The sequence below is a fragment of the Procambarus clarkii genome, chromosome 55 (assembly GCF_040958095.1).
Source record: "Procambarus clarkii isolate CNS0578487 chromosome 55, FALCON_Pclarkii_2.0, whole genome shotgun sequence".
Classification (NCBI taxonomy): domain Eukaryota; kingdom Metazoa; phylum Arthropoda; class Malacostraca; order Decapoda; family Cambaridae; genus Procambarus; species Procambarus clarkii.
Window position 1 is genome coordinate 6,630,922 of NC_091204.1, and position 72,089 is coordinate 6,703,010.

General features: G+C 40.3%; 1 protein-coding gene and 1 long non-coding RNA gene across 3 annotated transcripts; both read left to right on the forward strand.

The window, feature by feature from the left end:
- Nucleotides 1-22,421: 22,421 nt before the first annotated feature.
- LOC123755014 (zinc finger protein 436-like) lies at nucleotides 22,422-28,534 on the forward strand. Its single transcript, XM_069305444.1, has 2 exons — nucleotides 22,422-23,363; nucleotides 28,198-28,534. The coding sequence occupies exons 1-2, from the start codon at nucleotides 22,466-22,468 to the stop codon at nucleotides 28,245-28,247; spliced, it is 948 nt and encodes a 315-aa protein (XP_069161545.1). The 5' UTR covers nucleotides 22,422-22,465; the 3' UTR covers nucleotides 28,248-28,534.
- A 32,790-nt stretch (nucleotides 28,535-61,324) lies between these two features.
- LOC138352893 (uncharacterized) lies at nucleotides 61,325-70,334 on the forward strand. 2 transcript variants are annotated; one of them, XR_011222931.1, is made up of 4 exons: nucleotides 61,325-61,503; nucleotides 62,013-62,248; nucleotides 66,225-66,331; nucleotides 69,526-70,334. It is a non-coding gene; the product is annotated as an uncharacterized lncRNA (long non-coding RNA). The 2 variants fall into 2 exon arrangements; XR_011222932.1 differs by having other exon boundaries at nucleotides 62,013-62,230.
- The last annotated feature ends 1,755 nt before the right edge of the window (nucleotides 70,335-72,089 follow it).

The window sequence follows — 72,089 nt, forward strand, 5'->3', positions numbered from 1 at the left end:
ATAAACTAAAATAAGAAGTAGGAAAAATGATATGTGGAACCAGACAAAAACATTGGAACGCTCAGGTGATGAGAGGGTAAACAACCGCCGCCATCTTAGCAGCGCGCCAGCCGGTGATGTCCAGCACGAGCATTAAGGGAAAACCTTGACACAAACTGTACCTATCATAAAGAAGAAGCACCACCATTGACCGCCAAGTGCTTACATCAAGTCTAACTCTAAGAAACAACACTCAAGCCTTGACGCTTCTTCCAACATCCGGGGGAGAACACCTTCACACAAACTGCACCTGTCAAAGAAGATGAAGACTTACCAGTGTCCACAGTGTCCGAAGGTATTCACCTGTCCTGCAAATGTGAAGACTCACATGTTAGTGCATTCAGGTGACAAACCTCATGAATGTCCAGAGTGTGGGAAGAGATTCAGTGAGCGTGGAAGTATGAAGACTCACAGGATGGTGCATGTGGATGAGGGGTCCATAGAATTACCCAAATCGACCCAAATCGGCCCAAAACTACCCAAATCGTCCTAGCATTACGTAAGTAATGAAGAAATGTGGTATATTTACTTACTATAATGTTGGTGCTACACGTAGAACATGATCAAACCTATTTTTACTCTGAAATAATCTAATTTCATAACGAAATGAGACGTAAATATGAGAGAGGTGACGCCATAGGAAGTCGACGGTCCAAGCGACAATTGTGTGGAGCGACTTATCCAAGATATATGGTCGCCAGGAGAGTGTTTGCTGCCATATCAGCCTCTTGTACACAGTGATCCAGTCGTCGTATTTCATGGCTCAAATTGTCGCAAATTTAATTGGTAATATTAACAAGTAGAATGTGTATTTATAATAATATTTTTCATAAACAGCCACAAAATATTTAATATTTATTAAAAAAAAGTGTCTGGAAGTTAAATCAATTCCACATGACAATAAATTTGTTATATAGATACTAGCGTTATTCGTTGGTATGCGTTCGCTATTTAAACTACTCCAGTCCTTTTCGTTCATAGAACACCGAACCCTACACGCTCTCTGATATACAATACAATACAATACAATACAATTTTATTTAGGTAAGGTACATACATACAATAAATATTTACAAGGATTGTTTGACTTATAGGTAGAGCTAGTACATGCAATGCCTAAAGCCACTATTACGCAAAGCGTTTCGGGCATAAATGACTATATATTGCTTAATTAACAAATAATCACAAATAAAGATTATATTTATATATGTTATCAGAAAGGCAGATATAAAATAGTTTGTGTTAATGCATCACAGAGATTATACCTTATTAGAGAGGAAAAATATTCATATTTTAAACAAGGCTTCTTGGCCGACGCTCATCCTAATCCTTGCACAGAAGCCCTCCAGAATTTCTTTATTGAAGATCAGCATTGTTCCAAATGGATAACAAAAACTGGAACTCAACTCAGAATGTATCAGGTTCATGATTTGTACCAAGAGAAACAACAACGGCACTTTCCTGCACCGTGGGAGGTTACACCCTTTCCAGTTTTAATCCCTCCCTTTCCACCCAAGAAGCAAATTAGAGATCAGCCCAAGCTTCGTCTTGAGGCAAAGCTCAACGCCTTAAGCCATATTGATGCTCTGTCCACAGAGCATTCTCTCTCTCAAATTATATACACTGATGGTTCCCTACACCGCACCACGGGTGCAGCTGGAAGTGCAGTTGTCCTGACAATGGGCGATGGCCTATACTTTGAGTGGGGAGTCCGTATAAACAACTGGGCCTCTACCCTTCAGACTGAACTATTTGCCTTGATCCTTGCACTGAAATGTGTACAAGTCTCAAAACTTGATACATTAATTGTAAGTGACTCCTTATCATCCTTAAATGCTCTCAACTCTTTAAGACATAACTGTAACATGCTCGTGTCCGAAGCTAGACACAAATACAACAAAATTATTAAGGATGGTAACAGAGTCCATTTCATGTGGTCTCCATCTCATGTTGGCCTCCGAATGCATGATAGAGCTGATAAGTTAGCCAAAGAATCTGCCTTTAAAGGAGCCGTTGAGTGTAACCTTGGATTGTCAATGAGCAATCTGAGAGCAGCTGTACACCGAGAACTTCAACAAGATCTTGTAGATCTGAGGCAAAGTGAAATTGACACCAGTAATTCCATCTATCATCATACTATCATGCAAGAGGAGCCACACATCTATGGATCATCCAATAAAATCAGCAGACTTCTAGATGTTACTACTGCTCGGCTTAGACTCGGTTACAAGTATCTCTGGGAATTCTCATTATCTGCTGATGTAGACCTGACCAAATGTAAACTGTGTCAACAAAATTATTCGCACACCCTCCGTCACTATGTGATGGAGTGCGAAAAGATACGTGAATTTAGAGACAATTCTATAACCAATGTTCCAGCGATGTGTCAATATTTCATTCAAAATGATCTGCTACCAGAAATTTTAGCCAAATATCCCCAGTTTGCTAACTGTAGGTAGTAACTAAGTGATTGTAACCTATCCACCGCTGCCCACTGGATGGGGGGCGGTGTGCAGGACAAACATATAAATTTTGACACTAGCTCTCCACATATGTCAGTTGCTTAATTTGGAACCTGTACTTGAGGTCGATCTCGAACCCATTGTTGATGTGATGACTTATATTGAATTTTGTAACTAGCTCATCAAGATTGTAACTTGCTTAGCTAAATGAATTGTGGGGTTCAGTCCCTGAGCCCATTATGTGCCTCTGTAACCCTTTCCACTACCGCCCACAAGATGGGTATGGGGTGCATAATAAATGAACTAAACTAACTTGGCCGACGCTCTCCCTTTCGATGGGAACTATGACCTTTTGAAAATCAATGTTAATTGAATCTATATATTGTAAAAAACTAAGTTTTTTATGTCATCAGAAAGACATATAAGCTGCATGTTAATACTTTGGTATAAATATAACTGAAGTGAAAGTAAAGATATATGCCTTTTTATAGTTACTTGATGGCTCGCTCAGGGAGTGTGAAGGCCTGCACACAAGCCAATCAGTTTTATAATTAATGTACATATATGCAAAGTAACGTCAAAGGTTTTTATTTCAGAATAAAGACAGATGTAGACGATAATGTAAATACATTTCAAGGAAAACATATCTTAAATGAAAGCAAAGATATGGTCAAATAAATAGGCAATACCACACCATCGCCCGTGTCCGGACACATGAATATTCGCATTAGGTAGGTGAAAGGAAATGTACCCAACCATTTCCATATACGCGACCAGTTTCCGTTCTTATGTTCTTACTTACATTTCTTGAAATTTATCATCATCATCATTTACAGATATAAATTAACATAAAAATGTAGTAATTTTAATACACAAAACAGAAGTAGATATGTATGTAAATTATGACGCAGGATAGGATCACTATTGCAGAACTATTCGCATACTTTGTGTCATTATATACAGTACTGGAATTTAAAAAAAATCGCGGAATTCAGAGATAACACCATCATTGGTGTCCAAGAGAAGTGTAAGTACTTCATTTATAATGATGTGCTGCCCGAAATCTTAGCGAAGTATCTAAAATTTGCTTACTGTAAGTAATTCATGCAAATGATTGTAAAGCCGTCGCCCAGTTGGGTGGGTGTGGAGCACATGACTGTTAAGCTGCCGCCCAGTTGGTTGGGTGTGGAGCACATGACTGTAAAGCTGCCGCCCAGTTGGGTGGGTGTGGAGCACATAACTGTTAAGCTGCCGCCCAGTTGGGTGGGTGTGGAGCACATGACTGTAAAGCTGCCGCCCAGTTGGGTGGGTGTGGAGCACATGACTGTTAAGCTGCCGCTCAGTTGGGTGGGTTTGGAGCACATGACTGTTAAGCTGCCGCCCAGTTGGGTGGGTGTGGACCACATGACTGTAAAGCTGCCGCCCAGTTGGGTGGGTGTGGAGCACATGACTGTTAAGCTGCCACCCAGTTGGGTGGGTGTGGAGCACATGACTGTAAAGCTGCCGCCCAGTTGGGTGGGTGTGGAACACATGACTGTAAAGCTGCCGCCCAGTTGGGTGGGTGTGGAGCACATGACTGTTAAGCTGCCGCCCAGTTGGGTGGGTGTGGAGCACATGACTGTTAAGCTGCCGCCCAGTTGGGTGGGTGTGGAGCACATGACTGTAAAGCTGCCGCCCAGTTGGGTGGGTGTGGAGCACATGACTGTAAAGCTGCCGCCCAGTTGGGTGGGTGTAGAGCAAGACTAGTAATTGGACGACTCACCGGAGATGTAAAGTGCCTAGTATAGTGACTTGTGAGCCTCTTGTTGAATCACTTGTGATACAAAGATTATTGATGTGTGTATTTGTGTGGGTGATTGAATATGTATGTGAATGTATATGTATGTATATGTATATATGCAATTGACGATCATGAAACAATAATCATTTGTATGCGGAAAATTCCATATTTCATTTCTCTGGATTTACCGCATATGTATATATATGTACATGTATGTATGATTATGTGTACATGTATATATAACATTAATAAGAGGAAATGAAGATGAAGAAATGGTAAAAAGAATGGCAATAGTGGATAGTAGTAACACACTTAAGAATTATTCAGTAATAAATACAAACTCGTCCTTCACCTATGATAAAGGAAAGTCAACTTGGAAGGATTCAATTTACATGAGATTAAGATTAGGATACAAATATATCTGGCAATACGGAGTTGATGTAAGTGAAAAAGATAAGGAGTGTAAATTATGTAGTATGCCGCACGCCCACACCTTAGAACATTATGTATTAGAGCGTCAACTTATTGATAACTATAGAAATAAGGAAATAAGTAATGTACCACATCAAATTGTTTGTATGTGTGATAATGGTATGATAGACAGTATACTTAGGAGCTACAAAAATTTTGCCCCAAGAGTGTAACAATTGTATGCTGTACTTACTATATTAACCTGCAATGTTAAATGGGATTCTTGTAATGTTAATTGTCTATTTGTACTTACTGAATTTGTGCGCCCCTTGAGGGACTTGCAGTAGAGGGGGTAGAAATAGCCTAAGTTACTCTATCCCTTTGAAATGTATTTTTTTCTTGTCTCAATAAACATACTTGAACTTGAACTGTAAATATTTGTGGCTTCCTGACCATAAAGTTACCGCCGCAGTCGAGGGTAAGAGACCGGATGTACCCAGTATACAAGCCGCACTAGCTATTAGTTCATAAAAGCTGACAACTTACCCAGATAAACATTACTTCCTAATTATATATATATATGCAAATAATAAAATTAAAATGTTTAAAACGTGATTATATATATATGTATCATGTGGACAGTTTTTAATGTAATTTTTTCTCCTGATATTCGGGTTCTTTATTATGCTTCATCTTGAGGCAAAGCCCAATACCTTACGCCATATTGATGCTCTGTCTACAGATCATTCTCTCTCTCTCTCAAATCATATACATTGATGGTTTCCTACACCGCCACACGGGTGCAGCTGCAAGTGCAGTTGCCTCTACCCATCAGACAGAACTATTTGCCTTGCTTGTTACACTAAAATGTGTACAAGTGTGTGTGTCTATGTATTAACACGATGTACTGAACGGGGTGAGAATAGCTTGAGCTACCTCATCCATTTGTGTGTATTTTACCTCAATAAACTTATTTCAATTTCAATTTCAATTCAAGTCTCCAAACTTGATGCATTAATTGTAAGTGATTTTCTACCATCCTGCATTAATTGTAAGTGATTTCTATCATGCTTAATTGCGCGCAACTCTCTAAGACACAATTGTAACATGACCGTGTCTGAAGCTAGACAGAAAACACAACATTATTAGTGATGGTAACATAAGCCATTTCATGTGAATTCCATCTTCGTTGACCTCCGAAACTTGAGGAATGGTCCAGAAAATAGCTACTAAAGTTTAAGTCAAGTGTGAAGATACTTTAGTTGATACTTAGATACTTCCAATAAGTGTAAACATAAGTGCTGACGATGCTACCTTCCTCTATTCAGACCCCAACCCAAACGCACTATATAATAATAAAAATAATAGATTTAAAAAGTCCACTCATGGATGTAAACTAACAAACTCACATCAAACATAAAAAAGACCGACTACTATTTTTGTTCGAAAGTAAATCCTGAAACCAAATTCAACTTCAGATACACAATGTTAACATTAGCAATAATGATTATGGAAAGTTCCTTGACCTATACATAGACAAGAGACTGAACTTCAGCATCCACATACAACACATATGTGAGTGGTGAGAGAGAGAGAAAGAGAGAGAGAGAAAGATAGACAGACAGACAGAGAGAGAGACAGACAGAGAGACAGAGAGAGACAGAGAGAGAGAGTGAGAGAGTATTCACCTAGTTGTGCAGGCGCGGGTTGAGCTCTGCTCATTCGGCCCGCCTCTCAACTGTCAATCAACTATTACTGACTAACTAATTTTTTTTCTCTCGCACACACACACACACACACACACACACACACACACACACACACACACACACACACACACACACACACACACACACACAAACAATCGACCGGGTAAACAAGGATAAACTATTCAACACTGGTGGGAAACTGAGTACCCACATGAGCCACAGAGACGTTAAAAGGAACTTTTTCAGTGTCAGAGTAGTTAACGGATAGAATGCATTAGGCAGTGATGTGGTGGAGGCTAACTCCATACACAGTTTTAAATGTAGATGTGATAGAGCCCAGTAGGCTCAGGAATCTGTACACCAGTTGATTGACAGTTGAGAGGCGGGACCAAAAAGCCAAAGCTCAACCCCCGCAAGCACAAATAGGTGAGTACACACACACCAGGAAGCAACCCGTAGCAACTGTCTAATTTCCAGGTACCTATTTACTGCTCGGTGACATCACATTAACATTTACAGAGAGTAGAGAATTAATTAGGTATCTGGGAGCTAGTTAACTGTTGTGGGATGTATATCTTGAGGTACTGTATACAATGTTCACAACAGAGCAATGTATAATCATTTCATTGTATACAACACATTGAGAAAGAATGAAGGTTAGATCCGAAAATTATTGTGTGGCTCTCTCATGACTTGTTTCCGGCGCGAAGAGTTGTGAATTTACATGAAAATGTACCAACAAAATCTTGTTACATAGCAGTAGGAGTAACATTTACTCCCTAGGTCCACGAGTCTAGAGCGCTGTCCACTCGGCCACCACCTCCCTTATGAGAGGGAGAGAGTGAGTGTGTGTGTACTCACCTAATTGTGCTTGGGGGGTTGAGCTCTGGCTCTTTGGTCCCGCCTCTCAACTGTCAATCAACTGATGTACAGATTCCTGAGCCTACTGGACTCTATCATATCTACATTTGAAACTGTGTATGGAGTCAGCCTCCACCACATTACTGCCTAATGCATTACATCTGTTAACTATTTTGACACTGAAAAAGTTCTTTCTAACGTCCCTCTGGCTCATTTGGGTACTCAGTTTCCACCTGTGTCCCCTTGTTTGCGTACCACCCGTGTTAAACAGTTTATCTTTATCTACCTTGTCAATTCCTCTGAGAATTTTGTAGGTAGTGATCATGTCTCCCATACTCTTCTGCCTTCTAGTGTCGTGAGGTGCTTTTCTCGCAGCCTTTCTCCGTAGCTCATGCCTCTTAGTTCTGGGACTAGCCTAGTGCCATATCTCTGAACTTTTTCAAGCTTCGCCTTGTGCTTGACAAGGTACGGACTCCATGCTGGGGCCACATACTCCAGGATTGGTCTTACATATGTGGTATAGAAGGTTCTGAATGATTCCTTACACAGGTTCCTGAAGGCTGTTCTGATGTTAACCAGTCTCGCATAATCACACACTCACGTGTGTGTGTTTGTGTGTGTGTGTGTGTGTGTGTGTGTGTGTGTGTGTGTGTGTGTGTGTGTGTGTGTGTGTGTAAAATATACACTGAGGACAGGCAGCTTGTGCATGTCTATTCGTTAGGTGTATATCGAGGTCCACCTCCAAGGTCGAACTACTGACCTCCACATTCACCCTGGGCACAAGTAGTCTCGAACCACTAACCCCAGGAGCAGGAGACTGTAGTTCTATTAACTACTTTACCTACAGCATAAAGAAGAATTCCAGAAACAAGAAATGGCAGTTGTTAACTGCTTCTGGAATCCTTCCTCGAATGTAGATGTTGCAAGGTTCTTTGATTATGTAAGTTAACAATAAAGAACTAGATACAAATTAAATGTGTGCTATAAAATATGTGTATGTGACATATATTCATATAAGCACAGACGTTGCGGTATTCAGAGTAAGGACAGTTTTTCCTCAGACCCATGCTCGACTTTGTTACTTGCCCCATACACATGTTTTATTTCACACATTTCATTGTGATGAACGATGGACCTGCTAGTTCCAGTTTGCACTGTTCTACTTTCTTCAAATCCATCCAGGAGTTCTCGTCTAATGACACTTTTAAGGGACCTATTTGATAACTCAAGATTCCATTCAATACTGTCTTTATTTACTGCAGCCTTAGCAAGGGCGTCAACTTTGTCATGTTCCTGCATGCCAGTGTGAGAAGGAATCCACAACATTTTTATATTTACCCTCTTGCTAAGTATTCTTATATATCTACGTCTAGCTTCCAAGACAAGCACGTTATTACTTGATTGCAAACTGTTTATTGCTCGTAGTGAGGATAGGGAGTCAGAAATAATTAAGCTGTCTACTTCAGTGTTGTCAATAATTTCGAGTGCTACCAGTATCGCTACCAACTCGGCTTGCATTGTGGACGTCCAGTTACTAATTCGGATATTTCTTTGAATTGTGCTGCCATCGGGCTGATGAGCAATAACAGCACTTCCTGCCCTCCCTGTAGCTGTATTGAGTGATCCGTCAGTGTATATGGTCTGTGCAATGTTGTTTTCAGCTTGTATATTGTGAATGTGTTCTATGGTGCTTAATTTAGCAGCAAGCTGAGCATGAGGGTTGCTTGTGATTAGTTTCTTGGTGTGGTATGCAGGGGTCGGGATGTCAAAAGGTACTATCTACCAGGGTGGAAGGAAGTGCTGTACTCTTTCATCTGTATATACATCGTGCAGTGCCATCATTTTAATATGAGTGGCAGTTCTTTGAATCCATTTAGACTCGCTAGTTCCATTTCGTATGTGTTCTAACAGTGCAACTGACACAATGTTGTTTTTGTTATCACGCAGCAGCTTTAGTCCCATCATAAGATTAATTTCAAATATTCTATCTCTAATGCTAAGTATATTTAATTCTTTCCGCATGTTGAGAACTTTGGTAGTTATAGGACAGCCAAGTATAATTCTGAGTGCTTCATTTTGCATTTTTTCCAGTCTATCAATACTTTTGCCATTCTGCAGGACCAAAGCTGGTGCATGATAGTCTATCAGAGACCTTATATACGCTAAATACATCATTCTTGCTATTCTAATATTAACACCATATTTCGGGCTGTACCCCACTACAGTTCTGAGAGCCTTGAGTCTGTCTCTACATTGTTGATGTAACTTATTGACTGCAGTTGAGGTACAAGGGACAGAGACACCAAGGTATTTGAAAAAAGAGACATAGTCTATTGGTATGTTGTCTATCTTAAGTTTTCGTGGTCCACTTTTGCGGTTGCCAATTTGTCTGTTAAATACCTTAGTTTTAGCAGCGTTGATTACAAGACCAAGGCTCTCACAAGCTGTATGTATACAATTTAAGACTGTTTGCATTTTGCGGTGGGTTTTAGTATGCACAAGGATGTCATCTGCATAGCTGATAGTGATGTTTGCCGGACTAGTTGGGATTGATTTTAGTAAAGCATTAATTAGAACATTAAACAAGGTAGGACTAAGTACTCTTCCATGTGGGGTGCCTAGTTGCACTACTTTAGTTTCACTCTTGTAGCCTTGGAACAGCGCAGAGGACTTCCGGTTGGTAAGATAGCCTCGTATCCACTGTAATAAATGTCCCCCTATATCCATTCTCGCTAATTCATACATAATCACTTCCCTATTAGCAATATCAAAGGCATTTTTTAAATCAAGAAATGTTGTGTACTTGTGCCTTTTATCTCCATGAACAGTAAGAAAGGTTGTGATACAGTTGTGTACACTTTTACCATGTGTGAAACCATTGATATCAGGTGACATGTGCTCTTTAACTCTATACAATAATCTATTAAGCACCATTCTCTCAAAGGTTTTGCACATGCAACTGGTCAGTGAGATGGGACGGAAAGCATCAGGTTGGCCAGGCTTTGGTACAGGTACTGTAAGACTGGTGATCCATGATACAGGCAACTGCCCAGAGACATAGCTGGCATTAAACAATTCTAATAATGGGTTACCGGGTACACGATGTAGGAGTCTTAGAATATCATAGGTGATACCGTCCTCACCAGGAGCAGTGCTACTGCCCCTGGAGAGGGCTGCATCCAATTCATAATCTGTATATGGAACATCACATTCATCATGTTGCTTGCTCAACATGAAATTTATGAGAGAATTTCTGTCTGTGGACCTCGCCTGCAATTTCTCCCTAGTGCTAGCTGGTAGCATTCCAAGGCTGGAAACCTGAGCCCATTTTGCAATTAACTGATTGGCTTTCTGTAGTGGGTTTGGGTGTGAAACTTGTCTACTATTTTTACCAATAATTTTGTTTATGCCTTTCCAGGCTTTGCCCAGGGGAGTATGCAGGTTAAGTCCACTAACAAAACCCTCCCATTCATTTTGTCTCAGTTCAGTCATTCTCTCCCTTGCCGCTGCAAGCGCGGCCTGAAACAGTTTTAACATTTGAGGAGTTCTAAGGCTCTTATATGCTTTACCTGTCTGTCTAGCAATTGATTTAAGCTCTTTCAGTTTAGCATCATCATAGTACTGGTTGTGTCTGACCTGTTTACCAGTACTTCTTTTTGTTTGGCGTGACTCACTATTTTTGATGGCCTCATAGGTATATGGGTACATCCGGTCTCTTACCCTCGACCGCGTCGGTACCTTTATGGTCAGGAAGCCACGGATATTTACAATGGGGCTCGGTCAGTCAATATGATTCCTTTGACATCACTCAACTTATGTATTCTGTTCTCGTATTGACAATTTGAATGATATCAAGAATATTTTGAATATCTTCTGACATAGATGGTGCTGTAGTTGATTGTTGTTCATGACCTGTCCAGTGGGTCGAGACTGGTCTCATTAGCATCTCTCAGATTAGTGGGAAGAAATTCTTGCTGCATGAATGTGTGTTCTCAGAGCTAACTAGGGTAACTAAAATACTTATTTCCTAAATAAATACTTTAATTGTAAATATTTGAAAATATATGGTATGTTTCCGAATTTCTGACGATATTAAACATATTGTGGTTTATAATTAAGTTCTTAATAGTGATCCTATCCTGCATCATAATTTACATAATATCTACTTCTGTTTTGTGTATTAAAATGACTACTTTTTATGTTAATTTATTTCTGTAAATGATGATGATGATAAAGTTCAATAAATGTAAGTAAGAACATAAGAATGAAGGTAACTGCAAAAGACTTATTGGCCCATACGAGGCAGCTCCTCGTATGGAGCTGCCTTTGATAAGTAATTACCAAAGAAGGCACCAAGCCGGGAAGGCTGTGTAGCACAATAAAATAAGTCTACTGCTCCTGAAGAGGACGGTATTACTTACAGTTTACTGAGATTAGTCTCACAAGTACCAGGTAATCCACTTTTAGTGTTGTACAGAATGAGTTTAAGTGAAGGAGTATTACCTGATGATTGGACAGTGTCATTGTTCCCATCCCCAAAGCACACTCAGATAATTATAGACCCATATCTCTAACATAATTTTGTCTATTAGCACAGTTTTCGGCGTGAATGCATTTTGGTTCTACAAGGTAGCCAACTCCATCAAAATATTAAATATGTACCCAACTCAATTAACGATTAATCAACCAATTACTCCATGGGATAACTTGGATCTAGCAGTTGATTTTGTAAATGCACCCAAGAAAGATAATGTACACTCTACATTATTAAAACAGTTAACACTGTGAAGCATCACTGAAAGTACTCAGAGTATGGGTAACGATGTGTATCAGTGCTATACCGACGGTTCTGTAGAAGAAGGTGGATGATGTACCGGATGTGCATGTAATATATTTGAACAATCTTCTCTCGTACATACATGAATGAAGCGCGTCAATGATTGGGCAAGTACAACTCAAACCGAACTTGCATTCATATACCTTGCCACTGAATTTTTAAAACACAAAGGCAGTCGACTTATATACTGTGATTCGCAGAGTGCACTCCTGGTATTGAACGCACATAGTAGTGACACCCAGAAAATAGTCAGTGATATTCGAATGAATATTTTAGCTGCCAAAGAAAAGAGATTTGAAATTAAATTCCTATGGATACCATCACATGTTGGCATCTCAAGGCATGACACTGTTGATATGCTTGCAAAGACAGCCTGTAGAAAACCAGTGGTAGAAATTTATATGGGTGTTTCATTAGCAGTGACAAAGAGAATACTTAAGCAAACATCTAATGAAAATCTCACCGACCTAACAAATTCACAAAGACCTGAAAATTGTAGCATTAAATATTATGATAGATATCGTGCGGAGACATTCACATACAGGATTAATGGAACAAGAACCCAATGTGATGTTATAGTGGCCATAATACGCTTGGGATATAGACGTATCTGGCAGCTTTCTCAAAACCCAAATGTCGAGTACACAATGTGTCAACTTTGTAAAAGAGAAAATATGCACTCCCTTGAACATTATATTGTAGAATGTCCCATACTGACTGACTTTCGCCCTCCTGGGCTAAGGTATGCTGAACTGTGTAATTACTATTTGAGTACTGGAACACTTGATGATATATTGAACTTGTACCCTAGATTGACCATGTAACGTATCAATTATACAATGAATGTATGTGATGTAACTCTATAACCTGAGCTTGTGAAAGCACCTTAATCACCTTCAGTGATTAAGTGCTTAATTGCACACTAGTTTCTCTATCAGTTATCTCACCTTGTCAGAGTAAAAGAGACAAATATATGTGTATGTATGTGTGTATATATGTATGTATATATATATGTATATGTACGCATACGTCTGTGTGTGTATATGTATGTGTATAAAGTATATGTGGAAGCTGGTCAGAATTCAATTTCACCTTTGTAAATGCACGTTAATGACACTATGTAAAAGACACATCGAACACTTTATGTAGGGCATACGTAAATCTGTGTATTTATGTATTTACGTATGTAGCTTAGCCTAGCATTTTAAAAACACTACAATCACCTTATGTGGTTAATTGTTCAATAAATCCCTGACCTATATGTTTAACAAATCTCTAACCCTATCAATGGAGTTAGTTAGTTTAGTTCTTATATTATGCACCCTATACCCATCTTGTGGGCGGTAGTGGAAAGGGTTAGAGTCCATGGCGGACTGAAGAAAATGTATATATGCTGGTTAGCATTGTTAATGTGTGGCCACGTCTGTGGTAGAAAATAATACAAAAAATCAAATAAAGGTATTATTGAAACTTTATAGGAAAACATTAAATGCTAAATATATCTTTAATATTATACTTGAAATATTGTATACTTTGCTCTTTCCATCGTACTTCTGCACCTGCTGGCAAGTGGTTCGGTGCAGTGTGCAGGTGATGTTCATTACTGGGTGAGCTGGCAGGTGATGTTCATTACTGGGTGAGCTGGCAGGTGATGTTCATTACTGGGTGAGCTGGCAGGTGGTGCTCACCTGCCAGCTCACCCAACGAAAATTTGGTTTTTAATACACTTACACATTTATTGGGTCTTTCCTTCACTTTCATTCAAGCACTAGGGTATTACAGTAAGTGTTTTAATTATAATATTTATTAACGTTATTATTTTGAATTTTTATTATTATTAGTATTATTATTAACAGGAGAGGAGTGTGTGTGTGTGGGGGGGGGGGGGGTATAATGGTACACATGTCCACATCCCAATGCCCGCCCTTCCAGGACTGGGGGTGCGGGGGTGTACAATAAACTATACCCACATCCGGCGGCAGCTTGTCGAAGGCGGAAGTGTAGCCTAGACTATTTGTCATGATAATTAGTGATGACTCTTATTTTGATTATGGGTCCGTAATCCAGCTAAGCTTTTATTCTTAATTTATATTACAATGCTGGTAAAATACACTTCTTGATGATGAGTATGGAGTACAAATGAACTCATTGTGTACCCAAGTTCAAGTTCAAGTGTGTTTATTGAGATAAGCAATAAATACATCTCAAAGGGATAGAGTAGCTTAGGCTATTTCAACCCCCCTCTAATTCAAGTCCCTCAAGGGGTGCACAAATACTGTGACTACAAATAGACAAATAACATTACAAGAATCCAAACAAGAATTGTGTACCCTATACTCACAGGATGAATATAGGGTACACAATAAACTACCACTCACATCATGGGTATGGGTTGCACAAGAAACTATCGCGCAGAGGATGAATATGGAGAGCAAAGTAAACAAAGATTCACACGATGAGAAAGGGTTGCGCAATGTCCTATGACTCACAGAATGAGTATTAGCTGCACAATAACTACAGGTCACAGGATAAGTATGGGTTGCACAATAAATTACAGGTCACAGGATGGGTATGGGCTGCACAAACTACCGGTAACAGGATGAGTATGGGATGCACAATAAATTACGGGTCACAGGATGAGTATGGGTTGCACAAACTACTGGTAACAAGATGAGTATGTGGTGCACAATAAATTACCGCACAGAGGATGAGTATAGGGTGCACAAACTGGTTGGGTAAATGGAAATGGTTGGGTACATTTCCTTTCACCTAATGCGACTATTCATGTGTCCGAACACCGGCGATTGTGTGGTATTGGCTATTTATTTAACCATAACTTTGCATTCATTTAATAATTATATTAAGACATGTTTTCCTTGAAATGTAGTTACATTATCGTCTACATGGCTTTATTCTGACATAAAGACCTATGGCGTTACTTTGCATATATGCAAAGTAATTATAAAATTGATTGGCTTGTGTGGAGGCCTTCACACTCCCTGAGCGAGCCATCAAGTAACTATAAAAAGGCATATATCTTAACTTTCAATTCAGTTATATTTATGCCAAATTATTAACATGCAGCTTATATTTATGTCTTTATGATGACATAGAAAACTTCGTTTATTACAATATCTAGATTAAATTAACATTGATCTTCGGAAGGTCATAGTTCCCATATCGGTAAGGAGAGCGTCGGCCATGAAGCCTTGTTTAAAGTATGAATATTTTTCCTCTCTAATAAGGTATAATCTCTGTGATGGATTCACAAAAACTATTTTATATCTGCCTTTCTGATAACATATACAAATATAATCTTTATTTGTGAATATTTCTTAATTAAGCAATATATCAGAGGGCGTGTAGGGTTCGGTGTTCAATGAACGAAAAGGACTGGATCACTGTGTACAGGAGGCTGATATGGCAGCAAACACTCTCCTGGCGACCATATATCTTGGATAAGTCGCTCCACACAATTGTCGCTTGGACCGTCGACTTCCTATGGCGTCACCTCTCACATATTTACGTCTAATTTCGTTATGAAATTAGATTATTTCAGAGTAAAAATAGGTTTGATCATGTTCTATGTGTAGCACCAACATTATAGTAAGTAAATATACCATATTTCTTCATTACTTACGTAATGCTAAGACGATTTGGGTAGTTTTGGGCTGATTTGGGTCGATTTGGGTAATTCTATGGACCGAACATGGGTGTCTTCATACTTCCAAGACGACTGAATCTCTTCCCACACTCTGGACATTCATGAGGTTTGTCACCTGAATGCACTAACATATGAGTCTTCACATTTGCAGGACAGGTGAATACCTTCTGACACTGTGGACACTGGTGAGTCTTCATCTTCTTTATGACAGGTGCAGTTTGTGTGAAGGTTTTCTCCCCCGGATGTTGGGAGAAGCGTCAAGGCTTGAATGTTGTTTCTTAGAGTTAGACTTGATGTGAGCACTTGGCGGTCAGTGGTGGTGCTTCTTCTTTATGATAGGTGCAGTTTGTGTCAAGGTTTTCCCTTAATGCTCGTGCTGGACATCACCGGCGGGTGCTGCTAAAATGGTGGCGGTTGTTTACCCTCTCATCACCTGAGCGTTCCAATGTGTTTGTCTGGTTCCACATATCATTTTTCCTACTTCTTATTTTAGTTTATAACTGGTCATTTACAATTAACACTTGTATTTATATTCATGTTTTTCAATCAAAGAATTTACTTGAAATTGTTTTCTTTAAACATAAAGTCAAACGATTATACTTTTTGAAGGAAATAGCTCTCCCATAGTGGATGTGTTCCGAGCCATAATGGAAACTGACCCAAGTATAGGATGGGTTAGCCCAAGTATCGCGTTTTCAAAAGGTCCGCCCGTGTTGGAAAAGACGAACGCTGAAAGAATATTGTTGAAAACATCTTGATAACGGCTCCGTCTAATTACCATAAGCTACACAAGCTTCAGAAAGCTTCCTGGCATTACGTTAGTAATGAATAAATATGATATGTTAGGTTAGGCTGACCTAACCTAACCTAACCTATCCTAACCTAACCTAACCAAACCAAACCTAACCTAACCTAACCGACGCTTGGATCGTCGACTTGATTTGGCGTCACCAGCTTTTTATTTTCGCCTAATTTCTTTAAAAAAAGATACTTTTTCAGATTAAAATTATGTTTTTGCGTGTTGTACATTCAGCACCAACATGCCCATGGTAAGGTATTTAGAACGAAGCTTATATATCTGTCTTTCTTGTGACATATAAAACTCTTACATTTATTAAGGAATCTGCGTGAAATAGCCATGGTTCTGAGATGAATGCTGCGGTTTTCGAGCTCGACGAGCGATGAAAACTGCCACTTTTATACAACTACAAATATCTTCGGTTTTACTTAAAATATTTGTCTGGTAGAGGTTTTACATATAGATCGCGTTTCTGTCTTTCTTCTGACTAATACATAATTTTGGTTTAATCAGTTATCAACGGTCCGTCTAATTACCAAAAACTACCACATACTACACACGCTTCAGAAAACTTCCTGTAATACGTTAGTAATGAATAAATATGATATATTTACTCATTATAATGTTGGTGCTGAATGTACAACACGAAAAAACATAATTTTAATCTGAAAAAGTATCTTTTTATAAAGAAATTAGACGACAATAAAAAGCTGGTGACGCCAAATCAAGTCGACGATCCAAGCTTCGGTTAGGTCAGGTTAGGTTTGGGTAAGTTAGGTTTGGTTAGGTTAGGTTAGGTCTGCCTAACTTAATATATCATATTTATTCATTACTAACGTATTGCCAGGAAGTTTTCTGAAGCGTGTGTAGTATGTGGTAGTTTTTGGTAATTAAACGGACCCTCATGGAGTGCAGACGCCTACGCACGGATACAAGACACTCCGTACATTGACAACATCGCACACTAATATTTTTACCACTTCGGACACCAGCTTTCGACGTTTCGCATATGTGTACGTGTTCCATATTAAAACGACAATATAATGCTATTAACAATTAAAATCTTCTATTTAACAGGCATATAGTTATTAAATGAAGTTTAGTGATGTAATAGACATAATCCGGAGTTGGTAAGGACGCCGCCCGCCAGCGTAAACACAACACACCCGAATGCCCACAAACACGATACAACGCACAAAACACAACACTTCTGTCAGTTTTTGGATAAACTCCTTTTATATTTATTATGTGAGAGTTATACATGTATAAAATGATAACTATTATAGGTAAGCGCCTAATATTTAATATTAATAAATAAAAAAGAAGTCAGAAGCCACACGCCTGTCTGTACATGTCTTTTGTGTAAAAGTATTTTGGGCGCTCATGTACTTGTGCGCTAGCTGGCGTTCATAACTGTTCTCGCCAACAAGCATTAGAATTAAACAAACGAATTTATTTTTTCATTTATATACAAGAAGAGAAGGCTACCCTTGAGTCTGTAATATTCATCTGATCACTAGTCTCCCATTTGGTCCTCATTGCTTTATCTTACTATTATTGAATGTCAATAACCGTATTATGCAATTTAAACTTCTTCTATTTCTTTCTTTATTATGCACCCCATATCCATCCCGTGGGCGGTGGTGTAAAGGATTACAGAGGCACATAATCGGTTCAGGAACTGAACCCTCTAGTTCGTTTAGCTAAGCAAATAACAATGTTTGACGCTAGTTACAAAATTATTAATGTTGTATACACATGTACACACACTCATACATACATGTACTTTATGGTCAGGAAGCCACGGATATTTACAATGGGGCTCGGTCAGTCAATATGATTCCTTTGACATCACTAAACTGTAACTCTTATGTATTCTGTTCTCGTATTGACAATTTGAATGACATCAAGAATATTTTGAATATCTTCTGACATAGATGGTGCTGTAGTTGATTGTTGTTCATGACTTGTCCAGTGGGTCGAGACTGGTCTCATTAGCATCGCTCAGATTAGTGGGAAGAAATTCTTGCTGCAACAATGTGTGTTCTCAGAGCTAACTAGGGTAACTAAAATACTTATTTCCTAAATAAATACTTTAATTGTAAATATTTGAAAATATATGGTATGTTTCAGAATTTCTGACGATATAAAACATATTGTGGTTTATAATTAAGTTCTTAATAGTGATCCTATCCTGCATCATAATTTACATAATATCTACTTCTGTTTTGTGTATTAAAATGACTACTTTTTATGTTAATTTCTTTCTGTAAATGATGATGATGATAAAGTTCAGTAAATGTAAGTAAGAACATAAGAATGAAGGTAACTGCAAAAGACTTATTGGCCCATACGAGGCAGCTCCTCGTATGGAGCTGCCTTTGATAAGTAATTACCAAAGAAGGCACCAAGCCGGGAAGGCTGTGTAGCACAATAAAATAAGGCAACTGCTCCTGAAGAGGACGGTATTACTTACAGTTTACTGAGATTAGTCTCACAAGTACCAGGTAATCCACTTTTAGTGTTGTACAGAATGAGTTTAAGTGAAGGAGTATTACCTGATGATTGGACAGTGTCATTGTTCCCATCCCCAAAGCACACTCAGATAATTATAGACCCATATCTCTAACATAATTTTGTCTATTAGCACAGTTTTCGGCGTGAATGCATTTTGGTTCTACAAGGTAGCCAACTCCATCAAAATATTAAATATGTACCCAACTCAATTAACGATTAATCAACCAATTACTCCATGGGATAACTTGGATCTAGCAGTTGATTTTGTAAATGCACCCAAGAAAGATAATGTACACTCTACATTATTAAAACAGTTAACACTGTGAAGCATCACTGAAAGTACTCAGAGTATGGGTAACGATGTGTATCAGTGCTATACCGACGGTTCTGTAGAAGAAGGTGGACGATGTACCGGATGTGCATGTAATATATTTGAACAATCTTCTCTCGTACATACATGAATGAAGCGCTATGCTGAACTGTGTAATTACTATTTGAGTACTGGAACACTTGATGATATATTGAACTTGTACCCTAGATTGACCATGTAACGTATCAATTATACAATGAATGTATGTGATGTAACTATTTAACCTGAGCTTGTGAAAGCACCTTAATCACCTTCAGTGATTAAGTGCTTAATTGCACACTAGTTTCTCTATCAGTTATCTCACCTTGTCAGAGTAAAAGAGACAAATATATGTGTATGTATGTGTGTATATATGTATGTATATATATGTATATGTACGCATACGTCTGTGTGTGTATATGTATGTGTATAAAGTATATGTGGAAGCTGGTCAGAATTCAATTTCACCTTTGTAAATGCACGTTAATGACACTATGTAAAAGACACATCGAACACTTTATGTAGGGCATAAGTAAATCTGTGTATTTATGTATTTACGTATGTAGCTTAGCCTAGCATTTTAAAAACACTACAATCACCTTATGTGGTTGATTGTTCAATAAATCCCTGAACTATATGTTTAACAAATCTCTAACCCTATCAATGGAGTTAGTTAGTTTAGTTCTTATATTATGCACCCTATACCCATCTTGTGGGCGGTAGTGGAAAGGGTTAGAGTCCATGGCGGACTGAAGAAAATGTATATATGCTGGTTAGCATTGTTAATGTGTGGCCACGTCTGTGGTAGAAAATAATACAAAAAATCAAATAAAGGTATTGTTGAAACTTTATAGGAAAACATTAAATCCTAAATATATCTTTAATATTATACTTGAAATATTGTATACTTTGCTCTCTCCATCGTACTTCTGCACCTGCTGGCAAGTGGTTCGGTGCAGTGTGCAGGTGATGTTCATTACTGGGTGAGCTGGCAGGTGGTGCTCACCTGCCAGCTCACCCAACGAAAATTTGGTTTTTAATACACTTACACATTTATTGGGTCTTTCCTTCACCTTCATTCAAGCACTAGGGTATTACAATAAGTGTTTTAATTATAATATTTATTAACGTTATTATTTTTAATTTTTATTATTATTAGTATTATTATTAACAGGAGAGGATCGAGTGTGTGTGTGTGTGGGGGGGGGGGGGGGGGTTATAATGGTACACATGTCCACATCCCAATGCCCGCCCTTCCAGGACTGGGGGTGCGGGGGTGTACAATAAACTATACCCACATCCGGCGGCAGCTTGTCGAAGGCGGAAGTGTAGCCTAGACAATTTGTCATGATAATTAGTGATGACTCTTATTTTGATTATGGGTCCGTAATCCAGTTAAGCTTTTATTCTTAATTTATATTACAATGCTGGTAAAATACACTTCTTGATGATGAGTATGGAGTACAAATGAACTCATTGTGTACCCAAGTTCAAGTTCAAGTATGTTTATTGAGATAAGCAATAAATACATCTCAAAGGGATAGAGTAGCTTAGGCTATTTCAACCCCCCTCTAATTCAAGTCCCTCAAGGGACGCACAAATACTGTGACTACAAATAGACAAATAACATTACAAGAATCCAAACAAGAATTGTGTACCCTATACTCACAGGATGAATATAGGGTACACAATAAACTACCACTCACATCATGGGTATGGGTTGCACAAGAAACTATCGCGCAGAGGATGAATATGGAGAGCAAAGTAAACAAAGATTCACACGATGAGAAAGGGTTGCGCAATGTCCTATGACTCACAGAATGAGTATTAGCTGCACAATAAACTACAGGTCACAGGATAAGTATGGGTTGCACAATAAATTACAGGTCACAGGATGGGTATGGGCTGCACAAACAAGCGGTAACAGGATGAGTATGGGATGCACAATAAATTACGGGTCACAGGATGAGTATGGGTTGCACAAACTGGTTGGGTAAATGGAAATGGTTGGGTACATTTCCTTTCACCTAATGCGACTATTCATGTGTCCGGACACCGGCGATTGTGTGGTATTGGCTATTTATTTAACCATAACTTTGCATTCATTTAATAATTATATTAAGATATGTTTTCCTTGAAATGTAGTTACATTATCGTCTACATGCCTTTATTCTGACATAAAGACCTATGGCGTTACTTTGCATATATGCAAAGTAATTATAAAATTGATTGGCTTGTGTGGAGGCCTTCACACTCCCTGAGCGAGCCATCAAGTAACTATAAAAAGGCATATATCTTAACTTTCAATTCAGTTATATTTATGCCAAAGTATTAACATGCAGCTTATATTTATGTCTTTATGATGACATAGAAAACTTCGTTTATTACAATATCTAGATTAAATTAACATTGATCTTCGGAAGGTCATAGTTCCCATATCGGTAAGGAGAGCGTCGGCCATGAAGCCTTGTTTAAAGTATGAATATTTTTCCTCTCTAATAAGGTATAATCTCTGTGATGGATTCACAAAAACTATTTTATATCTGCCTTTCTGATAACATATACAAATATAATTTTTATTTGTGAATATTTGTTAATTAAGCAATATATCAGAGGGCGTGTAGGGTTCGGTGTTCAATGAACGAAAAGGACTGGATCACTGTGTACAGGAGGCTGATATGGCAGCAAACACTCTCCTGGCGACCATATTTCTTGGATAAGTCGCTCCACACAATTGTCGCTTGGACCGTCGACTTCCTATGGCGTCACCTCTCACATATTTACGTCTCATTTCGTTATGAAAATAGATTATTTCAGAGTAAAAATAGGTTTGATCATGTTCTATGTGTAGCACCAACATTATAGTAAGTAAATATGCCATATTTCTTCATTACTTACGTAATGCTAATACGATTTGGGTAGTTTTGGGCTGATTTGGGTCGATTTGGGTAATTCTATGGACCGCATGTGGGTGCATTCAGGTGATAAACCTCACGAGTGTCCAGAGTGTGGGACGAGATTCAGTGAGCGTGGAAATATGAAGACTCACAGGATGGTGCATGTGGATGAGAGACCTTTTCAATGTGCCGAGTGTGGCAAAAAATTTAGAGAACGTGGAACTATAATAAGGCACATGTTAGTGCATTCAGGTGACAAACCTCATGAATGTCCAGAGTGTGGGAAGAGATTCAGTCAAGGTGGAAGTATGAAGACTCACATGTTAGTGCATTCAGGTGACAAGCCTCACGAGTGTCCAGAGTGTGGGAAAAGATTCAGTAAACGTGGAAATATGACGACTCACATGTTAGTCCATTCAGGTGACAAGCCTCACGAGTGTCCAGAGTGTGGGAAGAGATTCAGTGAGCGTGGAAGTATGAAGACTCACAGGATGGTGCATGTGGATGAGAGACCTTTTCAATGTGCCGAGTGTGGCAAAAAATTTAGAGTACGTGGAAGTATAATAAGCCACTTGTTAGTGCATTCAGGTGACAAACCTCATGAATGTCCAGAGTCTGGGAAGAGATTCAGTAAACGTGGAAATATGACGACTCACATGTTAGTCCATTCAGGTGACAAACCTCATGAGTGTCCAGAGTGTGGGAAGAGATTTAGTCGGCATGGACATATGAAGACTCGCAGGATGGTGCATGCGGATAATAGACCTTTTCAATGTGCTGAGTGTGGCAAAAAATTTAGAGAACGTGGAACTATAATAAGGCACATGTTAGTGCATTCAGGTGAGAAACCTCATGAATGTCCAGAGTGTGGGAAGAGATTCAGTCGTCTTGGAAGTATGAAGACTCACATGTTAGTGCATTCAGGTGACAAACCTCACGAGTGTCCAGAGTGTGGGAAGAGATTCAGTCGTCTTAGTAATATGAAGAAGCACAAAATGATACATGCAGATAATAGGCTAAACACTTCGAGTGTGGAAGGTAATTAAGAGAATGTTGAAGGATAATGAGACACATACAGGTATATTAACTTAACTTTAATCTAACAGTGTGCTATCACAATGTCAGTTGGATGTTCTTCAAAGGTAATTCTATTTTGTTTAAGAAATACACTTCACCATGAAAGGTAAAGATCAAGATATTTTATTATTTTGTTCTTTTATGAAAGTTAGATGACCAAACAAGAACTAGAGAAGCTGTCACTATAGGAAAATTCAAAATTGCTTATAAGTATAGAAATATCTCTTTAGTTTAGCAAAGATAAATCAAAGCTTTAAATATTTTTCTTCATATTTATGAAAATAATAATGTGCTTTCTGTTTTTGTTCTCTGTGAAAATTTATTTAAAATGTAATATACTCTGTAGCTAAGTTATGGACATTATTGTTGTAATATTATTTAGCATTGGTGCTGGTGAAGAAGACAGTCTGAGACGTACTTAAGATGAGACCATTTGATTGATAGGGAAATGTAGGTTAATCAAGGAATTTTCTCATCAGATTCATATGCAAACTGATGTCTATTTTATATTTTTTGTTTAGGCATATTTATGAATAATACTCTTGATTATAAATATTTCACCGAAGAGTTTATTGAAGGCAGATTGGCATTTATAACTGTCAGTCAAGTTAATATGAAATTTAAATTTATATTACTCTAGAAATTTACATCACTCTTAATTTACCAGAAATTTATATTACTCTAGCCTAACTTTATCAGTTATGCTGTAATTGTCTTGGAATAATATTTTACCCGATTTACCTGAGGGCCACTAACCCTAGTGGCCTCGATAAAAACGGGAAGCTGGTAGCTTGTTGAAGGTTCCCTTCCCCCCCCCCACCCACCAATTTTCTTTGATTTTTTCCAGGTATATTTTGAAATTCAGCACATTTTGGCAGTTATGGCGTTGGCGGGTAGTCAGTTCCATCGATCAATAACCCTGTGGGTGAAAAAGCCTGATTCAAAGTTATATTAGCTTAATTAGCAATAATATTATCCTGATTCATATAATCCTCTGTCAATTATATTATCCAAACTGGCAAATATATTAAGATGATTGTGAATTACATAAACCTTACTGGCAATTATATTAGCATGACTGTCAATTTGTATCAGAGATATTTATGTATGTTGTGGTGCTCGTGGGTTCTATTACATCTATCAATGGAGAGTTTCAGATCAGGAGTAGCATTTAGGAACAAGGTTTTGTACATGTAAATAGCACAAGAGAATGTGTAGAGCGAGTGTATATTTAGCATGTTCAGGGATTTAAACAGAGAGGCTGTGTGTTGTTTGAAGACAGTTTTATTGTTCTGATAACAGATTTTTATTGGGTGGTGATGAGCATCAGGTAATTTGCAGTGGATGAATGAACCCCATGCACAGATACCATATGTTCACATACCAACCCTAATTTTCAAAGAAACCTCTAGATTTTTAGCTCCAGCCATTTCATTGCTCTACAACAAATCATTTGAACTCCAAACCTTTCCTGATATTCTAAGGGGAAAAAAAGCAGGAGTAACCTTAGTCCATTAAAGTGTCAATCTCACTGAAGTCAACAATTATATACCAATATCAACTCTGCAGATTTTGTCTAAAATATTTTAAAGAGTTAATCTACAAGCAGCCTTAATCTTATTTAGCAAAACAAAATTTACTTAGTTCTTGCCATAATTGTTTCAGGCCCAAAAAAGGACCAATCATGCACCGATTAGTATGATTAACATTATATATGCAGCTCTTTGAAGAAATGAGTACCCTTGTTCATTTATTTGTTGACCTACATTAAGACTTTTTTACACTGTTAACACATTAACTTTCTTAAATTACAACATTACAGAGTAAGAGGTTAATCCCTCCAATACCTAGAGTCTTACCTTAGTGACAGGCTCCAGTATGTCTCTGTGAATGATTCCAATTCACCCACTCTACCTATTAACCCTGGTGTTACACTGGGCAGTATCACTTCACCCTCTCGTCTTTCTCATCTCTCCCTCCCTTTCCAGCCCGTTGCCATCATGAGGGGGCTTGGTTGGCGGATGGTAGAGTGTGATGCTCCATGAGACAGTGTCCTCTGTCCTTTTGAAGCCTAATGCTCTTGCTGCCATCTTCGCTAATTGTGCTGAATGCTTTTTCCTATTAAGTTTAATTTTTCCTTCCCAATTCTCCTGTTTAATTGCTATTTCCTTGTGACGTTTTGCAATTCTTGATTATTCTTTCAGATGTTTTCTTCTGTTTAGACACCGTTTTTTTGGGGAGGCACACCCTCTCACCCGTAAAACTGTGGTACTCGGCATTGTCGAGCAAGAGGACACCTTTATTGTCAATCATTTCCTTCACTGCTGAGCCCAATTATATCGTGCTGAGTTTCCATTATATCTTGACGGACTGTTGATTCCTATGGTTGCGATTGTATGGCGTATATCTACAGTGCACCCCTGGGGGTGGGGGGGCCTTTGTCTTGTTGGGTGTCCTATCCTCTAATTGTGGCTCCATGGTGGGTATGGGGCCTTGTTTGTTGATGAAATGTTTACTCATTCATTTTCATGCTGATATCTGACCCTCTTTTTAACTTCTATGACGTGAGGGGTGGGAGACCTGGCCCCCAAGTCGGACTGTGATGGAAAGCTGGGCTCTGTAGCCCACACTACATTGGTCCCAGATCAGGCAGCTCCTGACTCTCCCTGCTTGATGGGGTTCTGGGAGCTCTTCTACTACCTGACTTGTGAGTGCTTGGCCCACCAGGTCCCAACTACCCCTATCTGCTCCCCCTCCCACCTCTGTGGCTGGGTTGAGCCTCAAGCTCCCAATGATGACCACCTCATCACATGGAGTGGCTCCATCTCTCATTGTAACAACTGGGCCTCTTTCCCCGCCCCTCCCTCTTACTGGGGATTACTTACAAATTACATCTTTTGGATGTAATTTGATTCATTTGTTAAGAGCATGTTGTTACGGCCCTACTGGGACGCAGCCGGGTTCTTTTCTGATGGTATTAGTGTTTTGGGTATCCGGCACCAAGTTAGTAGAGGCTTTCATGGGGTGAGCTCCGTAACGCAAGTAAAATCAACAGGGGAGGTACATTAAATACACAAGTATACTTAATTATATATATTCCTTTCTCACCACCATATGTAAATTAAAGTCACAAAAGGGAATTATTACTACACAGTATTTACATCTTCGTCTTCCTCTGAAGACACTGGATACTTGGCGTTGCTCACTCTGGGTAGTTTTTCCTGGTTTTCTCTTCCGTCGCCCAGGACCCAGGATGAATCTTCCCTGGCCACAGGCCAGCCAAATTACAACCCACTGGGTGCCTCGTTGTGATGGCCTACAACCACAGTCCAGCCTGTAGCTTGCAGGTACTAGTCAGCCTCACTGTTAGGCCACTCCATGACTATTACTAGGGTTGCGAGCCCTAGGCAGGAGCCTCGTGTGACTCGCTGTTCACTCTCCTCGGTCGGCACCGCAGTGGGTGGTCTCTTCCACCAGCCAGCCCCGGAGACAGCGAATCCTGTCACTGCCACTCCTCAGGCAGGCTATCACACACTCAGCAGAGTTCGTCCAGGGGTGGCTCACAACTTCTACAAAGCAGACTGGTGAAGAGACCTTGGCTGCCTTGGGTAGACTGATTCAACGTACCTCACAGCCGTCCTAGGTTGACTCTGAAAGCAGACACGTCATCAGTACTGGGTGTGGTGTTTGTGTGTTACTGAGGAAGTCTTGGTTGTAGGGTTGATATAAAGCCATCGCTTGGTTACTGACTTTAATAGTTAAACTGATACATGACTAGTAGCTACCAAGCTTGGCGGGCGTCCTGTACGCTCTTGTTTACCTTCTCTGGCGTCTGCTCCGCCACACATAGAAAATGGATGGTACCATTTTCTGTGAACATGACACTGGGGACACTACATGGGATCACTAGGAAACATCACTTACTACCTTAGACACGAACGTCCACCTATTCACTCCATAGATGGCGTTCACTCTAAGCGCCACCTCACCAGAGGTCAGCAGCGGCTACATCACGAGCCAACTAGGACAGGCATCCAGCACTTATTGCCGGCATCTCTCGTCATCACTAGATGGCGTTGTCCATGTTGTGGGATTTATGGGAGCGGACTCACAGATGGCGTGAACTTCATGGCTTCGTGCTCAGGCGAGGAATTTTGGTTCGTAACACACGTGCTCAAAGCCCATACTTTGGGCACACTATACAGTAATGTAAGTTTGCCTCAGGTAATAAATAACAGTGATCATCATTACCCGGTTTCAGGGGATGGACGGTGTTTCAGGCCATCCTCCAAAGGTTTCACAATGTCAAGAAAACGGTCAATTTAAAGTAGTCTCTCCTACCCTACCAGAGGCGTCAAAACAAAAAATGGGACAGTACGTCACTTTTTTTTTTTTTTTTAGATATATACAAGAGTTGATACATTCTTGTACAGCCACTAGTACGCGTAGCGTTTCAGGCAGGTCCCTGGAATACGATCCCCTGTCACGAAGAAAAGTTTTTTCATCCAAATTCACATTTTACTGTTGCGTTAAACAGAGGCTACAGTTAAGGAATTGCGCCCAGTAAATCCTCCCCGGCCAGGATACGAACCCATGACATAGCGCTCGCGAAACGCCAGGCTGTCTTACCACTACACCACGGACACTTTTTTGAGTTGCTTTCATTTTCTTGTAAATTTTTTGGCCTTGTGTGATGCATATGAGCAAAAAGTGATGCTCTTTATCGGAGGACAGGTTAGGTATTTACTCGGAGTAAAGAGAATATTATAGACAATCTTTTTTTTTTCTTTGGCAGGAACACCACTTGAATATGGCGTTGCTTGTGTGGGTGTCGCGGCGAAGTGATCTGGCCGCAGCGGTGCGACCCATCGTGGCTGTACTGATTTACGTCCTGGATGATCCCGGAAGCGCCTAAGTCGGACCTTAGCGTGCATCTTAGCCCGGACACAAGTTTGAACCCTCATTACGGCCTTTGTGGATTTGTTCATTAAATGTATCATGATATTGTGATTTCTGTATCACAAGTGATGTTCTTTTCCTTAAGAATGTATTCCATGATTTGTATACAGATAAAGGTTTGATTGATAACAGTTGTGTACCTCAACTTGTCTTGATAATAAACAATAAAAGTATATTTGAGTTTAAAAACTTATTATTGCTGTCAGGTTTCCTAATTTCTGGAGTACAAGACGACTGGTATTGCCCCTTTTAACCCCCTCTGTGGTGCCTCCTTGCCGTGGTGAGGGGCTCACGTACACCTCCCTGTGACCGGTGTAGGTTGCCTTTGCCCCCTCTCCTGCCCCTTTTTGGGTGGTGGACGTGCTGAAGGGCACCACGTAGGGGCCTTATGAGCTATCGGACCACCCGCTGGAGGGGTCGCCTGTGAGGGGCCGCCCTGAGTGGATGGTTGGGTGTCCAGGCTGGGGCGATAGAGGGAATGGGGTCTTAGCACCAGTGTGGGAGAATGGACGATGTAGTAGGACTCCCCTGTTGAAAAGGGGGAGCACCGCTGGGGACGACACACTCTGCACTGGCCCGTGCTCGGCCTCCCTGGCTGCCCTGGTAGGTGGTATCTCTTGGTTCCAGGTCCCAAACTTTTGATATTGTTTGCTGCATGGATGATGACACGACTTCTCTTACCCAGGCTCATGGGGTGGGCGACCAGGCCCCTGAGTCGGACCGTCCTGGAAGACTGGGATCTGTAGCCTCCACTACAGGGCCCAGTTTAGGCCCAGACCGGACTCTTCCTTCCTGCTCCCCTCCCTCCTCTGTGGTTGGGTCGAGCCCCAAGCCTGCTGTGGTGACCGCCTCGTCCCCTTGCACGGCTCCATCTTCTTGTGACTACTGCGCATTTTGACCCATCTCTCTCTAAAGGTTCTCATCGCCGTCCCCGCCACGGCTACTCTCGTATGCTCCCTTCCCATACTAATTCGTACCATGCTTTGTTTGGTCCTGCTTCAAGGACTAAGTACTTTGACCTCCATCCTTTACATTCAACTCCTGACAATTTTTCCCTTCATAGGCATCTTGTAGATTCCGTAGATGCCTCAGTTACCTTCAACCCCACCCATCTTGGTACCTGTGTCGTTGCTGCTCCTCAGGATGCAGCCACCCGCTTGGCCGCCTTATCCTGCCTTGGCGAGACCCCTGTTCGGGTCTCAAAGAACGCTCAGGTAAATGCCAGTGTTGGCACTGGTCTCCTCCCACACCATGTTGTGACTGGTGTTAGGAATCTAAAAGACTGAAAAGACCACGAGGATATCAAGCATATCCTCAAGGCCCAGGGTCATTCTGTCCTCCAGGTGGATATGTTTACTCATCCCCCTCATGGTTATCGCCGTCTGCCCCTTCGGGTTGTGAAGGTTACCTTTGATGGTAGGACCCTTCCGCCCTCTGTCATTCTTGCTGGTGCCAGATGCTCCGTTCAGGAGTATATTCCATCTCTTCGGCTCTGCAATAAGTGCTGGAGGTTTGGGCATGGTTCCCTCAAATGCTCTAGTCCTGTCTCTCTCTGTCCCATGTGTGGAGGCGAGGGTCACTCTAAGCTGGAGTGCACTTCTCCCTAGGTCTGCTGCCTCAATTGCGGTGAGGCCAACCCTACCTTCTCCCGCACGTGTATACGTTACAAACTTGAGGCGGCTGTCCTCAACTTGAAGCACCGGGACCATTTGTCTTTTCCTGAGGTTCGGCGCTAAGTTCATTGTCTCCCCTCTTTCACTAGCGTATCCTATACTCGCGTGGTGCGCTCCTCCTCTCCTCGTCCTTCCCACCTTACTCAGTCTCACAACCGTTTCCAAACCTTAGACCCGGACACACCCACCACCACCTCCCCTGTTTCCCTCCGTTCTGTCCCAGAGGGTCCCCCCTTTTGGTTCTCTGTCTAGGGTATCCCTTCTTTCTACCCAGTCTGTCATGTCTCCTTACGACATATATATATATATATATATATATATATATATATATATATATATATATATATATATATATATATATATATATATATATATATATATATATATATATATATATATATATATATATATATATATATATATATATGTCGTACCTAGTAGCCAGAACGCACTTCTCAGCCTACTATGCAAGGCCCGATTTGCCTAAAAAGCCAAGTTTTCACGAATTAATTGTTTTTCGACTACCTAACCTACCTAACCTAACTTTTTCGGCCACCTAATGAAATTTCGGCCACTGTTGATGAAATTAATACCCTATTAATGCCACCTCTTGTTCTGTCTTGTGTTGATGAAATTAATACCCTATTAATGCCACCTCACCCCATCCACCTCTCTCAAATGTTGATATAAAATCGGAGATGTGTAAGTTCTATTCAGTTGTGTATTTGTAAACTAAAGTCTTTGAAAATGTAATAAGTTTTACGAAACGCGCTCATGTCGCGTCAGACTAGAAATAAAAATGAATTTTGGAGAATTGATTTTTGATTTACCTCCAACAGTGAAAAGAAATGTACGAAAGATTGAGAAAATTCGTGTTAGAATTATTAATCTTACTTTTTCGGTCATATTTAATAATATATATATATATATATATATATATATATATATATATATATATATATATATATATATATATATATATATATATATATACATATATATATATATATATATATATATATATATATATATATATATATATATATATATACATATATATATGTCATACCTAGTAGCCAGAATGCACTTCTCAGCCTACTATGCAAGGCCCGATTTGCCTAATAAGCCAAGTTATCATGAATTAATGTTTTTTCGACAATCTAACCTACCTAACCTAACCTAACCTAACTTTTTTGGCTACCTAACCTAACCTAACCTTTAAAGATAGGTTAGGTTAGGTTAGGTAGGGTTGGTTAGGTTCGGTCATATATCTACGTTAATTTTACCTCCAATAAAAAAAATTGATCTCATACATAATGAAATGGGTAGCTTTACCATTGCATAAGAAAAAAATTAGAGAAAATATATTAATTCAGGAAAACTTGGCTTATTAGGCAAATTAGGCCTTGCATGGTAGGGTGAGAAGTGCGTTCTGGCTACTAGGTACGACATATATATATATATATATAAATATATATATATATATATATATATATATATATATATATATATATATATATATATATATATATATTATAGTATATGCGTATGGAAATGTCAAGACACATAAGCCTGGAAACCCACATAATATAAATAAATAAATAAATATGTTTATTCAGGTAAGGTATATACATACAAGTGATGTTACATTAATGGATTGATATATAGATAGAGCTAGTACATACAATGCCTAAAGCCACTATTACGCAATGCGTTTCGGGCAAAAAACTTCAGCCAATCATCAGCCAGATACCCACATCCACGCACAGACTGGTGAAGTGACTCAACGGCTTGCTGACTCCTTATGTCCCTTGCGCCTTCAGCCTGAAGTCTCCAAAGCAATATGTTGATTTACTGCAGGGAACACGGGCCACAGGGATAAGAGCCTCGTTGGACGTAGAATCACTGTTTACCAACGTACATGTGGATGAAACAATTGGGATGATAGTGGACAGAGTGTATCGTGATCCGGCCTGTACTCCTCTTGACATACCAGAAAACATTCTAAGGAAACTACTCCAAGTTTGTACTAAAGAGGCACCCTTTTTGAGCCCGGATGGGCACATGTATAAGCAAGTAGATGGGGTCGCCATGGGTTCTCCCCTAGGTGTCCTGTTTGCGAACTTCTACATGGGTACCATCGAACAAAAGGTCTTAATCGACATGAACTTGAAACCGGCCATATACTGCAGGTATGTTGACGACATTTTTACACAGGTACCTAATATCAGACTTCTGCAGAAGCTGAAGGAGGCATTTGAGCAGAATTCGGTGTTGCGTTTCACTTACGAGATGGAAAAGGATGGGAAGCTGCCCTTTCTAGATGTCAACCTACCTTGAGGTTACCTTGAGGTGCTTCCGGGGCTTAGCGTCCCCGCGGCCCGGTCGTCGACCAGGCCTCCTGGTTGCTGATCAACCAGGACTGATCAACCAGGCTGTTGGAACCGGCTGCTCGCAGCCTGACGTACGAGTCACAGCCTGGTTGATCAGGTATCCTTTGGAGGTGCTTATCCAGTTCTCTCTTGAACACTGTGAGGGGTCGGCCAGTTATGTCAATGATTGATAACCCAAATGAATTTTTCATGGATATGATACCAACATAAAATTATATATCAGACGTCACCCTAACCCCACTGGATTTTGAAGAAGCCATAAACAGTATGTCTATGCACTCTGCACCAGGCCCGGATTCATGGAACTCCATATTCATAAAGAACTGTAAAAAACCACTATCGCAGGCCCTCCACATTCTGTGGAGACAAAGCCTAGATACTGGCGTTATTCCTGATATACTATAAACAGCAGAGATAGCACCACTTCATAAAGGAGGAAATAAGGCAGAGGCAAAAAATTACAGACCGATAGCACTAACATCGCACAACATAAAAAATTTTGAGAGAGTGCTAAGAAGTAAGATCACAAAATACATGGAATCACAGCATCTCCATAACCCCGGACAACATGGTTTCAGAACAGGGCGCTCTTGCCTGTCGCAGTTGCTGGACCACTATGATATGGCATTAGATGCTATGGAAGACAAACATAACGCGGATGTAATTTACACAGATTTCGCAAAAGCTTTTGATAAATGTGACCATGGTGTTATTGCACATAAAATGCGTTCAAAAGGAATTACCGGAAAAATAGGCAGATGGATCTACAATTTCCTGACTAACAGAACCCAAGGTGTAATAGTCAACAAAATAAAATCCAGCCCATCAACCGTGAAGAGCTCACTCCCCCAGGGTACTGTGCTTGCTCCAGTACTTTTTCTCATCCTCATATGGGACATAGACAAGAACACAACCTATAGCACGGTATCATCCTTTGCAGATGACACAAGGATCTACATGAGAGTTGACAACATAGAGGACACGGCAAACCTCCAGTCAGATGTAGATCAGGTCTTTCTATGGGCTACAGAATATAATATGGTGTTTAACGAGGATAAGTTCCAGCTCATGCGCTATAGAAAAAATAAAAATATAAAAACGGAAACCACGTACAAAACTCAAGGAAATCATAACATAGAACGAAAAGTCAATGTAAAGGATCTGGGTGTACTCATGTCGGAAGACCTTACCTTTAAAGAACACAATAAAGTAGCCGTCACAACTGCAAGAAAAATGACAGGTTGGATAACAAGAACTTTTCAAACTAGAGATGCTATACTGATGATGATACTTTTCAAAACGCTTGTTCTCTCTAGAGTGGAGTACTGCTGCACAATGACAGCACCATTTCAAAGCTGGAGAAATTGCTGACCTGGAGAGCATGCAGAGTTCCTTTACTGCTAGAATCCACTCAGTAAAACATCTAAACTATTGGGACCGACTAAAGAGCCTAAAACTGTACTCCCTTGAGCGCAGGCGGGAGAGGTACATAATAATTTACACGTGGAAAATAATTGAGGGGCTGGTCCCAAACCTGCACACAAAAATAACATCACATGAGACCAGAAGACATGGCAGGATGTGCAGAATACCCCCGTTGAAAAACAGAGATGCAACAGGTACTCTGAGAGAGAACTCTATCAACATCAGAGGTCCGAGACTGTTCAACACGCTTCCACTACACATAAGGGACATAACTGGCCGACCCCTCACAGTGTTCAAGAGAGAACTTGATAAGCACCTCCAAAAGATACCTGATCAACCAGGCTGTGACTCATACGTCAGGCTGCGAGCAGCCGCGTCCAACAGCCTGGTTGATCAGTCCGGCAACCAGGAGGCCTGGTCGACGACCGGGCCGCGGGGACGCGAAGCCCCAGAAGCACCTCAAGGTAGGCAAGGGCAAAAGTTGTGTACTGACAAGCTGATTACTACTGGCCTCCATTGTCTTGCCTGCACTTTGTTTCCCATCAATCATATCACTCATTCTTACAGGTGTGAGACAGAGAGGGACAAGATCATCCAAGAGGAACAACACCTGAAGGCTGATCCACACCTGAAGGCTGATCCACACCTGAAGGTAGCACCACACCTGAAGGCTGCACCACACCTGAAGGCAGCACCACACCTGAAGGCAGCACCACACCTGAAGGCAGCACCACACCTGAAGGTAGCACCACACCTGAAGGCAGCACCACACCTGAAGGTAGCACCACACCTGAAGGCAGCACCACACCTGAAGGCTGCACCACACCTGAAGGCAGCACCACACCTGAAGGTAGCACCACACCTGAAGGCAGCACCACACCTGAAGGTAGCACCACACCTGAAAGCAGCACCACACCTGAAGGTAGCACCACACCTGAAGGCAGCACCACACCTGAAGGTAGCACCACACCTGAAGGTAGCACCACACCTGAAGGCAGCACCACACCTGAAGGTAGCACCACACCTGAAGGCAGCACCACACCTGAAGGCTGCACCACACCTGAAGGCAGCACCACACCTGAAGGTAGCACCACACCTGAAGGCAGCACCACACCTGAAGGTAGCACCACACCTGAAGGCAGCACCACACCTGAAGGCTGCACCACACCTGAAGGCTGCACCACACCTGAAGGTAGCACTACACCTGAAGGCAGCACCACACCTGAAGGTAGCACCACACCTGAAGGCAGCACCACACCTGAAGGCTGCACCACACCTGAAGGTAGCACCACACCTGAAGGCAGCACCACACCTAAAGGCTGCACCACACCTGAAGGCAGCACCACACCTGAAGGTAGCACCACACCTGAAAGCAGCACCACACCTGAAGGTAGCACCACACCTGAAGGCAGCACCACACCTGAAGGTAGCACCACACCTGAAGGTAGCACCACACCTGAAGGCAGCACCACACCTGAAGGTAGCACCACACCTGAAGGCAGCACCACACCTGAAGGCTGCACCACACCTGAAGGCAGCACCACACCTGAAGGCAGCACCACACCTGAAGGCAGCACCACACATGAAGGTAGCACCACACCTGAAGGCAGCACCACACCTGAAGGCAGCACCACACCTGAAGGCAGCACCACACCTGAAGGCAGCACCACACCTGAAGGAGGCACCACACCTGAAGGCAGCAACACACCTGAAGGCAGCACCACACCTGAAGGCTGCACCACACCTGAAGGCAGCACCACACCTGAAGGCTGCACCACACCTGAAGGCAGCACCACACCTGAAGGTTGCACCACACCTGAAGGCAGCACCACACCTGAAGGCTGCACCACACCTGAAGGCAGCACCACACCATCCACTTTTGCCCCATTTGCCAGCAACATTTGGCTGCTTTAATTAATAAAAGCAAAATCGCCTTTAATGGCTTCACTCATCCTGGCTGCTTTAATTAATAATTAATTAATTCTCTCCACAAACAGGACCAAAACTTGCTCCAAGCGGAATCACAGTTTCGGGCGATCGAGCGGCAACACGGAAAAGTGTATACTCTTTTCACTGTGCTGACCTTAATTTTCGATGTACACATTTCATTTTTGTACCAATGTGTTCGCAATAGAATGTTCTAGAAGAACATATGTATAAAATGTCACCAAACTGTGATTTAAACCACTACCAATAAAGAAACTAAGTGGATCACTAGCCGTGAGCTGCAAACAGCGACGAGATGTTTCAATTCTTTTCAGGGTTGTCAACTCCACATTTGTCCTATAGCGTTAAATTTGGTATCTTTGAGATCGCAATAAAATTCCCTACATGGAAATGTGCATATAAATGTAGAATCATGATCGTGGCCCACCCGCAAAAGTGTGGGAAGTGGGCGAAGTGTTACTGGTTACCGCACTTTGGCGATCTACAATAGTCTTTCCACGAAGATACAAGCCAATGCCGTTCTCCCAAATAGACTATGTGGCTATTAGAGAATACGTAAATTTTATGGTAAACATGTTCATACTATCCCCAAGTCGATCGGATAAGAATTGAATTTTATAGAAATATTTGTTCGTTGGACAAAAAAATATGTCTACTCGGGCAGTTTCAAGTGACCCCCGGCGGACACGATCTTGTGTCCGCGGGGGAGTAAAGTGTTTATTAATAAAAACAAAATCGCCCTTCATTGCTTCACTCATCCTGACCAAAAAAAAAAAGATATTTTAACAATTTATTTATTTATTTAATTAAGTAAAATACTTTTCTATGTTTAGTGTGACTTTATTGGTTGACATCCACAAGTAGATTTTTTTGAAGCATGTAAGAGACATTAGGCAGATCATTGATGTTTATACGAAATAGGAGAGGTCCTAGGATGCTGCCCTGCGGCACCCCTTCGGTACAGTGGGAGAGGATGTATCATTGATGGCTACATATTGGTGTCTGTCACTATAATAGGATTGAAAACATTTTGGGGGTACAAAATCGGATACAGTTCAGGGTAAGGCCACGGATTCTATAATGGTGGATTTTAATTAAGAGGTAGTTATGGTATCAATAGCCTTTCTCAGTTCAATGAAGAGTCCAATCGGAAATTCACTTTTGTCAAGGGCTGAGCAAGGGTTGCACCACCCACAGCAAAGCTATGGGTGGTGCAAGGGCATGGGAGGTACTCTTGAATACCATGATGGTATTTCACTAATGTTCCCAACTTTGGTTTTTAGTCCAAAGTTTGGACTTAGTTTAGTTTGGTCTTAATAGTGATGAAGGAGGCATATCGCCTATGCACCATTAACCTAAATACAGGGTAAATAATAATTGTAATTTTAAGTAATTACCCACTTAAATTGGAAATTTATAACTCCAAAAATTTATATATGCACTAAAGCGTTCTGAAGAATAATGGAAACAGACCCAAGTATCAGTTGGGTTAACCAGTGTATCGCGTTTTCAAAATGGTCATCCCATGTTGGAATAGACGAACGCCGAAAGAATATTGTTAAAATCATCTTGATAACTTATTAAACCAAAATTATTTATTAGTCAGAATAAGACAGAAATGGGAACTATATGTAAGATATCTACCAGACAAATATTTTAAGTAAAACCGAAGATATTTGATCGATCGACGGAGCTACTCTCTCTCTCTCTCTCTCTCTCTCTCTCTCTCTCTCTCTCTCTCTCTCTCTCTCTCTCTCTCTCTCTCTCTCTCTCTCTCTCTCTCTCTCTCTCTCTCTCTCTCTCTCTCTCTCTCTCTCTCTCTCTCTCTCTCTCTCTCTCTCTCTCTCTCTCTCTCTCCTCTCTCTCTCTCTCTCTCTCTCTCTCTCTCTCTCTCTCCTCTCTCTCTCTCTCTCTCTCTCTCTCTCTCTCTCTCTCTCTCTCTCTCTCTCTCTCTCTCTCTCTCTCTCTCTCTCTCTCTCTCTCTCTCTCTCTCTCTCTCTCTCTCTCTCTCTCTCTCTCTCTCTCTCTCTCTCTCTCTCTCTCTCTCTCTCTCTCTCTCTCTCTCTCTCTCTCTCTCTCTCTCTCTCTCTCTCTCTCTCTCTCTCTCTCTCTCTCTCTCTCTCTCTCTCTCTCTCTCTCTCTCTCTCTCTCTCTCTCTCTCTCTCTCTCTCTCTCTCTCTCTCTCTCTCTCTCTCTCTCTCTCTCTCTCTCTCTCTCTCTCTCTCTCTCTCTCTCTCTCTCTCTCTCTCTCTCTCTCTCTCTCTCTCTCTCTCTCTCTCTCTCTCTCTCTCTCTCTCTCTCTCTCTCTCTCTCTCTCTCTCTCTCTCTCTCTCTCTCTCTCTCTCTCTCTCTCTCTCTCTCTCTCTCTCTCTCTCTCTCTCTCTCTCTCTCTCTCTCTCTCTCTCTCTCTCTCTCTCTCTCTCTCTCTCTCTCTCTCTCTCTCTCTCTCTCTCTCTCTCTCTCTCTCTCTCTCTCTCTCTCTCTCTCTCTCTCTCTCTCTCTCTCTCTCTCTCTCTCTCTCTCTCTCTCTCTCTCTCTCTCTCTCTCTCTCTCTCTCTCTCTCTCTCTCTCTCTCTCTCTCTCTCTCTCTCTCTCTCTCTCTCTCTCTCTCTCTCTCTCTCTCTCTCTCTCTCTCTCTCTCTCTCTCTCTCTCTCTCTCTCTCTCTCTCTCTCTCTCTCTCTCTCTCTCTCTCTCTCTCTCTCTCTCTCTCTCTCTCTCTCTCTCTCTCTCTCTCTCTCTCTCTCTCTCTCTCTCTCTCTCTCTCTCTCTCTCTCTCTCTCTCTCTCTCTCTCTCTCTCTCTCTCTCTCTCTCTCTCTCTCTCTCTCTCTCTCTCTCTCTCTCTCTCTCTCTCTCTCTCTCTCTCTCTCTCTCTCTCTCTCTCTCTCTCTCTCTCTCTCTCTCTCTCTCTCTCTCTCTCTCTCTCTCTCTCTCTCTCTCTCTCTCTCTCTCTCTCTCTCTCTCTCTCTCTCTCTCTCTCTCTCTCTCTCTCTCTCTCTCTCTCTCTCTCTCTCTCTCTCTCTCTCTCTCTCTCTCTCTCTCTCTCTCTCTCTCTCTCTCTCTCTCTCTCTCTCTCTCTCTCTCTCTCTCTCTCTCTCTCTCTCTCTCTCTCTCTCTCTCTCTCTCTCTCTCACATCAATGTTTATTTCACGTAAATTCGTTAATAAACAAAAAATGTTTTATGTGTCTTAAGAAAGACAGAAACATAAGCTTCATTTTAAATACCTTACCATAGACATATTTATAACCCAAGTGAAACTACATATGTTGACAATTACCTAGGTATCAGTATCTAGCCAGGCAGGGATCACAGGCTGCACAATACTGATAAATTATGTAATTCACAGAGATGCTCCAGCTAAGGATGGATAACTTAGGCACACTTAGGGGGTGCCTAAGTTATCCATCAATGGATAACTAGGCACCCCGCAGGGAGATGTCCTCAGTCCTACCTTATTTAATATCTTAATAAACACGCTCTTGTTGATCGTGTTACTGAAATTAACTGTTAAATTGGTATAAAAATGCTTAGGCTAACTCATCCTAACCCTTGCACAGAAGCCCTCCAGAATTTCTTTATTGAAGGTCAGCATTGTTCCAAATGGATAACTAAAACTGGAACTGAACTCAAAATGTATCAGCTTTATAATTTGTACCAAGAGAAACAACAACGACACTTTCCTGCACCGTGGGAGATTAACCCTTTCCAATTTTAATCCCTCCCTTTCCACCCAAGAAGCAAATTAGAGGGCAGCCCAAGCTTCGTCTTGAGGCAAAGATCAATGCCTTAAGCCATATTGATGCTCTGTCTACAGAGCATTCTCTCTCTCAAATCATATACACTGATTGTTCCCTACACCGGCCCACGGGTGCAGTTGTTCTGACAATGGGCGATGGCTTGTACTTTGAGTGGGGAGTCCGTATAAACAACTGGGCCTCTATCCTTCAGACCGAACTATTTGCCTTGCTTCTTGCACTGAAATGTGTACAAGTCTCCAAACTTGATACATTAATTGTACGTGACTCCTTATCATCCTTAATATCTCTCAACTCTTTAACACATAACTGTAACATGCTCGTGTACGAAGCTAGACAAAATTATTAAGGATTGTAACAGAGTCCATTTCATGTGGTCTCCATCTCATGTTGGCCTCCGAATGCATGATAGAGCTGATAAGTTAGCCAAAGAATCTGCCTTTAAAGGAGCCGTTGAGTGCAACCTTGGATTGTCAATGAGCAATCTGAGAGCAGCAGTACACCGAGAACTTAAAACAAGATCTTGTAGATCTGAGGCAAAGTGAAATTGACACCAGTAATTCCATCTATCATCATACTATCATGCAAGAGGAGCCACACATATATGTTTCATCCATTAAAGTCACACCTTACCTGATATCCTTAAAACTGCCTTAAAACTGCTAACTGCCAACAAACTCACCCTTAACATTGACAAAACTTTCTATATTCTGTTTGGCAATAAATCCTTTAATCAAATAAATCTCAAAATAAACAATACCCAAATTTGTAACAAATTAGATGGCAAATTCCTTGGCATTCTCATTGACCACAAGCTGAATTTCCAGGGACACATTCTAAATATATAAAAAAAAGTTTCAAAAACTGTGGGCATTCTTTCTAAGATCAGATATTATGTACCACGCCCTGCCCTGGTGACTCTCTATTACTCCCTTATCTATCCATATCTCAACTATGGTATTTGTGCTTGGGGCTCTACTACCCAAAATCACTTACGTCCTCTAATTACTCAACACAAAGCTGCTATTAGGACAATCAGATTCAGATTCAGATTCAGATTCAGATTCAGATGTTTATTCAGGTAAGGTATATACATACAAGTGATGTTACATTAATGGATTGATATATAGATAGAGCTAGTACATACAATGCCTAAAGCCACTATTACGCAATGCGTTTCGGGCAAGAAAAACATTAATATCTAGAACTTAATACTAATTGAGCATAAAGAATAAAAAGTGTTGAGAACAAATACAAATAAAGATAAAAAAAGGGGGAACATGACTGAAAAAGCAGCACAAATACAATAGGTTGACAAACAGTGTTGATTAAAAAAAAAAAAAGAAAATAACAGACATGGGTTGACAATAGAGGAGTGAGGTAGATTACAGGGAATTTATTAGGTAGTGTTTAGTTTTTATCTTAAACTGGTTGAGAGAGGTACAGTCTTTAACATGGTTGGGAAGGTCATTCCACATTCTGGGCCCCTTGATTTGCAGAGCATTTCTAGTTTGATTAAGACGTACTCTAGGAATATCAAAACTGTATTTATTTCTGGTGTGGTGCTCATGGGTTCTGTTACAACCTTCTATGAAGCTTTTAAGATCAGGATTGGCATTATAGTTTAGCGTTTTATATATGTATAAAACACATGAGAGAATGTGCAGTGACTTAATATCTAACATATTCAGAGATTTGAGTAGGGGTACCGAGTGATGTCTGGGGCCAGAGTTGGATATTGTTCTAATAGCGGCTTTGTGTTGGGTAATTAGAGGACGTAAGTGATTTTGGGTAGTAGAACCCCAAGCACAAATACCATAGTTGAGATAAGGATAGATAAGGGAGTAATAGAGAGTCACCAGGGCAGGGCGTGGTACATAATATCTGATCTTAGAAAGAATGCCCACAGTTTTTGAAACTTTTTTTGATATATTTAGAATGTGTCCCTGGAAATTCAGCTTGTGGTCAATGAGAATGCCAAGGAATTTGCCATCTAATTTGTTACAAATTTGGGTATTGTTTATTTTGAGATTTATAAGACTAGAGGATTTATTGCCAAACAGAATATAGAAAGTTTTGTCAATGTTAAGGGTGAGTTTGTTGGCAGTTAGCCAAAGATGGACTTTATTTATTCATTTATTTATACAATATCCAACTCTTGCCCCAGACATCACTCGGTACCCCTACTCAAATCTCTGAATATGTTAGACATTAAGTCACTGCACATTCTCTCATGTGTATTATACATATATAAAACGCTAAACTATAATGCCAATCCTGATCTCAAAAGCTTCATAGAAGGTTGTAACAGAACCCATGAGCACCACACCAGAAATAAATACAGTTTTGATATTCCTAGAGTACGACTTAATCAAACTAGAAATGCTCTACAAATCAAGGGGCCCAGAATGTGGAATGACCTTCCCAACCATGTTAAAGACTGTACCTCTCTCAACCAGTTTAAGTTAAAAACGAAGCTATACCTAATAAATTCCCTGTAACCTACCTTACCCTTCTATTGTCAACCAATGTCTGTTTTTCTTTAAAGAGCGCTGTTTGTCGACATAATTGTATTTGTGCTGCCTTTTCATCTATGTTTTCATTTCTAGTTTTCATTCTACTCATTATGCTCAATTAGTATTAAGCTTGTCATTTAAGTTTATCATGCCCGAAACGCTTTGCGTAATAGTGGCTTTAGGCATTGTATGTACTAGCTCTACCTATAAGTCAACCAATCTTTGTAAAAATTTATTGTATGTATGTACCTTACCTAAATAAACATTTTATTTTTTTTTATTTTTTTATTTTATCTCAAGAACGGCGAAGAAGGTTAGGTAGAGAAATAGAAACAATTGAATGGAAGCTACAAGAATCATACAAAACCCAGGAGAGGCAAAGAGAGCAAAAGGCCATCAGTGAAATAGAAAGAAATCCGAAATATTTTTTCTCCTATGCAAAATCAAGATCAAAAACCATATCTAGTATCGGGCCCCTGCGAAAGGGAGATGGAACTTTCACCGATGACAACAAAGAAATGAGCGAGCTACTGAGGACGCAGTACGACTCTGTTTTCAGCGAGCCATTAAACACACTAAAGATTGATAACCCAAATGAATTTTTCATGGATACGATCCCAACATCAAATCATATATCAGACGTCACCCTATCCCCACTGGATTTTGAAGAAGCCATAAACAGTATGCCTATGCACTCTGCACCAGGCCCGGATTCTTGGAACTCCATATTCATAAAGAACTGTAAAAAACCACTATCGCAGGCCCTCCACATTCTGTGGAGACAAAGCCTAGATACTGGCGTTATTCCTGATATACTAAAAACAGCAGAGATAGCACCACTTCATAAAGGAGGAAATAAGGCAGAGGCAAAAAATTACAGACCTATAGCGCTAACATCGCACATCATAAAAAATTTTGAGAGAGTGCTAAGAAGTAAAATCATAAAATACATGGAATCACAGCAACTCCATAACCCCGGACAACATGGTTTCAGAACAGGGCGCTCTTGCCTGTCGCAGTTGCTGGACCACTATGATATGGCATTAGATGCTATGGAAGACAAACATAACGCGGATGTAATTTACACAGATTTCGCAAAAGCTTTTGATAAATGTGACCATGGTGTTATTGCACATAAAATGCGTTCAAAATAATAATAATAATAATAATTTTTATTTAGGCAAAGGTACATACATAAAGAGATTTTACAAAGTTTGTTGGCTTTATAGATAGAGCTAGTACATACAATGCCTAAAGCCACTATTACGCAAAGCGTTTCGGGCAGGAAAAAACACTACTGACTATAGCTTAAAACTAATGGGTAAAAAGAAAAAAATGCGTTGAGTACAAAAAAAAATAGAGGTAAAAGAGGGGGGAACATTGTTGATAAAACAGCACAAATACAATTACAAATTATTACAGAAAATTACATTAAAACAGCGTTGATTTGAAAAAAAAAAAAAAAAAAAAAACATACATGGGTTGACAATAGAGGGGTAAGGTAGGTCACAGGGAATTTATTAAGTATAGCTTCGTTTTTATTTTTTTTTTTGTCCCCTAACTCCCCTTGCCACTTCGGGGGGGTATAGGGTTTTTATGTAGCTTCGGAGCCCGATCCCCCCAGCCACAGGGCATGGCGAGACGGACCCCTAAGCATACCTAATACCCTAACACACACAAACTAAAATAAACATATATGGCAGATCTCATCACACCCACAAGAGTTAAGATGATACTAATAATACATAATAATAACCTGAAAATAAACAAAAACATTAATGGAAAATTCTTTTGTATTTGGTTTTTTCTATATGGGACACAGCACACATAGGTAGGGGTGCACAGTATAACATGTAAAAAAGAACAAACAAACGCTGAAGGCCAAAGCAGCAGGCTGCCCAATCGGCAGGGATGATGATTTGACGTCGGCATACATGGAAAACTAGACACAGTGGATGCTCCTAACTAGGCCCCGGAGCGGGAGGGTTATCATGTATGCTCATGGGGTCCCTCCGGACGCCGCCTTATCTACTCGCGGGCTCTGCCAGGTCATCCACCCTCTTGTGAGACGCCATTAGGAGAAGTGGTACTCCAGATGACGAAACTGCTTAGATAGTTGGCTACCAGCTGACTTGGCTGCGGTTCACCTAAGCGTGACTATAGTTACCCTTATGCACCCTGTGCACAGTGACCCCGGGGCTAGGGGGGCCTGCCCCTTGACGTGGCCTTGGACCATATTCTGTATATAGAATATGTCCAGGTCAGGGCCTTCACGGAGCAAATCTCGAGATCGCTCTTGGTGAGACCCATACCTTGTAGACCACGCGCACTCTCCTTGCACCATCCACCTCTCCAATTAAGGGTTATTGAGGAGGCGGATACTGTAGGCTTACCGGTATACTCCCGGACCTTCTGCAGGATCTCGGGGGTGCCGTATTTGTCGCACTTGCTCTGATGTGGACGGGAGAGTGGGAAGTTATCAGCTGAGACCTGGGTGTCTAATATGAAGGCCTCATCACCTTTGCAAGCTATAATATCTGGCTTGCAGAAGGTCCCTCCGTCTGGTATACGGACCTCACGCTCCACCTCAAAGCCTCTTTGCCGCAATCGGCCAGCTACGAACCGGGTGATGTCGTCGTGACGTTTCACCCGAGCCCCGTGTGTCTTATGGCAGGCCTGGGATATGTGGCCCAGGGTTCCTGGTTTCCGACAAGCGTCACAGAGACCAGAAGCCTCGGGTCTACCCCTAGCCGCCCTAGACGGCGTGGCTACAGCGTTTGCCCTAATTTGGACGGCGTGGGCAAAATCTCCCCCGCTTAGCAAACGGGTACCGGACGCAACCCACTTGTGACAGGATGGGACCTCACAAGAGGAAGCGAGGCCGGCGCCGTCGACCATGCTGTACAGTTTTGCCTTCCATCTTCTAGCGCACTCGGTCGTCCTGCTGGATAGCGTTCCAGCGGCCGTGGTCGGGTCTACCCACCGGCGCATTCTCGCTTGGAATGCGGGTAGGAGAGCCGCTGCCACCACCACTGGGTCCGCTGATCCGGTCAGCGCCCCGAGCCGCTTGTTCTTTTGTAGCCGGATCGATGTGGCAAAGTCGGGTATCCCTAGTCCACCGTCCTTGACGTCGGCGTGGATAAAGGCATTGGGGGTGTCATGGGGCAGCCGCAGCCAGCCACGAGTGGCGTGTCGCAGCCGCCGGTCCAACCTCGCCAACTCCGTTTTAGCCACGTGTCCGAGGACAAGGCGGTGGTTCATTTTGGGGATTAGGTGGTGCTTTAGTAGGTATAACCTCTGTTGGGGTTTGAGCGGCGCCTTGGTGATGTTGGTCAGGCCGTCCTCAAACAGGGAACCATAGGATAAGCGTCTGCCCCCGGCTCCGATCAGTATCCCTAAGTACTTGTACTCGTCCGCCACACTCATAGTACCGATTGCATCGTCTCCGACATAATATGCCTTCCTGGTGGGGACATGCCATGTCTTTCGATGCGCATCAATCGCTATGCTCAGCGTCCGGCATTTTGCGGCGTTTACTTTGAGACCAGAGCCGCGCAGCGTGTGGCAAATACTGGTTATGAGTGTCTGTAGTCCGGCAGCCGTTTCCGCTGCCACAACCAGGTCGTCGGCGAACGCCAGCGCTGATACCTTTTCGCCGCCCAGACCAACTCCTAGCCCCAGGTCTTTAGCCCTGGTAATTGCCTCATCAATTATCAGGTTGAAAAGAAATGGAGACAGGGGGTCACCCTGTTTCACCCCCCTAGTGATCAGGATGTCCTTCGACTTCTCACCTTGGCTGGTTATAATGGTTGAGGACCTGTCATAGCCCGACATGATATATGTCCTTAAAGGCTTCGGGATGCCTTTACGTTTCATGGCCCGGTGGATGGCCGGATGGGAGACGCTATCGAAAGCCTTCTCCATATCCAGAAACGCCAGGTGCGTGATGTGTTTAAGCGCACGAGCCTCAGCAAGGAGGGCATCCAGGATCACCAGGTTTTCAGGGCATCCGTCAACGGGGATGAATGCCTTCTGCCGCCTGTCGATCCTGACTGCCTCAGAGAGTCTGCTGCTCAGAATCTTATGGAACAGCCTTACTATCGTTGATGACATCGTTATGGGGCGATAATGGGAAGGAGAGTCTGGGTTAGGTTTCTTAGGTATAAGCACCGTTTTGTTCTTGCGAAACGGATGTGGCAGGGATTCGTTTACCAACCACAGATTAAACAGTTTTGCAAACACTCTGATTGGTATAGCTTTAAGTAAACGTATAGTGATACCGTCTGGGCCAGGAGCAGCACTGCTACTTGCCTTGAGAGCAACAAGGATTTCCTCTGGTGTTATTGGGTTCCCTAGTTGCTGATTAACTGGGTCACGGTCGCGAATTGGGCGGCGGTCCGGCGATGTGGCTCTAGAGAATAGTGCTTCCCAGAATGGAAAGAGACGGGCTGGTTCCACCTCCGTGGGGGTAACCTTCCAGTCTCCGGAAAGGACGCGCGCAGCAGCTTTTGAACGATCCTTCTCGTACAGGCTCTGGCACAGAACATACTGTGCCCTTCGTTCCCTCTTACGTCCAATCGGAGGTTGGGTTGGATCGGCACGATTTATTGGGGGGGGGTCTCTGCCGACGCGCAGGGCGAGGGCGCAGTGCGTGGTCACCAGATCTTTTGGCTGTAGTAACCACCCGAGCATGGCGCTCGAGGATCCTATCCACGTTATGGCCGTTACCACTGACCAGGTCAGTGATTGCCTCGTCGAGGAGTTCCTCCCCCCATCCGGTTTCCTGGCCCCTGGGTGCGATAGCTGCAAGGAATTCGACCATAGTTTCCTTCCAAGCAGCTTCCAGGGGGGTCCCGTCAGGGGGGGGCATGTCGGGATCAGCTCCGTCGGGGGCGCCCACCGCCGCCCTAACGTTACCTCTCCGTCCACGGTTCCTCAACGGGCTAGGCTGTTCGTCCTCCCTGTCTGAGTTAGACAGTGATGACTCTGAGCCCTCGCCCTCCGCTCGGTTTCTGTACTCCGCCACCAACTCTTTGTACTCGGGCCTCTTCCTTTGGCTCTTAATGGACTCAAGAGTTTGCGAAGGAAAGCGCTGTTGCAGCCGCTGGTTCATACCTTCCCGGCCGGCCTGGGGTCTACCCTCCAGCCTTACCTCTTCCATTGCCAGGAGGCGTTTCTCCTCATCGGTCCACCTTGCTTTGGGCCTACCCGCTCTCACTTAAACTGGTTGAGAGAGGTACTGTCTTTAACATGGTTGGGAAGGTCATTCCACATTCTGGGCCCCTTGATTTGTAGAGCATTTCTGGTTTGATTAAGTCGTACTCTAGGAATATCAAAACTGTATTTATTTCTGGTGTGGTGCTCATGGGTTCTGTTACAACCTTCTATGAAGCTTTTGAGATCAGGATTGGCATTACAGTTTAGCGTTTTATATATGTATAATACACATGAGAGAATGTGCAGTGACTTAATGTCTAACATATTCAGGGATTTGAGTAGGGGTACCGAGTGATGTCTGGGGCCAGAATTGGATATTGTCCTAATAGCAGCTTTGTGTTGAGTAGTTAGAGGACGTAAGTGATTTTGGGTAGTAGAGCCCCAAGCACAAATACCATAGTTGAGATATGGATAGATAAGGGAGTAATAGAGAGTGACCAGGGCAGGGCGTGGTACATAATATCTGATCTTAGAAAGAATGCCCACAGTTTTTGAAACTTTTTTTGATATGTTTAGAATGTGTCCCTGGAAATTCAGCTTGTGGTCAATGAGAATGCCAAGGAATTTGCCATCTAATTTGTTACAAATATGGGTATTGTTTATTTTGAGATTTATTTGATTAGAGGATTTATTGCCAAACAGAATATAGAAAGTTTTGTCAATGTTAAGGGTGAGTTTGTTGGCAGTTAGCCACAGATGGACTTTATTTAGCTCAGTATTTACTGTGGCATTTAGAGCAAGGGGATCAGGACTGGAGTAAATGAAGGTTGTGTCATCAGCAGATAGTATTGGTTTGAGGTGTTGGGAGGCATTTGGAAGGTCATTAATGTAGATGAGAAAGAGGAGAGGGCCAAGTATGCTGCCCTGGGGAACACCAATGTTGATGGGTAGGGTGGGAGAAATTGTATTATTCACAGAAACACATTGGAGCCTGTCAGTAAGGTAGGATTTGAGGTATTGTAGGGAGTGTCCTCTGACACCATAATGATGTAATTTAAGAAGAAGGTTTTGGTGGTTGACAGTATCGAAAGCTCTACGCAGGTCCACAAATAACCCAACAGGGAACTCCTTTTTATCAAGAGCTGTATGAATCGAGTTAAGCATACTAATAAGTGCATCGTTAGTGCTTTTTTTGGGCCTGAAGCCATATTGGCAAGGGCTAAGTATATTGAGTTTGGCTAGATATGAGTAAAGCTGCTTATAGATTAGTTTTTCAAAAATTTTTGACAAGTTTGGCAGGATTGATATAGGTCTGTAGTTGTTAACATCTGTGAGATCACCACATTTGTGGACAGGAGTTACTCTCGCTTTTTTTAGAATATCTGGAAAGGTTTGGAGTTCAAGTGACATGTTGAAGAGCAAAGCAATAGCAGGGGCTAAAGATCTGGAGGCTTTTTTGTAGATTAAAGTTGGTATCTCCTCAAGGGCACCAGACTTGGTTTTAAGGGAAAGGATTATCTCATTGACGTCAATGTAATTAATAGGCTTTAGGTACAGAGACTGGGGATAGTTCCCTGTAAGATAGTCCTTAATGTCAGTACTGGAAGATGGAATATCATTAGCAAGGGATGAACCAATGGAAGAGAAGAACCTATTGAACTCAATAGCAGAATCAGAGGCTGAAAGCTGACCATCGTTATTAGACAGGAGAGTCGGTTTGTTACTTAAAGACTTCTTTGATCCCAATATTTGGGAAATTGTTCTCCATGTTTGTTTAATGTTGCTCTTTATTTGGGTAAATTTATCTTCGTAGTATTTAGTTTTAGCTCGTCTAATTATCGTAGATAGCAATAATGAGTAATTCTTTGAGAATTCTTTGGAGACAATTCCTAACCTATACTTTTTCTCAAGGTCATGTTTTTTATTAATAGATTTAAGTATTCCCTTTGTAAGCCAGTGATTGTTAAGCCTTTTGGTTGTGACTTGTTTTGTAAGCATAGGACAGTGGGTATTATAACGGCTAAGAGTTTTTTGAAGAAAAGATTGAACTGTTAGGTTGATGTCCTCTATGTTACCTAACTCGGACTCCCAGTTGACATTATCAGTAGCAGTTATAAAATTGTCTATAGCAGTTTCATTGTGTAGTCTGAAACATATCTCTCTTGACTCAAGAGGTGGTTTGCTAATGTTAGTTAGGAGAAATGTGGGGTAATGGTCTGTAGTGCTATCGGTGATTATACCTGAAGTAAGCGGAGAGGTTATATTTGTCCAGAGTTTAAATTCCAAAAGGAATTTCATTTTTCAAAATTTTCAATTTCAAGGAAAATTAAAAATTGAAAATTTCAATTTCAAGGAATTTCAATTTCAAAAAGGTAATTCCAAAAGGAATTACTGGAAAAATAGGCAGATGGATCTACAATTTCCTGACCAACAGAACCCAATGTGTAATAGTCAACAAAATAAAATCCAGCCCATCAACCGTGAAGAGCTCAGTCCCCCAGGGTACTGTGCTTGCTCCAGTACTTTTTCTCATCCTCATTTCGGACATAGACAAGAACACAACCTATAGCACTGTATCATCCTTTGCAGATGACACTAGGATCTTCATGAGAGTAGGCAAAATAGAGGACACGGCGAACCTCCAGTCAGATGTAGATCAAGTCTTTCTATATGCTACAGAAAATAATATGGTGTTTAACGAAGATAAGTTCCAGCTCATGCGCTATGGAAAAAATGAAAATATAAAAACGGAAACCACGTACAAAACTCAGGCAAATCATAGCATAGAACGAAAAGGCAATGTAAAGGATCTGGGTGTACTCATGTCGGAAGACCTTACCTTTAAAGAACACAATAAAGTAGCCATCACAACTGCAAGAAAAATGACAGGTTGGATAACAAAAACTTTTCACACTAGAGATGCTATACCGATGATGATACTTTTCAAAACGCTTGTGCTCTCTAGAGTGGAGTAATGCTGCAAAATGACAGCACCTTTCAAAGCTGGAGAAATTACTGACCTGGAGAGCGTGCAGAGATCCTTTACTGCTAGAATCCACTCAGTAAAACATCTAAACTATTGGGACCGACTAAAGAGCCTAAATCTGTACTCCCTTGAGCGCAGGCGGGAGAGGTACATAATAATTTACATGTGGAAAATATTAGAGGGACTGGTCCCAAACCTGCACACAGAAATAACATCACATGAGACCAGAAGACATGGCAGGATGTGCAGAATACCCCCGTTGAAAAACAGAGGTGCAACTGGTACTCTGAGAGAGAACTCTATCAACATCAGAGGTCCGAGACTGTTCAACACGCTTCCACTACACATAAGGGGCATAACTGGCCGACCCCTCACAGTGTTCAAGAGAAAACTGGATAAGCACCTCCAAAGGATACCTGATCAACCAGGCTGTGACTCGTACGTCAGGCTGCGAGCAGCCGCGTCCAACAGCCTGGTTGATCAGTCCGGCAACCAGGAGGCCTGGTCGACGACCGGGCCGCGGGGACGCTAAGCCCCGGAAGCACCTCAAGGTAACCTCAAGGTGTGTGGGTAGGCTGTGTGTTGATGGGCGGCTGGGTGGGTCGGGCGCAGGTAGCGGAGTGGGGGAAGATGGCGGGGTGCAGATATATATATATATATATATATATATATATATATATATATATATATATATATATATATATATATATATATATGTCGTACCTAGTAGCCAGAACGCACTTCTCAGCCTACTATGCAAGGCCCGATTTGCCTAATAAGCCAAGTTTTCATGAATTTATATATTTTCTCAATTTTTTTTCTTATGAAATGATAAAGCTACCCATTTCATTATGTATGAGGTCAATTTTTTTTATTGGAGTTAAAATTAACGTAGATATATGACCGAAACTAACCAACTCTACCTAACCTAACCTAACCTATCTTTATAGGTTAGATTAGGTTAGGTAGCCAAAAAAGTTAGGTTAGGTTAGGTTAGGTAGGTTAGGTAGTCGAAAAAACATTAATTCATGAAAACTTGGCTTATTAGGCAAATCGGGCCTTACATAGTAGGGTGAGAAGTGTGTTCTGGCTACTAGGTACGACATATATATATATATATATATATATATATATATATATATATATATATATATATATATATATATATATATATATATATATATATATATATATATATATATATATATGTCGTACCTAGTAGCCAGAACGCACTTCTCAGCCTACTATGCAAGGCCTGATTTGCCTAAAAGGCCAAGTTTTCATGAATAAATACATTTTCTCTAATTTTTTTCTTATGAAATGATAAAGCTACCCATTTCATTATGTATGAGGTCAATTTTTTTTATTGGAGTTAAAAGTAACGTAGATATATGACCGAACCTAACCAACCCTACCTAACCTAACCTAACCTATCTTTATAGGTTAGGTTAGGTTAGGTAGCCGAAAAAGTTAGGTTAGGTTAGGTTAGGTAGGTTAGGTAGTCGAAAAACAATTAATTCATGAAAACTTGGCTTATTAGGCAAATCGGGCCTTGAATAGTAGGCATAGAAGTGAGTTCTGGCTATTAGGTACGACATATATATATATATATATATATATATATATATATATATATATATATATATATATATATATATATATATATATATATATATATATAACTGAAAACTCACACCCCAGAAGTGACTTGAACCCATACTACCAGGAGCCACGTAACTGGTATGTACAAGACGCCTTAATCCACTTGACCATCACGACCGGACAAAATGAGGTGATAGCCGAGGCTATTTGAACCACCCCACCGCCGGCACTCGGATAGTAATCTTGGGCATAGCATTTTACCAAATCACCTCATTCTTTGGGGCACACGTGAGGAACACAAATGCGAACAAGCCTGAATGGTCCCCAGCACAATATGCAACTGAAAACTCACACCCCAGAAGTGACTCGAACCCATACTCCCAGGAGCCACGCAACTGGTATGTACAAGACGCCTTAATCCACTTGACCATCACGACCGGACAAAATGAGGTGATAGCCGAGGCTATTTGAACCACCCCACCGCCGGCACTCGGATAGTAATCTTGGGCATAGCATTTTACCAAATCACCTCATTCTTTGGGGCACACGTGAGGAACACAAATGCGAACAAGCCTGAATGGTCCCCAGGACAATATGCAACTGAAAGCTCACACCCCAGAAGTGACTCGAACCCATACTCCCAGGAGCCACGCAACTGGTATGTACAAGACGCCTTAATCCACTTGACCATCACGACTGGACAAAATGAGGTGATAGCCGAGGCTATATGAACCACCCCACCGCCGGCACTCGGATAGTAATCTTGGGCATAGCATTTTACCAAATCACCTCATTCTTTGGGGCACACGTGAGGAACACAAATGCGAACAAGCCTGAATGGTCCCCAGGACAATATGCAACTGAAAACTCACACCCCAGAAGTGACTCGAACCCATACTCCCAGGAGCCACGCAACTGGTATGTACAAGACGCCTTAATCCACTTGACCATCACGACCGGACAAAATGAGGTGATAGCCGAGGCTATTAGGTATTAGGTTATTAGGTATAATGCCCAAGATTACTATCCGAGTGCCGGCGGTGGGGTGGTTCAAATAGCCTCGGCTATCACCTCATTTTGTCCGGTCGTGATGGTCAAGTGGATTAAGGCGTCTTGTACATACCAGTTGCGTGGCTCCTGGGAGTATAGGTTCGAGTCACTTCTGGGGTGTGAGTTTTCAGTTGCATATTGTGCTGGGGACCATTCAGGCTTGTTCGCATTTGTGTTCCTCACGTGTGCCCCAAAGAATGAGGTGATTTGGAAAAAAATGCTATGCCAAAGATTACTAACCGAGTGCCGGCGGTGGGGTGGTTCAAATAGCCTCGGCTATCACCTCATTTTGTCCGGTCGTGATGGTCAAGTGGATTAAGGCGTCTTGTACATACCAGTTGCGTGGCTCCTGGGAGTATGGGTTCGAGTCACTTCTGGGGTGTGAGTTTTCAGTTGCATATTGTCCTGGGGACCATTCAGGCTTGTTCGCATTTGTGTTCCTCACGTGTGCCCCAAAGAATGAGGTGATTTGGTAAAATGCTATGCCCAAGATTACTATCTGAGTGCCGGCGGTGGGGTGGTTCAAATAGCCTCGGCTATCACCTCATTTTGTCCGGTCGTGATGGTCAAGTGGATTAAGGCGTCTTGTACATACCAGTTGCGTGGCTCCTGGGAGTATGGGTTCGAGTCACTTCTGGGGTTTGAGTTTTCAGTTGCATATTGTCCTGGGGACCATTCAGGCTTGTTCGCATATATATATATATATATGTCGTACCTAATAGCCAGAACGCACTTCTATGCCTACTATTCAAGGCCCGATTTGCCTAATAAGCCAAGTTTTCATGAATTAATTGTTTTTCGACTACCTAACCTACCTAACCTAACCTAACCTAACTTTTTCGGCTACCTAACCTAACCTAACCTATAAAGATAGGTTAGGTTAGGTTAGGTAGGGTTGGTTAGGTTCGGTCATATATCTACGTTATTTTTAACTCCAATAAAAAAAAATTGACCTCATACATAATGAAATGGGTAGCTTTATCATTTCATAAGAAAAAAATTAGAGAAAATATATTAATTTATGAAAACTTGGCTTATTAGGCAAATCGGGCCTTGAATAGTAGGCATAGAAGTGCGTTCTGGCTATTAGGTACGACATATATATATATATATATATATATATATATATATATATATATATATATATATATATATATATATATATATATATATATATATATATACATATATATATTAGTATATTTTGGTAGCAGTCTTTCCTGTAGACATATATTATTAAATATGACCGAAAAAGTAAGAATAATAATTCTAACACGAATTTTCTCAATCTTTCGTACATTTCTTTTGACTGTTGGTGCAGGGTAATTCAAAAATCAATTCTCCAAAATTCATTTTTATTTCTAGTCTAGAAATAAAAGACTAGAAATAAAAATGAATTTTGGAGAATTGATTTTTGAATTACCACCAACAGTGAAAAGAAATGTTCGAAAGATTGAGAAAATTCGTGTTAGAATTATTAATCTTACTTTTTCGGTCATATTCAATAACACACACACACACACACATATATATATATATATATATATATATATATATATATATATATATATATATATATATATATATATATATATATATATATATATATATATTTATATATATATATACATATATATATATATATATATATATATATATATATATATATATATATATATATATATATATATATATATATATATGTATATATATAGACATATATATATATATATATATATATATATATATGTATATATATAGACATATATATATATATATATATATATACATATATATATATATATATATATATATATATATATATATATATATATATATGTATATATATATATATATATATATATATATATGTACATATATATATATATATATATATATATATATATATATATATATATATATATATATATATATATATATATATACATATATATATATATATATATGAATGAAAACTCACACCCCAGAAGTGACTCGAACCCATACTCCCAGAAGCAACGCAACTGGTAACTACAGGGCGCCTTAATCCGCTTGACCATCACGGCCGTCAAAAGGAAGTGATAGCCGAGGCTATTTGAGCCACTTCCCCGACGGCAACTCGGATGGTAATCTTGGGCATAGCATTTCACCAAATCACCTCATTCTTTGGGGCACACGTGAGGAACACAAATGCGAACAAGCCTGAATGGTCCCCAGGACTATATGCGAATGAAAACTCACACCCCAGAAGTGACTCGAACCCATACTCCCAGAAGCAACGCAACTGGTAACTACAGGGCGCCTTAATCCGCTTGACCATCACGGCCGTCAAAAGGAAGTGATAGCCGAGGCTATTTGAGCCACTTCCCCGACGGCAACTCGGATGGTAATCTTGGGCATAGCATTTCACCAAATCACCTCATTCTTTGGGGCACACGTGAGGAACACAAATGCGAACAAGCCTGAATGGTCCCCAGGACTATATGCGAATGAAAACTCGCACCCCAGAAGTGACTCGAACCCATACTCCCAGAAGCAACGCAACTGGTAACTACTCAAATAGCCTCGGCTATCACTTCCTTTTGACGGCCGTGATGGTCAAGCGGATTAAGGCGCCCTGTAGTTACCAGTTGCGTTGCTTCTGGGAGTATGGGTTCGAGTCACTTCTGGGGTGTGAGTTTTCATTCGCATAGAGCTATTTCCTTCAAAAAGTATAATCGTGTGGCTTTATGTTTAAAGAAACAATTTCAAGTACATTCGTTGATTGAAAAACATGAATATAAATACAAGTGTTAATTATAAATGACCAGTTATAAACAAAAAACAGAAGTAGGAAAAATGATATATTGAATATATTGACAAAAACATTGGAACGCTCAGGTGATGAGAGGGTAAACAACCGCCGCCATTTTAGCAGCACCCGCCGGTGATGTCCAGCACGAGCATTAAGGGAAAACCTTGACACAAACTGCACTTATCATAAAGAAAAAGCACCACCATTGACCGCCAAGTGCTCACATCAAGTCTAACTCTAAGAAACAACACTCAAGCCTTGACGCTTCTCCCAACATCCGGGGGAGAAAACCTTCACACAAACTGCACCTGTCATAAAGAAGATGAAGACTCACCAGTGTCCACAGTGTCCGAAGGTATTCACCCGTTCTGGAAGTGTGAAGACTCACATGTTAGTGCATTCAGGTGACAAGCCTCACGAGTGTCCAGAGTGTGAGAAGAGATTCAGTGAGCGTGGAAATATGAAGACTCACATGATGTTGAATGTGGATGAGAGACCTTTTCAATGTGCCGAGTGTGGCAAAAAATTTAGAGAACGTGGAACTATAATAAGGCACATGTTAGTGCATTCAGGTGACAAACATCATGAATGTCCAGAGTGTGGGAAGAGATTTAGTCGGCATGGACATATGAAGACTCACAGGATGGTGCACGCGGATAAGAGACCTTTTCAATGTGCTGAGTGTGGCAAAAAATTTAGAGAACGTGGAACTATAATAAGGCATATGTTAGTGCATTCAGGTGAGAAACCTCATGAATGTCCAGAGTGTGGGAAGAGATTCAGTAAACGTGGAAATATGACGACTCACATCCCAGCAAACACAGAACGTTTGTGGACGTTTTTAAATGGTTCCACAAAGGTAATACTGTAACTTTTGACATAAATACGTATATCTGATGTTCTTAAAACCAAAGGATATAACTAAAAACATATATTCTTGAGACACAGTTTTTTAAGATTTATGTAAAAATTTAAAAATAATAGTGAATGCTATGGTATTATAATGTTTTCATGCTTTATATTTAAGAATAAATAATTTTCAGTCAACATTTAGTTTTTTTTGTTTACTTTCTGTAAAGCTATCCAATTTACGTTCTTATAACATAAATATAACATTTATATGACGTCAGTATAACGTTATTTACACGACATCATTACGTTATTATGATGTTATATTAACGTATAATTCCTGTGTGAAAACCAGAATATATATTGAACTTTATGTTTTAAACCTTGTAAAGTTATCATAAAACTTGGAATAAGACGGTAAGCATGCTTTACTTATGAAAATATACAAACAAATCAACAAAAACATTTTAACATAAAAAACATAAACATAACATAAATTAATTGCATGCATGGGAGTTAACTGGAACTCTGTAATATTGCATACATGAACCTTAAGGTACAAACCCAGTGTATTTACTCATGCAGTTCTTTCCTAAATCTAAATTTTTCCAATTTTTACACTTTGTTTCGAGTTCTGTCTTGTGTTGCTACTTTTAATACCCCATTAATGTCCCCTTTGTTATGTCCATTCATCCCATTGTGCACCTCTACCATATGTCACTCCTAATTCTTTGCTTTTCTAGAGAATGTAATATAAGCTTTGACAATCTTTCTTCATATGACAGGTTAACAGGTAGAACAAAGATTACCATTTATATATGGATAACTATTATAAGTCGGTTTGAATGAGTGAATTGCTGCTTGAAGATAGGTATATACACCTGTGGTACTATCAGATTGCATCGTGGTGAGCCTAAAACCCTTCAGATCCAAGCAAAGGGTAAAATGCCAGCAGATACAATTGCGAACACATTGATACCAAAATGAAAGACATATGACGAGAATTGAGGTAACCAAAGTGAAAAGAGTGTTCACATTACATTGCACTAGAGTGCTCCCGGGTTACTTTCTCTCACTTTCTCTGTTTTGTGCGGATGGTACACCTTGCTTTTGGAGTTTATATGCATTTAAACCTGTAGATAATTCTATTGCTAACACATTGATACCAAAATGAAAGACCTAGGATGACAATTGGGGTGACCAAAATGAAAAGAGTGTATACATTTTATCGCTCTTGTGCGCTCCCTGGTAACACACTCTCGCTTACTCTGTTTGTTGCGGATGGTAAGCCGGGCTTTTGGAGTTTATATGCCTTTAGTCCTGTAGAGAATTCTATTGCGAACACATTGATGCCAAATTGAAAAAACTAGGATGAGAATTGAGGTAACAAAGTTGAAAAGGGTATACACTTTTCAGTATTATCACGCTCTCTAATGTAATGAGAGTTGCCTGAGGGTGGCTCAGCTTTCTTTTTCTGGTACCCTTGGCCTACATTCATCTTGTCGGCGGGTGGAGCGCGCTGCTGTCTTTGACATTATATGCACATAGTTCTGTTGGGAATTCTATTGCGAACGCATTGATACCAAAATGAAAGACATAGGACGAGAATTAAGGTGACAAAGTTGAAAAGAGTATACACTTTTCAGTATTTCCGCGCACTACCAGGGAATGTCCAAACAAAAATGGAGAGAGTGGAGGGGTAACTTGCCCAAAACGCGAAAGTGTTTGGGGAGATTAACTTTCGTTCAATACTATTATGCAAAAGGAGCCACACATCTATGGTTCATCCAATAAAATCAGCAGACTTCTAGATGTTACTACTGCTCGGCTTAGACTCGGTTACAAGTATTTCTGGGAATTCCCATTATCTGCCGATGTAGACCTGACCAAATGTTAACTGTCAACAAAATTATTCGCACACCCTCCGTCACTATGTGATAGTGAATTCAGAGACAATTCTATAACCAATGTACCAACGATGTGTCAATATTTCATTCAAAATGATCTGGTACCAGAAATTTTAGCCAAATATCCCCAGTTTGCTAACTGTAAGTAGTAACTAAGTGATTGTAACCTATCCACCGCTGCCCACTGGATGGGGAGCGGTGTGCAGGACAAACATATCAATTGTGACACTAGCTCTCCACATATGTCAGTTGCTTAATTTAGAAACTGTACTTGTGATCGATCTCGAACCTATTGTTGATGTGACGACTTATACTGAATTTTGTAACTAGCTCATCAAGATTGTAACTTGCTTAGCTAAATGAATTGTTGGGTTCAGTCCCTGAGCCCATTATGTGCCTCTGCAACCCTTTCCACTACCGCCCACAAGATGGGTATGGGGTGCATAATAAATGAACTAAACTAACTTTAAGGCATCCTGAAAGAAAGCTTGGAGGGCTTGAAAAATTGCAGAACGAAGCCTTGAGGATAATCCTTGGGTGCCTTCGTACCACAAAGATACTTAATATGAGAAAGGAACTTAATATTCCGAGCGTTGTTTATCGTGTTACTGAAAATAACTGTCAAATTGGTATAAAAATGCTTAGGCTAGCTCATCCTAACCCTTGCACAGAAGCCCTCCAGAATTTCTTTATTGAATGTAAACATTGTTTCAAATAGATAAATAAAATTGGAACTGAACTCAGAAAGTATCAGATTTATAATTTGTACCAAGAGAGACAACAATAGCACTTTCCTGCACTGTAGGAAATTACACCCTTTTCAATTTTAATCCCTCCCTTTCCATCAAAGGAGCAAATTAGAGATCAGTCCCAGCTTTGTCTTGAGGCAAAGCTCAACGTCTTAAGCCATATTGATGCTCTGTCCACAGAGCATTCTCTCTCTCAAATCATATACACTGAAGGTTTCCTACAGCGCCCAACGGGTGCAGCTGGAAGTGCAGTTGTCCTGGCAATAGGATATGACTTATATTTTGAGTGGGGAGTCCGTATAAACAACTGGGCCTCTATCCTTCAGACTGAACTATTTGCCTTGCTCCTTGCACTGAAATGTGTACAAGTATCCAAACTTGATACATTAGTTGTAAGTGACTCTTTATCATCCTTAATTGCTCTCAACTCTTTAAGACATAACTGTAACATGCTTGTGTCTGAAGCTAGACACAAATACAATCTTGTACAATCAATCAAAATACGATCTTGAAACAGCAACTGAATTTAATAGCTTCTTTTCATCGTTTGGTGCTCACCTTGCCCGAAAAATCCCAGAGACTCAGACATATGTTACCACATATCTTTCACGCAGCTATCCAAACTCTCTTCTCCTCTCTCCGGTCAGCCCTACAGATGTTGTGTCCATCATTCACTCGCTAAAAACCAAAGCTGGGAACATTAGTGAAATACCATCGATGGTACACAGGCGTGCCTCCCATGCCCTTGCACCATCCATAGCACTGCTGTTCAACAAATCCCTAGAGTGTCATACCTTCCCTGATATCCTTAAAAAAGCAAGAGTAACGCCAGTTCATAAAGGAGGTAACACGGCAGACATAAATAATTACAGACCCATATCGAATCTACCTATATTATCAAAATTTTTTTTTTTTTTTTACAAACAGCTCTACTCCAATCTTGTAAAATTCAATATACTAAGTCCCTGTCAGTTTGGCTTCCGCTCCCAAAAGAGTACCAATGATGCTATTGTTAGTCTGCTTGACTTAATCTTCTCAGCCCTTGACAAAAGTGAGTTTCCAATTGAACTCTTCATCGGCCTGAGAAAGGCCTTTGATACTGTTAACCATAACTACCTCTTACTTAAATTCCACCATTATGGAATCCGTGGCCTTGCCCTAAACTATATCCGATCCTATCTTAGTAACAGACACCAATATGAAGCCATCAATGATATAACCTCTCCCACTCTACCACTTAATTACCGTAAAGGTGCCACAGAGCAGCATCCTAGGACCCTCCTGTTTCTTATATACATCAATGATCTCCCTAATGTCTCTAACATACTTAAACCTATATTGTTGGCTGATGATACTACTCATCTACTCTGACCCCAACCCACTCATGTTAAATAATGTTGTAAACAATTAATTAAAAAAAGTCTACTTGTGGATGTCAACCAACAAACCTCACACAAAACATAGAAAAGACCTACTATATCTTATTTGGAAACAAATCAACAAATGCAATTCAGCTTCAGATAGATAATGTAAACATTAGCAATAAAAATGATGGAAAGTTTCTTAGCCTATACTTAGACAAGAGACTCAACTTCCGCACCCATATACAACACATAACTAAAAAGGTTTCTAAAACAGTTGGTATACTGTTTAAGATCAGATATTATGTACCCTACTCTGCTCTCCTCTCACTCTATTATGCACTTATCTATCCCTATCATTCTTATGGCGTTTGTGCTTGGGGTTCAACCTCTGCAAACTACCTCAAGCCCATCATCATCCAGTAAAAATCTGCTATCAGGACAATAAATAACTCTACCTTCAGACAACACACAGCTCCCTTGTTCAAATCCTTAAACATGCTAAACAAATTCACTCCATACATTCTCCTGTGTAAATTACGTTTATAAAGCCCTTTTTCTAACTGCAAACCCTGTTCTGAAACTCTTCCTGGACAGATGTAATAGAACACATGGCCACGTCCCCACCAAACATAAATATCTCTTTGATATCCCCAGAGTCAAACTTAATCTATGTAAACACTCTATGTAAATAAAGGGACCTAGTCTATGGAACTCACTCCCTTATAATGATTTGAAAAGCTGTCCAACTTCTGCCATATTCAAAAATAAAACCAAAAAGTACCTGTAGTACTTTTTAAGTACGAGGGAGTAATGCGCAAAGCGTCCCTCACCTGTGACGTCACAGCGTCACCTGACGCCATATCAACACATCGGCCATTTTGTCGTCAGTTCAGTCATGGCGAGGACTAACCCTTCATGCAAACTGCACCTACTATCAAGAAGAAGAAGATTTTGTGTTCCACCGATAGTATTATCGTAAGTAAGCACTTATATTTTATATTTTATTAAATTAATTGATTCTATTTTTCTGTAATAAAGGTCCAAAGGGTTGTTAAGGAACAAGGGTGTAGCGATACCGACGCTCAGTGCGCTCAACTCACACCAAAGTATCACCTGTGTAGCTTCTGTAATTAGTGTTAATTAGTTATGCTATAAGATAATGAAGCGAGTATAAGATTAACTCGCTACAAGGGTACTGTGTTGGGAGGTGAGGGCTGTTACTGGTGTCTGTGGGGATGTGAGGACTTGTACCAACCACTATCACCACCAGTACCTTGTCTTGCATCCTGCTTAGTATTCCTATTGAGATATGAAGTATTATTGCATTCATATAATTATTCATTCATTGTCATTACTATTTTTATGGGCTATGTTCTGTTACCCTAATGCTTTTTACCCCTGGGCATGTCCATTTACTCTCCAGCCCTTCACAAGCCACTGCTGCACCCCCTCCATGCCCATACTTACTGTGCTTATTCTTACAGGACTGCACTGCATTATGTGGTGCTCACTGCCTGGACACCTTGATACATGCATTATAGGGTTCTGGTAGTTGTTCTACTCACCAAGCCCTTCCAAGGCCAGGCTTGACATGTGAGAGCTTGGTCCAACAGGCTGTTGCTTGGACAGGCCCCTCAGGCCCACATATCCACCACAGCCTTGTTTGTCCGGCACTTCAAAATCAAATGTTTATTTACGTAAGGTACATACATATTTTTAGGTAAGGTACTCTTTATTTGGGTAAATTTATCTTCGTAGTATTTAGCTTTGGCTCGTCTAATTATCTTGGATAGCAATAACGAGTAATTCTTTGAGAATTCTTTGGAGACAATTCCTAACCTATACTTCTCCCAACCTATACTTCTTCTCAAGGTCATCTTCACTTCTTGAAGATGTTCAGGTTTTCTCTTGAAGATGTCGACGGTTGTTCCAGCAATACTGTATTTCTTTTATTGCTGAAAACCTGTTTTCAGCAATAAAAAAATAATCCTGAATCCAGAAAAAAATCCCTTTTGTATCGTCTGGAAATTTTCAAATATTGCTGATCAAACCTGAGTCTAAATTATTTGTATATATTATGAATTACAGAGGTCCCAGGACAGGGTTTTTAGGCACTCCACTTACATTTTCCCACTCTGACTTAACCCCCATTTATACAAACTTAGTCTTATCTTTTAGCTAATAATTTATTGTACACACCATACTCAGCCTGTGTAGGGTAGTTTATTGTGCATGTGTAGTATATATATTTGTGTAGTATATTTGGTATATTTAATGCCTCTAACCTCTCCTCATAGTTCTTGTCCTTCAGTTCTGGGAGCCACTTAGTAGCATGTCTTTGCACCTTTTCCAGTTTATGTGCTTCTTAAGATATGGGCACCATACAACCGCTGCATATTCCAACTTTGGTCTAACAAAAGTCGTGAACAATTTCTTGAGTATTTCGCCATCCATGCATTTAAAAGCTCTGAATATTATCCTTTACCTGCAATTGGTTGTTGCTGTATTTATAGAATATGATTTGTTCTACTTTACATTTGTTTGTTCCTTTTTTTCAAAATTTCTTTCTGCCTCTCTCCTCACTGGCGTGTAGTTGTTTCTCTTTGTATTACTGGTATGTTTGGGGGTTTGGCCTCTTCGTATATTGATTCCATTTTTGTGTCTTTTGGTCTCTGTCCGTCTTGAAATTTCAGTTGAACAAATCCTGTTTCCTAGTTCTGCATCTTTGTTTTGGTATAAATGTTTTTGTTCCTTTATCATATATTTCACAAAATTGACATACTGTGCATTAATTCATCTCAATTACTTCCTTTCCTAACAGCAAGCCTTTCCAGTAAAATTCTTTGAATTCTTTTCTGACTTCTGGCCTAATGTTTGTTTTATCCTAGTGTGTATGATGCCTAGCGTGTGTCTGGTGCCTGTTGTGTTAAACCGAAGATAAATGCATAAGTATAGGTCAGTAATTTCTCCAGCTTTGAAAGGGGCTTTCATTATGCAGCAGTATTCCACTCTAGAGAGCACTAGCGTCTTGAAAACTATCATCATCGGTATAGCATCTCTAGTGTGAAAAGTTCTTGTTATCTATCCTGTCATTTTTCTTGCAGTTGTGACGGCTACTTTATTGTGTTCTTTAAATGTAAGGCCTTCTGACATCAGTACACCCAAATCCTTTACGTTGCTTTTCCGTTCAATGTTATGATTTGACTGAGTTTTGTAAGTGGTTTCCGTTTTTATATTTTTTATTTTTTCCGTAGCGCATGAGCTGAAACTTATGTTCGTTAATCACCATGTTATTTTCTGTAGCCCATAGAAAGACCTGATTTACATCTGATTGGAGGTTTGCCGTGTCCTCTATGTTGCCTACTCTCGTGAAGATTCTAGTGTCATCTGCAAAGGATGATCAAGTACTATAGGTTGTGTCCTTGTCTATGTCCGATATGAGGATGAGAAAAAGTATTGGAGCAAGCACAGTACGCTTGGGGACTGAGCTCTTTATGGTTGATGGTCCAGATTTTATTTTGTTGACTACTACACATTGGGTTCTATTAGTCAGGAAGTTGTATATCCATCTGCCTATTTTTCCGGTAATTCCTTTTGAACGCATTTTATGTGTAATAACACAATGGTCACATTTGTCAAAGGCTTTTTTTTGTCAAAGCGTTTTGTTTGTCTTCCATGGCATCTAGTGCCATGTCAGAGTGGTCCAGCAACTGTGATAGGCAAGAGCGCCCTGTTCTGAAACCATGTTGTCTGGGGTTATGGAGATGCTGTGATTCCATGTATTTTGTGATCTTACTTCTTAGCATTCTCTCAAAGATTTTTATGATGTGCGATGTTAGTGCTATCGGTCTGTAGTTTTTTGCCTCTGCCTTATTTCCTCCTTTATGGGGCGGTGCTATCTCTGCTGTTTTTAGTATGTCAGGGACAATGCCAGTATCTTGGCTTTGTCTCCAAAGAATGTGAAGGGCCTGCGATAACGTTTTTTACAGTTCTTGATGAATATAGAGTTCCAAGAGTCAGGGCCTGGTGCAGAGTGCATAGGCATACTGTCTATGGCTTCTTCAAAATCCAGTGGGGATAGGATCACATCTGATTTATGATTTGATGTTGGTATCATATCCATGAAAAATTCATTTGGGTTATCAATCAGATGGATGGAGAGCTACACTCGTGGTGTCCCATTTTCCCAGCACTCTTTGTCATATAATGCTTTGAAACTTTTGACGGATTTGGCCTCCACCACCTTCTCACCTAACATGTTCCAACCGTTTACCATTCTGTTTGCAAAAGTGAATTGTCTTACATTTCTTCGGCATCTTTGTTTAGTTCGTTTAAATCTATAACCTCTTGTTCTTGAAATTCCAGGTCTCGGGAAATCTTCCCTATCAAGTTTATCAATTCCTGTTACTGTTTTGTACGTAGTGATCATATCTCCTCTTTTCCTTCTGTCTTCTAGTTTGGAATATTTAATGCCTCTAATGTCTCCTCATAAATCCTGCCCTTCAGTTTTGGTATGAATGTTTGTGTGCCTTCATCGTATATTTTGCAAAATATGGAATACATCTCATTTACTTTACTTTAAGAATATGGTTCGATCAATTAAAAACCCTCTTGTTCAAATTGCAAAGAGACTGAAAGAGATGCAGCATGCTCAATGGATTATATATTAGTGATTATTATTAGGATTATATATTAGTGAATCATATTAGTGATTCAATTATTATGGTCATAAAACAATAAACAAATAGTTTTGGTGTTATTACACTCTATTCACAGGTTATATATAAGTATCTGCATGTTTTGTTCACCATTACAAACCACTAAGTTGGTTTGATTTTTGTTGAGATTGTTATTTATGATAAGATTCCTTACGTTATCTGAGAATGAAGCTATGTCGGTATTGGGAAATCTATAGATGGCACTTATAGTCAAGGAGGATTTAAGGGATTTACTGGAGAACTTGGCAAAGGTATATTCACAATAGTCGTCTCTATTACTAATGAGACTATTGCAGATGAAGGTATCTTTGTAAGATATTGCTATGCCACCTCCTTTTTTTATTAGGCCTGCAGTTGTGAATGGCTTTATTATCAGCCAAGTTGTAGCATACAACATAGCATATATATGTATATGGCATACATACACACATATATATATATATATATATATATATATATATATATATATATATATATATATATATATATATATATATATATATATATATGTGTGTTACAACATAACAGGCCAATTACACTGGATTAATCTTTGTGTTTAGATAGGAGATGCCTCGTATGGGCCAATAAGCCTTCTGCAGCCCCTATGTTTATCCCTTATGTATCCCCCCATGTTTTGCAAATAATGCAAATAATGCAAATAATTGACTTATAAATGATGTACAATTAATTGGTAGGTGATATTATATTATTAATATTTTTTCATTCTTGCAAAGCCTTAACAAAGTCATTAACATGTTAATATAAACTTGATCACCTTCCACTTATTTTCTCATGTGCTACCTACATGTACAAAACCTTATTCCTAAATGCATATTTTGTTCTGAAACTTGTCCTTTATATGTTGTGTATCACCATCTCTGGAGAGTTTTATCTGATTGATGTATAAATTACTTTTAATTTTACAGAATATTATTGTTATACTGAATTTATTATTATATAAATAACTTAATTTTACAGAATCATCTATCAACGCACATCCACAAGTTGAGGAGGAGGATGTGACCTTCCAGATTTCTCAAGTACTGAAACAGGCACCAAACAGGCCTGGTGGATCTAGGTACAAGGTAAAATAATTTTTTTTTTTTTTTTTTTTTACTAATTGTCCGATATATATATATATATATATATATATATATATATATATATATATATATATATATATATATATATATATATAAATATATATATAATGTGTCGTACCTAGTAGCCAGAACGCACATCTCAGCCTACTATGCAAGGCCCGATTTGCCTAATAAGCCAAGTTTTCTTGAATTAATGTTTTTTCGACTACCTAACCTAACATTTTCAGCTACCTAACCTAACCTATAAAGATAGGTTAGGTTCGGTCATATATCTCTATTAATTTTAACTCCAATAAAAAAAGAATTGACCTCATACATAATGAAATGGATAGCTTTATCATTTCATAAGAAAAAAAATAGAGAAAATATATTAATTCATGAAAACTTGGCTTATTAGGCAAATCGGGCCTTGCATAGTAGGCTGAAAAGTGCGTTCTGGCGACTAGGTACGACATATATATATATATATATATATATATATATATATATATATATATATATATATATATGTCGTACCTAATAGCCAGAACGCACTTCTCAGCCTACTATGCAAGGCCCGATTTGCCTAATAAGCCAAGTTTTCATGAATTAATTGTTTTTCGACTACCTAACCTACCTAACCTAACCTAACCTAACTTTTTCGGCTACCTAACCAAACCTAACCTATAAAGATAGGTTAGGTTAGGTTAGGTAGGGTTGGTTAGGTTCGGTCATATATCTACGTTAATTTTAACTCCAATAAAAAAAAATGACCTCATTCATAATGAAATGGGTAGCTTTATCATTTCATAAGAAAAAAATTAGAAAAAATATATTAATTCAGGAAAACTTGGCTTATTAGGCAAATCGGGCCTTGAATAGTAGGCCAAAAAGTGAGTTCTGGCTACTAGGTACGACATATATATATATATATATATATATATATATATATATATATATATATATATATATATATATATATATATATATATATATATATATATATATATATATATATATATAATATGTATGTGTGTGTGTGTGTGTAATTACCTAAGTGTAGTTAAAGGATGAGACCGTCTTCCCAGCACTCTTTGTCATATAACGCTTTGAAACTACTGACAGTCTTGGCCTCCACCACCTTCTCACCTAACTTGTTCCAACCGTCTACCACTCTATTTGCGAAAGTGAATTTTCTTATATTTCTTTAGCATCTGTGTTAAGCTAGTTTCAATCTATGACCTCCTGTTCTTGAAGTTCCAGGTCTCAGGAAATCTTCCCTGTCGATTTTATCAATTCCTGTTACTATTTTGTATGTAGTGATCATATCACCTCTTCTGTCTTTTAGTTTTGGCATATTTAATGCCTCTAACGTCTCCTCGTAGCTCTTGCCCTTCAGTTCTGGGAGCCACTTAGTAGCATGTCTTTGCACCTTTTCCAGTTTGTTGATGTGCTTCTTAAGATATGGGCCAACTTCTGTTGTTGGGCACCACACAACAGCTGCATATTCTAGCTTTGGCGTAACAAAAGTCATGAACAATTTCTTTAGTATATCACCATCCATGTATTTAAACGCAATTCTAAAGTTAGAAAGCGTAGCATAGGCTCCTCGCACAATATTCTTTATGTGGTCCTCAGGTGATAGTTTTCTATCTAGAACCACCCCTAGATCTCTTTCTTTATCAGAATTCTTTAAAGATTTCTCACATAATGTATAGGTTGTGTGGGGTCTATGTTCTCCTGTTCCACATTCCATAACATGGCATTTATTAACATTAAATTCCATTTGCCAAGTGGTGCTCCATATACTTATTTTATCCAGGTTTTCTTGAAGGGCATGACAATCATCTAAATTTCTTATCCTTCCTATTATCTTAGCATCATCAGCAAACATGTTCATGTAATTCTGTATACCAACTGGTAGATCATTTATGTAGACAATAAACATCACTGGTGCAAGAACTGAACCCTGTGGTACTCCACTTGTGACATTTCTCCAGTCCGATACATTGCCTCTGATTACTGCCCTCATTTTTCTATGTCAGAAAATTTTTCATCCATATTAGAAGCTTACCTGTCACCCCTCCAATATTTTCCAGTTTCCAGAACAACCTCTCTATGTGGAACTGTCGAATGCCTTTTTTAGGTCCAAATAGATGCAGTCAACCCAACCATCTCTTTCCTGTAATATATCTGTTGCTCGATCATAGAAACTGAGTAAATTCGATACACAGGATCTTCCAAATCGAAAACCATACTGTCTGTCTGAAATTATATCATTTCTCTCCAGGTGTTCTACCCATTTAGTTTTAATTATTTTTTCCAATATTCCAATTCCAATTTTTTCCAATAATGTGTGTGTGTGTATGTATATTTGTGTTGTTGAATATGACCGAAAGTCATAGTCTTTCTGCCCCTCTCCTTACTGCTATTGTTGTTTCTCGCATCTTTGTATTGCTTGTATGTTTGGGCAATTTATCCCCTTTTCCTAGTTCTGCATCTCTGCTTTAGTATAAATTTTGTTGTGCCATTATCATATATTTCACAAAACTTGACATACATCTCATTTACTTCATGTCCTAACAGCAAGTGTTTGTCAAATTCCTTAAGGAAATATCTGAGTTCCCCATAATGACCTCTCCACAAGTCAGGTTTTTCAACTGCTTCAAGCTCATTTTCTTCCAGATTATAATGCATTGCATACTTTATTCCCAAAAAGACATGGTCACTTTTACCCAAGTGACAATGTCACTTGGGTAAAAGGAGGGAGGTACTGAAAGGAGGAAAAGGGAGGTACCAAAGGAGGGAGGTACTGGATGATAAATATATCTTTCTCTTTCCTGGTAAATATAATATCCAGCATGGAGGGAACATCCCCTTCCCTCATCCTCGTAGCTTGTTTAACATGTAGAAACATGAATGTTTACAGGGTGAGGTTTACGAAATTATATATATATATATATATATATATATATATATATATATATATATATATATATATATATATATATATATATATATATATATAATATATATATATATATATATATATATATATATATATATATATAATATATATATATATATATATATATATATATATATATATATATATATATATATATAATATAAAGTTTGTGTGTGTGTAATTTATATAAATAAATAATTAAATATTAATTTTGTTAATATCTTTTCAGGGAAAGCTTGCAAGTACAATTCGTATACAAGAGGGGCAACAAGAGCCAGAGGATGTCTACTAAGAAAATATATAAGTCTTTATCCTCACACTCTTGATATATGGTCTTCTCTGGTCTCTTTATTTTCTCTCCTCACAAATGTCCCTTTTTTTTATTTCTTTTACGTTTCTCTCCTGTTTTTCTTAACTTTTAATCTCTCCTTTCCTCCTCTCTTCTAACACCTCTCGTTTCCTGTCTCTTCTAGCTTCTCTCTTCCTTTACTTTTTATATTTGTGGTATTCATTTATGTCATTTTTATCTTGTATATTTTTCTTGTATTTTTTTCTTATCTTGTGTTTCTCTTCCCCTTCTCTTCAATGATTTCTAATTTCTCTCCTCTCTCTGTTGTTTCTGTTCTGTCTTCTCTCTCCTTGCCTTAATTTTGTTCTGTCTCCTCTTTTGTTGTGTGTGTGTCTTTCTGTCTCTGTCTGTCTGTCTCTCTCTCTCTCTCTCTCTCTCTTTCTTTCTCTCGCTCTCTCTCTGGCTCTCTCTCTCTCTCTCTGGCTCTCTTGCTCTCTCTCTCTCTCTCTCTCTGGCTCTCTTGCTCTGGCTCTCTTGCTCTCTCTCTCTCTGGCTCTCTCTCTGGCTTTCTTGCTCTCTCTGGCTCTCTTGCTCTCTCTCTGGCTCTCTTGCTCTCTCTCTGGCTCTCTTGCTCTCTCTCTCTGGCTCTCTTGCTCTCTCTCTGGCTCTCTCTCTCTCTCTCTCTGGCTCTGGCTCTCTCTCTCTCTCTGGCTCTCTCTTTCTCTCTGGCTCTCTCTCTGGCTCTGGCTCTCTCTCTCTGGCTCTGGCCCTCTCTCTCTCTCTCTCTCTCTCTCTCTCTCTCTCTCTCTCTCTCTCTCTCTCTCTCCCCCTCTCTTTCTCTGGCTCTCTCTGGCTCTCGCTCTCTCTGGCTCTCTCTCTCTGGCTCTTTCTCTCTGGCTCTCTCTCTCTGGCTCTCTCTCTCTGGCTCTGACTCTCTCTCTAGCTCTGACTCACTCTCTCTCTGGCTCTGGCTCACGCTCTCTCTCTCTGGCTCTCTCTCTCTCTCTCTGGCTCTGGCTCTCTCTCTCTGGCTCTGGCTCTCTCTCTCTCTGGCTCTGGCTCTCTCTCTCTCTGGCTCTCTCTCTCTCTCTGGCTCTCTCTCTCTCTCTGGCTCTCTCTCTCTGGCTCTCTCTCTCTCTCTGGCTCTCTCTTTCTCTCTGGCTCTCTCTTTCTCTCTGGCTCTCTCTCTCTCTGGCTCTGGCCCTCTCTCTCCCCCTCTCTTTCTCTCTTTCTCTGGCTCTCTCGCTCTCTCTGGCTCTCGCTCTCTCTGGCTCTCGCTCTCTCTGGCTCTCGCTCTCTCTCTGGCTCTGGCTCTCTCTCTCTGGCTCTGGCTCTCTCTCTCTGGCTCTGACTCTCTCTCTAGCTCTGACTCACTCTCTCTCTGGCTCTGGCTCACGCTCTCTCTCTCTGGCTCTCTCTCTCTCTCTCTGGCTCTGGCTCTCTCTCTCTGGCTCTGGCTCTCTCTCTCTCTGGCTCTGGCTCTCTCTCTCTCTGGCTCTCTCTCTCTCTCTGGCTCTATCTCTCTCTGGCTCTGGCTCTCTCTCTCTCTGGCTCTCTCTCTCTCTCTGGCTCTATCTCTCTCTCTGGCTCTCTCTCTCTCTGGCTCTCTCTCTCTCTCTGGCTCTCTCTTTCTCTCTGGCTCTCTCTTTCTCTCTGGCTCTCTCTCTCTCTGGCTCTGGCCCTCTCTCTCCCCCTCTCTTTCTCTCTTTCTCTGGCTCTCTCGCTCTCTCTGGCTCTCGCTCTCTCTGGCTCTCGCTCTCTCTGACTCTCTCTCTCTCTGGCTCTCTCTCTCTCTCTGGCTCTGGCTCTCTCTCTCTGGCTCTGGCTCTCTCTCTCTGGCTCTGACTTTCTCTCTAGCTCTGACTCACTCTCTCTCTGGCTCTGGCTCACGCTCTCTCTCTCTGGCTCTCTCTCTCTCTGGCTCTCTCTCTGGCTCTGGCTCTCTCTCTCTCTCTCTGGCTCTCTCTTTCTCTCTGGCTCTCTCTTTCTCTCTGGCTCTCTCTCTCTCTCTCTGGCTCTCTCTCTCTCTCTGGCTCTGACTCTCTCTCTCTGGCTCTGGCTCACGCTCTCTCTCTGGCTCTCGCTCTCTCTCTCTGGCTCTCATATTTCATTTGATTTAAAAATGTCTGAGATTTTTACTTAATCTAAGTTATATTGCATGGTGCTAATATGAATATTATACATGACTTTTTTCTTTTCTTTCTCTCTCTCTTTCTCCCTTTCTTTCTTTCTCTTTCTTTCCTTCTCTCTCTCTTTTTCTTTCTCTTTCTACATGAATATTATACTTGACTGTTGACATTCACTTGTAGATTTTTATTTTTAGTTAATTAGTCCTAAACTTTTGATTAATAGATTTTTATTATTAGTCATAGAAAAACTATAGTGTTATATGTATACTCGGAAAATTTTACTTGTTTTAGTTTTAAGTAACAATAACTGCTTGTAACGTCAGACTGATCTCAGCATGACATGAATCACAGGCTGCTTGATCACAAAATCTATTG

Bases quoted from the DNA above. Each gene is read 5' to 3' on its own strand.
- LOC123755014 (XM_069305444.1), top strand. From the start codon at position 22,466: ATGAAGACTCACAGGATGGTGCATGTGGATGAGAGACCTTTTCAATGT. The intron at 23,364-28,197 runs GTAATTAAGAGA...TTTCTTTGGCAG, and splicing joins AAACACTTCGAGTGTGGAAG to GAACACCACTTGAATATGGC.